We start from the raw sequence: 72,089 nt of genomic DNA on the forward strand, positions 1-72,089 counted from the left end.
TCTGAGGATAAAAACATGAAATAAGTAAAACATGGCACTGCATGATGTAACTTTCCTTGCCTTTCCTTGCATAGTCATGACTCTTAGTTAACTCTCTGATTCCTAATGACACTAAACCTTCTGAAAACTATTTGAACAAGAAGTTTTCAGGTTATCCTAAAGAGGAGGCTTTAAATGTTCTCTTTGACAGAAAGCTTCCTGGAGAATAAAGAAATTATGAGGATTCTGCATTGCATCATGTCCAAATTAATACTACTGCAGAATGGGTCAATAGAATATAAAGAACAGGAAGCAATTCACTTGAGTTGCTCTCTTGGTCTCAATGTAAATAACAGCACTCCTGTGGCAATAAACTGAATGAAGAATAATCCTCACAATTAGAAATACCAGATTTCAAACAACTATGTAGTTAAACATAAACTGAATAGTCATATACACAAATGAGTACATTGTTAAGTGGTGACACAAACCCTGTCTAGACTTCTATCTAGCCCTATCTCATTTCCTCTGAGCATCTAAGAAATGGAACACACAAACTACAGATGATTTCTATATACTATCAAGGATCAAGTAATTTTTCCATTACTGCTCACTAGATTTAAGTATGTAAAGGAGGTATTTATTAATCTGCTTTTCTATGGCTTTCTTTAATATACATCAAATTCACTTCTAAATAACTTATACCATATTACTGATGAACAATAAAAGGGTACTTAGCATTTTATTCTTTTTTTCAATGAGACAGCTTGTAATAAAAGGCCTTTTTTCTTTTGTGTTGTGACTGACACAGGCCCTGTCCTGTGAGGCACTAATTTTCAACTAACTTAGGCTCTGAGGGCATTAAGTCTGAACAATAAATCCTGAATGAGAAGCAAGAACTTAGGAAGACCAGTCAAATCCTGAAAATTCTTATCCAGCTACTAAAATAGGTTTATTTTTCTTGGTGATCTTTCATTTAAACATTAAACATTACTGAGTCCACTTAGCTTATAAAAGTTGACAGATTAACAGCTTGAAACACTATAGCTTCAAGGCACCGGTTTTCCCTGTCATAAGAATATGACATCACTGAGGGGTGAAAGGCCTTTTATTTGCATAAGATAATAGTTACGTTTCTATGCAGCAGCTGTGCTGTCAGTGAAAGATGCCAAGTTTATCTCTGGAGTAACCCTATTGATTTTAAATTAGTTACTTTGGGAATAAATTGGCCCACTCAATAAAATTGAAGGTTTGAGGCATTGAAATAATTGAGCAAGTTTTCCACGATCATAACATGGTTAAAAAAAATTTGCAAAGCAATTGCATGATGTCATCCATTTATGTACCTGATAGACCACAACTGATTTGCCACAAGGTTTTTCAGTCATATAGCTAGAGCAAGTATGTAGAGCTTACAGACATTTTTTGGGAATATGGGAACATTAAGGGTATACAAGAAACATTAATATGGTGTTGTGTCATTATTATCTATTTAGTTTTACAGTAAATCAAAAAATTGTGAGATGTCTCAATCATGTAATTTTCGTTCCTCCTCTTTAGTCAGTAATAATCAGGATGTGTTTCTGGTAATAAGCCTGAAGAATTCACCTCCAGACTATAGACTTTTTGCATGTCTTAGCAGGAATTTAATGCTGTCAGCTTATCAGTGGACTGTTTCAGTTTGGTTATCTTAGGTGAGTTCTCAGTGGACAGGTGTCTGTGGCAGAATACACACTTCATCAGTTAACTGCTGATAGCTATGGTGGACAGGGTAGTGCTTGGGTTAGGGTGACACAGTTCAGTAATATTTGTTTTTATGTTAGGTTTTCCCTGGTAATATATAAGGGAGATACCAGTAAACTGGAAGCTTTTGCATGCTAAGAAAAATTTATTTACAAGCATATATATATTATGCATGTCTGTGTATAAATAAATGAATTATTCTTTATTGATCCATATTTGATAACTGGTCTTGTTGGGGGTTCAGAAAGCTTCTGAAGCCATTTAGATTACTGTAACCATAATTCAAGTGACTACACAGCACAATTAGCAAAGCCTACCCTCACTTTTATTCCCACTCAGTTTGCAGAAGTAATATCAACAGAAATCCCAAAGTGTGTTCAGAACGCATCGTGGTTTGCTTGCAAAGGAAATACCTTCTGCTACTGATGTCATCATTGCAATCATCTCAAATTCAAGTCTGCCTGAGCAGGCTCATTATCATTCTCACCATGTCCTCCCTTAGAGCAGCCTCTCCCTCCTCCTCCTGTATAGCACAAAACAAGAGCCACAGGGGTGCTCAGCTTAGGGGAAGGAGAGCCTCCTAGCACCTCCCCCGAGAAAACTTGCTGCATTACTTCCATCTGGTTTCTTCAAACTACATGCTGCTCTACAGGACCTTGCACACCACCACTAAATGAAAGTGTGGATTCCCCAGTACTGATTTCCTCTTCCTGTTTAGGGTTGAACAAAGACTAGGAAAAAGTTTCACAATGTGGATGTGAAGAGTAAGAGTTTCCTGAGAAGAGTCACACATTTTGGACTGTTTTGGGTTTGGTGTTTTTTGTTTTTTTTTCCCTTCACCAGGGCAGATTTCTCGTTTTTTGGTCTTATGAGGTTAGCTCATAGCTAACCTCGAGCAACAGCTAGAAAAGAAAAACAGGAAAAGGGCAGTTGAGAAAAAAAGTACAGGGAAAAAATCAGGGCACAAATTATCAGAGGCACCAGGTTTAGATCCCAACCACATTTCCTGAAAATTCAGAAGGTCTATGGATCACTGGACTGATTCTGGTATGGGTCTCCGACCATGATATATGAGAATTTGTGGATCTGTCCACTAAACCATTCCCCGTAGATGATTCCCTTCACACAAAGAATTGATTTCCACTGTGGAAGAGAATAGGCAGGACAGGGTTAACCTCACACAGTTTTCCTTCAGGCCCCCAGAGGGGCTGGGGTTTTGTTTTCCTGGCTAAGGGAGGGGAGCTGGCACGTATTGTAACTGGAACTGGAGACCTTTCTGGTGTTACTAGCCTGCTTTGGGTTTGAGGGAAAGCCTGGAGAATGAGGAAGAGGAGGGAGAATGCAGATCTGGAAAGAAGCAAGTGCCTGGGAATTGCACAAGTGTCCTCGTTTCCCCGAAGGCCCCTGACAGCTTAGGGCAGCTTCGAGGGGCCTCCAGCCTCCTGCCCCCTCCCTGCAGCTTGGCCACATCTTACAGCCCCGCTGTGCCAGGCATTGCCTGGACACCAAGTGTCTGTCCCTGCGCACAGTGCGGGTCGGGGACAGAAGGGGTGCAGGGGTCCCCTGGTTTTGGGGTACCCGGTCCTGGTCCCCAGAGCCTGCGGGGGCTCGGACGATCCCCTGCCCTTCCCCTCCCCCTGCGCTGCAGAGCCTCTGGATGCTGCCGTACTCCTGCCATGTGCTGCCGCCGCCGCTACTGCTGCTCGTAGCTCATTCGAGCGTGTCTCCGGCTGCAAACTCCGCCAAACAAGGCTGCATTCCCTCCCGGGAAGGATACCTCGTGAGTACCAGCGGAGCCTGCCCCCTCCCTAGGCACCCGCCGCTGCCTCTTACAAAGGGACTCGCAGGCTCTCCCCACCCCCTTTTTATGCCAGCGCAGAGGGGCTCTGTGAATTCCCTCCAAAGCTATAGGGTGGCTCCCTCCTCCTCCTTCTCTTCTCCCCGCTCCGCTCTCCTGGGCGAGCCAGGCTGCTGCTGCATTGAGCCGGGGTGGTCCCGGCCGCGCCCTGCCTCGCCCCAGCCACGCTGCTGCGGCTCACGCCCCATGGCTGACTTTTGCTGCCCCTCTAGTGCCCGGGGCTGAACGGAGGTGCGCTCATTTTTGGGGGATGGCTGAGGCCAGGGAGCTTGTGCACGTGTGGGAGGTGTCTCTGGGGGCGTGGGGGGCTGGACGACTCCCCGATCCTTGCAAGCCTGCGTTCTTTCCAGCCCGGGTCCCCCTCGGGCGGGCGCAGCAGAGGGGCCGCGCTGCAGCGGGGACCCCGCCACCCTGACATCTGCAGGTGGACGGGGCGAAACAGCTGCGGGAGCCTCCCAGGAGCCAGCAGCACCCTGGACCTGCTGCCTACCTCAGCCTGCTCCGTTCCTGCTCCTCCAGATTCTCTCCTGTCCTCAGTCCATCCGTTATACCCCTCTCTGTGCTGGGGTGCCTGCAAACCCCTCCACTCCACTCCCTTGCCCGCCCCTCCCCACCTTCTTCGATTTATTTGTGTATTTCTTTCCTTGGCAACCACCAGTTTCCCTCTGTCAAACAGCGCAGGCTCCCTATAATTTGAAATTAATTTGTTTGACTGCAGCATCAGACAGGAAGGTTGGGAATTTATTTAATTCTTTTTACTCCCTTTGCAAAAAGGAAGCGATGAAATTTCCAATTGAGACTCCAAGAAAACAGGTGAACTGGGATCCTCAAGGTTGGTGATTCTCTATTACTATAATTACTACTGTAATAAAAATTATTATTATTCCTTGTGTCTATTGACTTGTAGGAGACTATGTGACTCCAAATGGGAGGAGGCGTTGGATGTTTGTCTGCTTCCCATGAGCAATGCTCAGTCTTTCTTGCTCAATCCTATAGCAGTGCATTAGAAAATGCTACTGGGATATGGGGTTGGGTGGCTGCATGGCTAAAACCTCTTCTAGGTGTAAGTTTTGCAGTTTTATATTTGATATCTCTCTTGCCTCCCCCTCACCCTTTTTCTTGAGTATTTTCAAGGCAAACTTGGCTGGCATGGCAGTGATCTCTGGCTAACAGCATTGTTTGTTTTATCAGTGGCTCCTTTGTTGTTTCTAGTGATCATTGTCTCTGCTAAATGGGTGGTACAGGAGTGGACACAGATGTGAGTGCTTGTTCAGGGCTCCTCGATGGCACATGTTTGTTGGCAGGAGCAGAATGCTGCAGCAATATCACCTTTAATGTGGACAGAGCTTTAGTCTGGATGGTATAAAATGACACATTAAATAAGGGAGCCCAAAGGGACCTTTACACTCTTTACGGTGTCCTATTAACAGCTGACCAGCCCAAATGGATAGTTTGATTAACTACATAGGCACATTTGGACTCAATCCTAGGGAATGTGTTTGTGTGATGATGGAATGAGATTTATGCCAGCGCAGTCATTTTCAATAAGATGATCCAAGTAGTATTTAAAAATAAACCACAGTCAAATACTCTCCTTGCCTGATGTGGGGAGGAGGTTCATCTGCATCCTACAGAAGTGACTGAAAAAACTCTATTGGTAATTTGTACACTGGTGTGTCATATTTCTGTGCATTGGTACAGGAGCAGAAAAACTTGAAGCCATTGCTCAGGTTTGCAGCAGAAGTGCTGGCAGCTAGTTGCTGTACAGCAGTGCTTGCAGGAATTATGAAGTGATAACATGGGCTTTGATTATTCCTCTTTATTCCACAGGTTTGGTTTTAGTGGTCAATTTGCCTGTCATCCTCCATACGCTCACATTTACAAAATGAAACATTAGAAACAGCAGTTTCTCATGTTATAGAAGGAATATAGCAGAACAATCTGCTGTACACACAATTCAGGTTTAGTTTAAGCCTTAGTACATCTTTAATTAGGTGAAGGCTGAAATCGACATATCAGCCTCCTCCGCCCTCATCTTCCTAATGAACATATGGATGGTAGTGCTAACAGAGATTTGATTATTTAAATAACAGTATATTCCTTGTGCTAGGGTCTAAATTCTTTGTGGTGAAAACTTGTTCTACCCAGGTGCTTTTCTAAATGTGTATTTACTGTGGCTTAATTTAAATCCATTTTATGAATTGCAAAATGTCTTTTAATACAAAAATCTCTCTGCTTTTTTTCCCTGACAAGGCACATAAGATGTATAGATGGCATTCTGTGTGTAGCTCCTTCGCTTGGCAATCAGCTTTAAAGCATATGGATCCAACAGGTGGTTGGCCACAATTTACTGATAAACCACAGAGTACTGTAGCAGTTAAAAGACCCCAAACTCAGCAGGTTTCCTCTCTGCCTGCTAAAAACTTCACAATCCTACCAGTTATTTCCCCTCAGTTTATTGACTTTGTTAGATAGACAGAAAGGATGCTGATGTATTGCCAAGAAGGAAGCAAAAAAAATATTTTCTAATTCTCCAAGAGACTCAGAAAAGAGATAAAATTTGGTGTAATGGAAAAAAGGCAATCTGGCAAGGAAAAGCTGTCAAAGTCCCGATCCTTTAACCAACAGAGGAACAGTGCAGTGACACAGTACTCACATAGTTCCACTGAATAATTATGTGTGTAGAAGAAAAAGTAGATCAGAGTTCTATTATTTTTGAAACAAAAATATATTTATGTAGATATAAATTAGCTATGTGAAATAACTAAGGACTCTATAATGAATTTGACTTACAATCACATATATAGTCTGTTCTCTGCATGTACAAGAATGATGTTATGTTTTGCATCCTATGTGGTATTTCTGGAATTAAGAGCTGAAGTAGCTTTTCTCAGATACAACAATCAACATGTAGAAAGTTGGTGGTGAAGGGATGCAAAGAGTCCTTAGTATTAGAGCACAGCTCATGTCCAGTTAGTATTTGCACTCTAACACCAGGTTCATTTCAGAGCATATTTTATGACTGTGCACAATTCTTGTTGTCAGCCAGAGAACATGCAGTTTGCATACTTTTGTCTAGTAGGAATTGTGATAACTTGGGCAAACAGTATTTGGAATAGATCAACTGATGCTCCTGGCAAGCAAGCTAGCATCCCAAGGATATAAGTGAGAGCTATTGCATCTCAAAGACTGTTTAGACCTGATTATTTCAGGCAATATTTTCTAGAAAATATACGCATTTCTAAAGATTGGGAATCTTTTTTTGGAGATATGGCTGGCTTGCAATTGATGATATTGCTGGTTTGAACCCAGGTCAGAATGATAGTCATTGAAATGAATTAATGCTCAACTCCATAGGTTGAGCATCAGCAAAGATCAATATACCATAGAAAGACTTTGTGGAGAGAAGGTATTTAAAAGGATATAATTGATATGAAGAATGGTCTGACAGACAGGTGATGGGAGACTGATTTCCTAGCCATTAAACTGGTCCAAGCAGGGCTTGGAGATAAAACTGTGATTTTATCATGTTGTGTATTATCTTCATGTGTCTTGGGCATAAAGTATATCTCTGCATTACATGTAAATGCTGAGTGTATTTTCTAGATAAACCAAATATTTCATAAAGCTTGAAGTGTTAAGTCTAGATTCCTACAGTGAAGTCCCCGTACTACATCAGGCAAACAAACAATATTAACCCCTTAACAAACAGATCAAACTAAATCACAAAAATCACTGGGACTTGGCCTTAACAATCCAATGTGAAATACGCCCTAGAATTAGATATATATTGATTAAAACCCATGCAATTTATATTCAGTGAATGACTAGGGTAGGTAAGAAATTACTAAAAAGCCCCCAAGCAGGTACTTAAGAATGTTTTAGGGAGCATTGGACATGTTGAGTAGGAGTAAAGGATATCACAGTACCTGGCCTTACATTTTAAAAAACAAGCTTGCTATTTGGTGTTACTGATGGAATCAGTATGTATGTACTCAATCAGAAAACATTTGATCTGCCAATCTCTTATTGTTGCTTCTCACATTTGGTGCAAATCTCATCTCTACCTTCCAGAATATAAGACAGGATTTTTAGCAGCATATGAAAACTTTAATTCTCATAGTTGTTTCTCATATCTCTCCTTTTTTGCAAGCCTCCTGCTGTTTGTTACACCCACCTGTTTTCTGTGCTTGAATTAGCTCATAATGTCTTTGCACATATAGTTTTATATAGTACCTAAAACAGAGTGTGTCTCTTATCCTGTCTGAGACATCTGGATGCAATATAAACTTTTTTCCTGAAAATGATCTGCTTAAAGTTGATGTTTCTTTGTAGGGAAAAAAAAAAAATAGATGAGACAGTTTCAAATATGGTTAGAAATTATTCCCAAGTGTGACAGTCTTTTAGGGTGAGGGTGAGAAGTCTTTTTCAAGGGAAGGATGTCTTGTGATGCTCGTAGCAGGGAGCAAATGGAATTCAGTCTTGTTTGTTCCTTTGTGCCTGCAGTTTCTGCTGTCATTGTAGTGATAGGGATTTTCAGAGCCTTTTGGATATCCAGCTCAATGTTCATGTCAACACCAAAGTTTTGGAACTCTGAAGTTTGCATTTAAGTTCGTGCATCCTTTCACAAATGCACTGTTTGCAGTTTGAAACTCCAAAATAATGTATTTATTACCATCCTTACATTTAGCATGGGAGTTAATGGTCTGTGGGAAATTCAAGCTGTGGTTGAGAATCTGGAATTCCTCTTCAAATTTTGCTACTGATTTTGTTAACTGTTTAACCTTCAGGAAGCCACTTACCCTTTCTTGTCTTCCCTTTCTCCTAGACTGGAAAACAGGAATATTAATACTTCCCTAATGCACAAGGGTGTTGTGAAATATAATTAACTTGTTTAGAGCAATCTAAAATCTGCTATTGAAAGAAGAGCTTATGCATTGCAATTAAATGCTAAAACAATTAGGAGGGAGCAAAACAGCCTGTCATCACACACAGATCACATCAATTAAGAAATAAGGTTGTATCTGCACTTTGCAATAGAGGAAACTACTATCATTTATGCTTCTTTACAGACACTGAACAGTCAGTTGGGTTTCCCATTAGAAGTATCTGAACAACTTTGATATCCCCAGCTGCTGCTTTAGAGAAGCTCAAATCTTCCATAGGTCCTTTGTCACTGGCCTTGGGATTTCTCAGACCTGAGGGACCTCAGGCAGCACTGGAAACATGTGTGGGACAATGAGCTGAGTCCCAAATGCCTTCATGCAGGTATCAGGATTAGACCATCCTTTGATGACTATCTGAAAAATCTTCAACATCTGTACTCAGTGCAAATTAAATTGATGCTAATGGTGAATTTTTACAAATTGCTGCAGTATCAGCTTTTTCTGTTCTTTTATTTAAAGAGACCAATGCAGAAGGTAAATTTGATTAGAAAGGCATAGATGACTAGAATAAAGGTGTTTGTTTCTCTCTTTTGTTTTCAAGGAATGTAAAAATGGTAATATGTAAAAAGGAGCAGAATCTAATTGTGAGTTAGACAATATCTTTCTGCACTAGCAAGTTGGTTGTTACTAGCTCAGTAGATGAAAACTGTTCTAGGAAGATGTAATGTATGAAAAAGTAGGTCTGACTCCTGCCAGTGACCCATGGTCAGAGGCTACTGACCCTGTGCTAATTGTGCCACAGAGTCATATTGGCTACTTACACACTCATCTGATAAACTGAGACTGTGCTGTGCCTAGTAAGTATGGATTGTAGAATGCTACAGGGAGTTTATTTAAATGAGCTATCTGAAGGAGGATATAAACTGGACAAACAGGAGGACGCTCCTGGAAGTGCACAGTGTAGGCACAATAGTGTCAAATTCAGTAAGGTGGAAAATTTGAAGAGTTTGGAAAACAAATAGAAGAAAATGAAAATATCTGAACTTTACTGAAGACTGTGTGGAACCCGCAGAGAAGACAGATGAGTACTGTGAGTGCCAGCGTGGTAAAAGATAGAAAGATACAATTGAATTAGGAGGACAGAAAGAAAGACAGAAGACAGCTATTAGTTTTGTCATTGTTTTCTTTAGGGTGCCCTGGTAATGGGAAAAAGAAGGATTCAGAAAAGTAAAATTAGTAGTAAGAAAGTGGCAGAGCAAAAGACTTGACAGTAGCTTTCTTAGAGTAGTGAAGGAAGACGGAACTCTAGTCAAGGTAAGAAATATGGAGGGTAGGGTATCATTAAGATGTCATCTTTAGTGTGAGGAAAAGGGAATGAAAAAATCAAAGGCAATAGGAAGCTGTAACCCTGAGATAGGAAGAGCAATAGAATTGTCACCAGTGGGAGAGGTTAGGACAGGATTATGATTCCAGTGAAGAATACCAATGGTCTTTTTTGCTGTGTATATACAAGAGTAATCTGTTAATGGCTTTTGGACAGAAATGTCCCTTGGGCAACTCTTGAAAAAACTGATGTTACCTGAAGTGATGGAGTTTGCTCTTGGGATGAAGATGTATGATGCCGGTTGCAAATGGGCAGGTTTTGGTTCAGCTTTTGGCATTTATGTGGATTTATGTAGCTAGTGTGTGGACTATATCAGCTTCAGACAGAAGAGTGCATATAGATGATGATGCAGTTTAATTCTTACCTTCTTTATTTAATACAGAGCTAGGACTTTTACCACTCACTTCAGTGTGAGCAAAATTTTTAATTTTTAAAGAACTGTGCTGTTGCTGCAGGCTACTAAGTTAAGAGTAAGAGAGTGCCTGGAATTACTGGGAGAACAGAGGCCCTAGATTATGTGCTCTAATAGGGTAAGCACCTGGAGTGAATAGGAAGGGAAAAATGAGGAGTTCAATATAAGAAAGGGATAAGCACAAACTAGTATTCAAGGTAGATTATTAAAGACTTCAGTGTGATGTAAGTGCCTAACCTTTATTTTATAATAATCTCAGTATAATAGCAAAGGTCAAAGCAGAGAATGTGAATGCTGAACAGTTATCTGTTTTTTATACAGAAGTTTTATGCAAAAGAAATTATATTCAGCAAAAGGCTAAATAATACCTTTTAAAATACCTTTTTCATAGGAATATCTCTGGTCTTTGTTTTCTGTAGGAGTTAAAAACATCCTGAGACCTGACCTTTGTCAAAGAGAAGCTGCTTATATCCCAGTTCCTGAGACATTGGTTATACTTCTGTTGTTTGTCTGTAATGTAATGGGAAACATGTTCTAAGATGAACCTGCTAATTTTCCTAAACCTCCTAATTTTCATAAATTATGTGCCATGTAGTTCTTACTGGTTACTTCAATGAGATAAAATAACAGGTAAGAATAGCATATATCCTACACCCTTGTACTTCAGAGTAGTAGTACCAATCCTTTTTAGTCCATGGATCACTAGTATTCTCCAAACACACTTTCTGGACTGCTTTTCTCACAATCAAATATCACCTCAGAGTATTTAAACAAAAATAAACTTTAAAATTGAACTATATATCTCTTACCATGTTAATGAGTCACAGAATTTAGGGACTGTTTCCTTGGTTTGGGAATGCTGAAACCAAGAATTCAGATTTCATCTTTTTCTTTAATTGCTAATCAATCCATATGCTATTACAAATCTTACTGTTGGCAAAATGTCTCAAGTACATGTGTTAATATGTGTTATCCAGTTGTCCTAAAATATGATGAACATAGGAGAACATTGGTGTAAATTTGAGGTTAGTGTTGAAGTTTCAATGTGGGTATATCATAGTGTTGGAAGTTGAAATGAAAGCTAGCAGGGTGATAGAATCTGTTATTGAAACCTATATGAGTGAATAAAAAGATGGAAGAGAATGCACAAGTCTGGTTTAATTTTATTTTTCTGCTTTTAAAATGGAAAGGGAATGTTCTGCTGGAAGCTGGAGTTGTGACAAGAGGTGTGAGATACAACATATATGAAAGGGCTTGAAACATGCTGCATTTAGGATCTGGAGTCCGGAATAGGAGAAGTAATCTGTTGCAAAATCTGGGTATGGTTCAATATCTTTTTTGAAATCCAGACATACTTAGTTCTAGAATTTTGTGAGAGTTTGCTATTTGAAATTTTAGAAGATATTTGAAAAGAATTAAAGACCTAACAAAAAGAGACAAAATGAGTTGCTTCAGGAAATATGGATTGTGGAGTGCCCCTGTTCCAGCTGCTGCAATAGATTACAAAAGAGTGAGTACAAAAGTGTGACAGGGTTAGATCTGCTGACAGAAGTGCAGAAAATGCAGAATGAACAGAGCATGTCTGTGGTAAGGCTGAAAATGCTGTGAAAAGAAAATAAATGTGTGGACATAAAGATGAGTTTGTTTGCCTTCAACTAGAATTCACTGTTTTCAAGCACATGATGTTTAGGACTTTTAAAAGTAAGCATATATCATAGTTCATATTTTAAAAATCCCTGAAATGTCTTTGTATTCTCTATTGTTGCCTCAGGTATGTATCAAGGTCTTCTTCTGTCACCCAAACTAAATCATATTATAAAAATCTTATGGACATATTACAAAATATTTTTATCACATGAATTAAGTATCTATCTTAGATGATGATCTGTTTATTTGATCAGTCTTTCATTGGAGAAACATGTTTAATGTTTCTTCCTCTATTTTGTCCCCAAATGGATGCATGTAATAGATCTTTAAATTGCTTCAGTTCTTTTTCTGGTAATCTGTGTATTATGCAGGACTGTGTGATACTTTATTTGTTGAAGACAATAGACTGTTTTGCTAGCAGAGGATGACAAAAGACAACACCCTAAAGAATCTTCTTAGAAAGCAATACAAGTTATTCTGGTATCACTGTCCTGCAGGACCATCACAGTGCCTTAAGCACCAGGCTTTGTTAGAGCCATATGTTCATATCTCAGCAGGACTGACTCATCTTTTCTTCCCTAGGAAGAAAAAACAACATGCCACTGACTTTACTGAATGAGGATTTTGGATTTTGGCACTTTAAACTTCTGCCACTGAGTTTTTGAAGATTCAGTGATATGTTGTTGATGAGTGTTTGAATTATTTCTTACTTGATACTGCAATATAATAATATTAGCATAATTTGAAAACAGAAAATACATACTGACAGCTTGTCCAGAGCCTTTAACCTCTCAAATTTCAGCTTTTCATCTTAGAGAAAAAAAGACAGTCACTTGCTACCGTATGTGAAAGACCTCATTGATGAAAGAATTATGAAAGAAATGGTACTGCAGAAGGTCCCAGCTGAAATGCAGGAAGCAGCACGAACATCTCAAAGATGTTCTTCTAAGTTAACCCAGATCTATCACTGATTACTTAAATGTTAACATTGCTAAGTTTGGATTGCACAAGAAAGCGTTGGGCAGAGAGGCCTTGAGTAGCAGCAATCATGACAACTGCAGAAACAAACTCAGAGTCACCTCTTCATGATCCTACAGCCTAATTTGTCTTCATAGAAAATAGAGTCTGTTTATTGTGTTACAGTGATATACTGACACGTAACTTTGTGACCTGAATTTCTCATTGCTACCAGACTTTTTTTTTTTTTGTTGATTCAATTTTATAAAAATAGGCATCTGCTGACATTTAAGGGGCTTCGAGGTAGCTGACACATTTGTATAGACCTGGTATATGTGATAATAGACCTAAGGGAGACTTCTGCTCTTCTGGAGCACACCTTAAGGCCAGTTAGGTTATCCCATAACCTCTCACTTGGTAGTGGTAAGGGCAACTGAATTCTATAATTTGAGTGTGACTTATAGTTGGAGAATAAAACAGCTAAATATAAGTAGGTATCTGAAATTCTAGGGTATTCTAAGTTTCTAAGGATGTGCTATGGTTAAGGGAGCTATAGGCAAATATGGTTATTGGAGCCAGGAGAATTTTCAGTTAACATCTGGTTTAGGGTCAGCAGATTCTCTCCAGGCTGCACTGATTGATTTGACCACATCTGTATTGACAGATGAATGGCATGTATTACAAGTTACAGCCAAGCAAAGAAATGAGACAAGGGTTGTTTCTGCTGACATACACAATGAAAGTGTAGAAGAAAAAATTGTGTATTATAAAGAATTTAGAATAAGAGGATATAAAAATGCTTATGATGAATAAATGGGCTTCAAACAGCAACTTTTTCTTCCTTGTGAAAAGTATTTTTTGCACAGATTAATTTTGTCCTAACTGTCTTATATGTATTCTTCATCCTGTTCCAGAATAGCTTTTAAAGTATTGGGAAGCTTTCATTCACTTTAACTAAGAGTATTAATGTATATAAGAACTTAAGACCATGAAATAGATTGGATCCTCAGGTTATGCAAATAGTATAGCTTCAGTGAGCTAAAAACCAACCCAAGCAATGTGCTTCTTACAAGATTTCTGACCACTGCCACATGGAAAGATCCACTTTTATTGCTGTTGCACAGAAAATTTGAGAAATTATCACTTAATTGAAATGCTAATGAAATTTGCTTGAATTCAAAGTCTTTTTATATAGATCCTAATCAGTAATCAGACTGAGGGACACACCACTAGCCTGATGTCCAGTCAGTGGTCCTGCTAAAGTCTCCTGACATCAATAAATTCCTTCACTCCACTGTAAGGCTGTACCTCTGGCAGACAGCCAGCATCAATCATATTTCTAATGTAGATTAGATAGCTTCCTTCTAGGAATGCCAGCATGAATCTTTGCTTTGTTGTCTCTGCCACTTGATTGTTTTACCACTACGTTTCTTTTAAAAAGAAAGTCCTTCCCTTGGTACACAGGCCTAATTATGCTAAATTCTAAGACTTAGTTTTCCTTGACCATTTGTTCTGGCTATGAGACCATTGGCTGAATTTCTTTTCTGAATCTGTATGATAGAATTTATGGAAGATCCCAGCAAAATCCCTGATCCTAGATCATCCTGTGAGTACTGGATGAACACACTGAAAACCTGTGGTGAGAGATTCAGACTCTTCCTAAATGTTGCTGGAATCCTGGGAAACTTCCTGTTGAGGAAAACTAAACAACTTGTTTCATACAAAGCACATAATGGTGTAATGAATAATTTTGGTTTAGTCTGTAAAAATAAGATTATGGATAAATAGCAGCATTCTATTCAATCTGTCTGCTGTTCTCTGAAGAGTGAAATCTGCAGAGAGTCAGAGAGCAGCTGTTTATTCCTTGGCGCTTGTACCATACTGACAAAATATCAGTTTTTCTATATGTTACCTAATAAGGAAAAACAGTGATATGGTAATTTATTTTGACAGGAACTCTTTTTCATAAAGTCATCTCTACTCCTCAAGATCTTCAGCCAAAAGCACTTGCTTCCTATTCGGCAAAGAAAAGACCTGCATGAACTAGAACTCTCAATTTCAGCAGGAGCAAGAAGTACCAGTCTATTGCTAGGGAAACAGGTTTTAGCATGATCTATTGGTTTTAGTCTTATTTCAGGAAGAGAAAGGTGAGAATTTTTCATGGGTTTCTCTGTACTCAGTTTCTCTATAAATAGCCTCATAAAGCTGATAATAGCTTTGCTGCCAATGAGTGTGTTGGAACAAACACAGTCACCAATCTTGAGGCAGGAGGGTTCCATATTTGGGACTTGCCCCTGTCAATCACTTCTAATCTCCCCTCAGTACTTCGTGCTCCTTACTGTAATGCTCTTGTGCTCAATTTTTCATTCTCCTAAAGTTCATTGGTGAGTCCTGCACACATGAATATGGGCTCAGGTGTCGGGGGCTATGGGAAGGGTAGTGCCAAGAAGAGGAACTACTGAACAGGGAGTTAGGGGTATGCCACCTCCCATGCTGCCAACACAGTTGGAAAGAAGTGAGGGACAAGAGCAGATGGATGGATTTGGAGGAGGGCAGTGTAGAAGAGAGGTCAGGAGAGAGAGAAGGCAAAAGCAAGGGAAACAAAATCCAAACTGCCCTCCAGCAGTGAGTGTACAATCTCACTCCAGCACAGGACAAACGTCTATCAAGTATTCATCTGGACTTGGCAGCTCTGTAAGTAGTGCTACAAATGGTGTCAGCAGCAGTGCATCTTCTTGTGAATGCCAGTGGTAGCTAGGAACTCCCCTGAGGACTGCTGTCCTGAAGCCAAACTAGAAAAAAGCCCTGATGCTTTCAGCTATTCCTGGAGTTCATGTCCTGCCTTAGCACATCCATTCTTTTGACCAGTGAGCTGTCACATATGCATTAGAATAGCACAGTGCCTGGGTGAGGGAAGAGGGAGGGAAAAGTATCCCAGCATCCTATGACCATGAGTTTTGAAGAGATTTTTTTAATGTCACTGGATAAGTCCTGGCAGATAGCTGCTCAAGCCAGCCTTGAGCTTCCTGTTGTTTCCCTGACATTTGCATAGCATCAGTAGCAGGAGCTCTAAGGCTGTGTTTGCAGGAGACTAACTCTTGGGCAGTCCATTTTAAGTTCACGAGCAGGCTCAGACTGCAGTTCTGATAGGAGAGAGGCTGGTTCAGAATCTGGAAGTTCTTGTAAATAATAATCTAGAACAGCTTACGTGTGTTTATAATATGTTTCCTTTATAACCAACAAAAGAAAGAATCTGGTTTATGGCTGTCTATTAATTTTGTAATAGATAGAATGGCATTCTGTAATGTAGTGTGGAAAAGAGCATGTCCCCTAAAAGAAATTAAAAATTTACTTATTCATTGATGAAAAGTCATTGTACCTTCTTGATGCACATATGAAAAAGAGCTTGTTTAATCAATTTTTGAAATTACTTTTGAATTTAACTAATTTGCTAAGTTCTCTAAGTGGCAGTGTTTACACGGGACAAACTATGCACACATGCACATACAGTGTTGTTTCTTAGTGTCACAGGGGCTTATCTATTATTTGTGAAATGTTATGAGATTTGGCAAAGCTGATACAAAAAGGAATGTTGAGGTGTGATTGACTATCTTACATTGAAGGGAATGAAAAGGATTTCAAGAGCATTTTCCTTCTAGGAGTTGAGACTAGATTGTCAAGATTAATGATTTTTTTTTTTTAATATACCTTTAACATTTCATTAGGTTGGGTTTTTTTTTTTTTTGTTTGTTTGTTTGTTTGTTTGGTTTTTTTACAGATTTTGGATGATAAATACAAAAACATTAGTCTGTTTTTCTCTGTTTCCTTTCACTGGTAGCTTTTCTTCTTAGATTCACAGGGACATGAATAACACTGACAGTTTCTGGCAGGTGATTTTATGCCCTGTTCTCAGATACTTCCAATAAAGCACATTTCAATATATTGATGGTTGTTCCCATGCTTAGCTCTCCTTGTAGCTAGACTTTTTCCTAATATATATTCCCCTACTTTTTTGGTACAGATTAATCAGTTATTTCATGTGCTGTTCCAGGAAAGAATTCATCACTCTCTTTACTTACTCAGTGTCTTATTTTCATTTGAAAATTTTCATTTTAATTTTTACATACAATCTGAATGGCATTTTCATTTATATTAAGCAAATACTTTGGAAGCTGCAATGGAAATTGACGTGGGATGCTGAAAAGATTACTGCATTGACTATTAATAAGGACGTACAAAAACAAATTTAGGAACAAGCTTACTTGTGTAGTGAGATTTTTTGGAGTTTATTTGGTTAAGGGCACTTAGATTTTAGCTCTTCAGACTTATTTTCCTAGGCCACCACTGTGAGTTTTCCCTTTCCTTGCTTTGAAAGCTCCTGTGAGATGCTTGAACTGCCATTCTGCTGTGCTTTAAAACATTCACAATTGGAAATGGCACTGTCTTTCAGAAATAGAATAAGCCTGACAATGGTATTCAGGCCCTCCTCTCTCACTACACTTTCTTGACTAAAATGAAGTTTGCTGATACATTCATTTCTCTATCTCTTTAGGGACAGTAGGTTCAGAATTGCTAAATTATAGAATAGCAGAGTTTTACAACAGCCTCACAAAGCAGAGGCACATGGCATAGCTCAGGGGAATGATAATTGCATAGACTTTTTAATCTTTTGCATACTTGTTTAACTGATTACAACTAGATTAATAAGTAATCCAACCAGTCAGGTTTACCCAGCATCCAATTTCAAGCTATTTAACATCTACAAGAAGACTCAGATTTTCTTATACTTTTTTAGGCTTGTCAGAGGCAACACGTTGTATTGGTACTTCATTGGTTACATATGCATGCATTTCCTGCCAGCATGAAATATTTAATCAATTTGACATTTAGCTTTATGTGAAAATGTATGCTGCTGGCATCCATTTTTCTTAGATGTGTGTGGAAGGGAGTGAAATAAAATGCTTATGTTTGAGAAGGGAAAACTAAAATGAAAGGTATAAAAAGTGAAAAAATCAAATCAACTCAACAAGACAAATGAATGTTTTTGTTCCAAATTGATCCAGCTCCAGTAGAGAGTGACAAAAATGCATTATTGTTGGAAGGATGCCTGCTCCCTCTGTAGCTAACTCCTGTTCATCATTGTACTTTAAATCCTGATCTATACATTGATATTCTTAGTGCTTGGACTGATGACTTTTTCATGAAATCCAAATGGAAGTAACTAGTGGGACTCAGAGAAAAAGCTCTGGTGAACAATACAGTCTGAGTTGTGTCCTCATCTTTATTGCACTTGTGCAAACTCTCTGTGGTGGGCTGACCTTGGCTGGCTACCAGATGCCCACCCAGCCACTCTCACTCCTCCTCAACAGGAGAGGGGGAGAAAAGAAGACTGGAAAAGTTTGTGGGTTGAGATAAAACCAGGGAGACCAGTTAGAGATTGCCATCCCAGGTATATGAGACTTGACTTGAAGAAAGTTTATTTGCCTTATAGCTAATTAAAATAGATTTGGGTGGTAAGAAATAAAGATGAAGGTTAAAATAGCTTCCCCTGCTTCCCCTATTTTTTCCTAGAAACTTTATTGCTTCATTCCTGACTCTTCTTCATCCTCTCCACCTCACATGGTGCAGAGGGATAGTGAGTGGGGGTTTTTGGTGGGTCTAGCCCCTTTAGATTGCATCTTTCTCCTTATACTTTTTCCTTGCTCCTGCATGAATCCATACTGTGGGGCTGCAGTCCTTTAGGGTAAGCCTCCTCCAGCATGGTCTCTCCACAGGGAGCAGCACTTCAGGAAACATCAACCTGCCCTGGACTGGGATCCTCCATATACTTCAGTGTGAATATCCACACTGGTGTGATCCTCTCCATGAGCTCCAGGGAAATACCATATCCATCATGCTCTCTTCTGAAACTCACAGGCTGCAGGAAGATATCTCCTATAGCTCCTGGAGTGCCTCTTTCTCATTCACTGACCATGGTGTTTTTAGGACTCTTTCTCACACTTTTTTCCTCATTCTTGAAAGTCTGCACAATATTTTCCTTTTCTAAAGTATGCTTTCATAGAAGTCCTACCAGCTTCACTGACGGGCTCAGCTATGTTCTGTTGTGGGTCTGTTGGAAACAGTAAGAACTCTGTGTCCAGAAAGGGACAGCCCCAGGCCTTCCACAGAGGAGACCACCACTGTAGCCACCCTGCTTCCATCACCTTGCCACCTAAGCCAGCTATTTGTTTCTGTCAGGCACCTGCTGCACAGGTAAATGGGAGCAGTATGTTCTGGTAGTATGGATAGTGGAAACTAGAGAAGATTCCCTCAAGATTTGTTCTTTGGAAAAAAACCAATTTCAGATAGGAGTGCTATTGTCCTTCAGTGGAAGGTAAAATTCATTCTCATTACGTACTGCATAGCTAAGTTCTTTTCTGACACTAAAGAAGCTCTTTGGGAAGAGACAAGAGGCTAAGGTTCTCCTTAGTTCTGATGGTTTACAGTGCCACCAGCACCACCACTATGTAAAGACCTTCATCATTGGAAAGCTCTTCCTAAAGAGATACCTTAACTCAGACCATACTGATTTCTTACTTTCTACCATGTTCCAATTTAGGCTGCTTAAATTTTTTAAAACTTTTGCCTAAACTATAGTTTTCTAATGAAAAAGAATGGAAAATATAAAACAGTGCCTTTTTGTTTTCTCATAGCAACCTTGCTCCAGATTAATTAAGTAGCTGGGGTATTCAAAAAGCTATTAATTTGTATGTTTCAATTATAACTGATGCAGCAGAATTACGTAGATTTTTTTGGAAGCTTCCTGAGAATCATTATTTTGAGTGCTAGATGGGAATATATGACAAATGGTACGGAAATTGCAGAACCCTTTTTGTATGACATACTTCCCAAAGCTGCTGCCAGGGATGGCAAAACAATGGTCAGATACAATTCCCTCTGATACATATTGCTGACATTTCTTTCCCCACCAACAGAGACAGCTCAGTATTTTTTTATCATTATGAACTTTTATTCTATTTCACTAACATTACCCTATAATAGGAAGAAAACAGTGCCTTTATTCCTTATTTATGCAGATTTGTAACCTAACATACTCCTCCCTTCTCACCACCTCACTCAGTGGAAGGGGCAATTGGGAGGAATCAATGCTACTTTTCTTCTAACAGCACATCCAATCTATTTTGTTTAATGTGTATTGCCTTTTCAGCCTTTACCTGTCTCTCATACTCCATGTAATGCCTTGCTGCTGATGGCTGCATTTGCAGCAGACAGTTGAGATGTTGCTGAAGTCAGCAGCACTAATGCTACATTAGAGAATCCTCTTCAGGGAAAAGAGTGTTAGATTTAACCCAGGGGTGGTGTTGCTGCAGTGAAAAGCTCTATGCTCAGAGCCACTCTGTGTTTTCCTGACAAACAATATGTCAATTGCTTTCATGAACAGTAAATGCAATAGTAAGGCTTCTCACTTGAGTGGCAGTTCTCAGCAAAACACTGTAGAAGCAGTAGGGTGAAATTCCCCTTGTGTGGCAAGCTTGCCATAACTTCCACTGCTCAATTTCTGTGCCTTGAGGATAGGCAGAAGGACCAGGGCCAAACTGGTGTAAAACATGTCAGCACTGATAAGAGTTTTCTTGATCCATGACTGTGTGAATCCCATGGTCCCCAGACAGCAATTCCTATTATTCTTATTCCTCAATCCAGAAAAACTGCCACAGGGATACCAGTGTTCAGTCCCAGATGTAATCATAGCCTGTAGGCAGGCTTTTCTCCCATTTCTTGATCACAGCTATAATGGCACCTGTTAATTAGCCCACATCATGCAAAGATGTTGCACAAACACAAAGGCAAACATAACCATTGTCTACTGGGATTTTTGTTCTACAAGTCAGACTTTCTAAATCAACATCAGATTTTTGAATGCCCAGTTATAAAAGCTCAACATTTATTTTGCTGGCTAAATGGATGTTCTCTTCAAAACTGGTTAAAAACTACAACAGAAAGAGGTGAATGGGGGATAAGGGGGAGTGGAATAACAAGCAAATCAGGTAGTAGAAATTATTTGCCATATCGTCAAAATGCAAAATTTTGATGGTTTAATGATTTCTGGGTAACACGCGGACAGAAATGTCAATGTTTCAATATTTTCACCTGCTTCCTGTTAGACAGCCAATTCCCTTCATTGGTAGATCTGCATGCATTTTCTGTTTGTGACACATTCTTGAGAAGTTCATATAGGTGATAGTTTAATACACTGATTGCCTCCACTAATTTCTCTAACATACCTCTTACACTTGCTATCACTTCCAGGCACATCCCTGCTATCCTAACTCTAGCAGCCCTTATCTGAAAGAACCTGGGAAGTCTGTTGGAAAGATTTGACATTGGAAGCAAATGCCAAATGCCCACATCCCCCAGGAACGTCTGTTTAGAGATGAACGAGAGCCTTGGAGTGAAAGATTAATATTTTATCTACTGGTGGGCTGCTCATTTCCCTGCCTTCTATATTGTTCAGTCAGGAAGCCTTTTAATCTTAAGTTCAGTGTGTGGCTATTTCAGAAGAGGTCCTGCGGGAGGAAAAAAAAAACTTGTCCAGTTAAATTGAAATAAATTACTTTTACACAATTATGGTCAGTGAAGTCCCTTCATCCCCCAGTCCTTTATGATCCATTCTCAAGAAGGTGGATCCACCCACTCTTAGTGGTCAGTTCAGGGAAGTTGTAGTGGATTTTGTTAACACCTCATGGACATTTCTGAGCTTTGGTGCATGAGAGCTCTGTCCTGCAACTTGACAAAAAAAGTGTATTTCTATATTAGTTCAGGAAGAAATGCTGGCTTATTAAGTAGTGCTACAGGAAGGATGTAGAATGCTATGTAGGATGTTATAAAAGCTGTAGGGACGACTATTTGCTCCTGAATTTTCTCAGTGAAACTGGACTACCTGATGAGATTATAATTCTAACTAAATTTCTAGTTTAATATAAACACAAGAAAGGCTTCATGGGAAATTTTGGATGTTTTATTATGAACATGTCTGAAGAATGCATAATTTCCTTTCTTTAAAGAAACTTCCTGTTGTATTATAAGGATTTTGGGAAAAAATAGTATGTACCTTTAGACATGCATCAACAAGCCTTTTTACTAGAGCTGAAAGTATTTTGTTTCCTTCCTTTGATGGCACCACTAAAATGGGAGATGAAATGTCTGGTTTAATTTTTGATCATCTCATGTTTCAAGCTTAAAGCCTGTTGCTGAGTTTATGATGTATAAGTGCATATGGACTCTATGCAATTCTGTGTTAAATCTGTGAAAGCAGCATTTTTATTAGATGTGTCTATTATTCTCTCATTAAAATGCACATACATTGCTGTGTGCCTGTGTGACACAGGAATGTGGAAGAAAATGAAGTACTAAATAAGACACTCTTAAACCTGTCTTACATTTTTTCACAATAGAAATTGTGACACCAATTGTAACACAGAGAAGGGCATATTTACTAAAAAAAAAAAAAAAAAAAAAAAAAAAAAAATTGGTTTAAACTATTCAAGAAACTCTCCTCCAAAACCAGGTTTCTTTGTATCTCCTGTGTTCTTAGCATATTGAGTAAGATAGTTACCAGGATAGAGGTCATTGTGGCAAAGCAATATTTTGATGTTTTCATAGTGAAAAGTCAGTTGAACAGAGGCTGTCACTGAAGACTGAGGTACAAAAGTTGTTGAGTACTGAAGCTTTCTCTTCATCTGTTGTTACCAGTTTACCAATGATGTTTATCAGGGGGTTTGTTTGATTTTCCTTTTCTGGCTAACTTACCAATAGAAGCCCTTCTTGTTATTATTGGTGTCCTTTGTGAGGTTCAGTTTCAGCTTTGCCTTAGCCTTCCTTACCCCATCCCTTCATCTCTATACTCTTCCCAGGTTACATGTCCTTGTCTTCACCGTCTGTGCATTCTTCTCTTCGCCTTTAGTTCAGCCAGGAGCTCCCTACTCTGTGTCAGCTATGCCAATCTCTTGCCTTCCTTGTACAATTTCTTGCTCCTGGGGATTGCCAGGCTGCCTTCCTAGAGGAATTATTCCTTTCAGATATTTCCCTGGTGTTTCCCTGTGTCTTCTGTTAGGACTCCCTGGCTCATGTCCCTAAGACTGCAGGTATGGTCCAGGGTGGCTAGCACAGTTCAAAGTCACTGCAAAGAGCCTGTCCCTCCGGTCTGTCTGTTTTCTTATCTTCTCACATTTGCCAGGGACAAGCTTCATATCGCACCTCTACCCCCTCACATGGAGTGCAAAGCCTCACCAGCGAGCCCCACTAGCTCCTGAGCAAAGACTCTTCCACCACTGAGAAAGCTGAATCCCGTCTGCTGCCGGCGTGCCTGGGGCTGCGCAGAACCACTGCATTGTCGAAACCCCCAGAATTTCGATGATGACACCCGCCATGAAGCCGCGGACTCAGTTCGTCCATTTCTTCCCACGTTGCTGCCTTCAACTGTAACGGGAGGAGACAGTAACCCCCGTGTGCCGCCCCGTTCCTACGCTCGGCGGCCCGGCAGCCCTGCCCGGCCCGGGCCGGCCGCCGTCCCTCGGCCCGAGCCGGCAGCGGGAGGCCGAGCCGGCCGGGGCGCCGCTCACGCCCCCGGGGCCATGGCGGCGCCGCGGCCCCCGCGGCTGCACGGCCCGCCCGCCGCCAGGCCTGCCCCGCGCCCCGGGCCCGCCGCGCTCCGCGGGCAGGAATCCCCCGCGGCTTTAAACAGTTAAGCTTTGCTCGTCTTGATGATGACTGAGAGTTTTGCTTCCTCACTTGCCATCAGTATTAGCAGAAATCTGAGGGATTTAAGCTCCTCACACATCAGTGTGAGCCCTGGCAGCGATATTCAACAATGCAAGAGCAGATAATGAGGTGACCTGAGATGTGAACAACTGTTCAGATCCTAATATTGCAATTTCACTTGCAACATTAATAGCTTCAGTTGTTTAATTTTGAAGGTTATCCAAAAAATCAGAAATTTACTGTTCTTTGCTCTCTTGCATCCTTTTATTGGGATAAGGACTGTTTTGAAACACCAGAATGTTCCTTTGGGGGTTCATGTACCTATGAGATTAGCTGTCAACTAATATAATGCATGCATGTGAATGGATATCTATCATTGCTTTCACTGAGGCTGATTAAGTCTTCTCTGATATGATTTAACAAACATATGGATGAGGCTCTGTTTGGGGAAAAGCCTGTTCTGGCAGCAGCTTGTTTTGAAAAAACATGAACAATTGAAATAGGGAATGTTCTGCATTTATTGTAAACATGTCCTCTTTTGCTCTATGTTTGTCCTAAACTATGGTTGAAACCATCTCTACAAATGCAAGAATTTATGTAGTCCTTTATTTTTTTAAACTATATACCTCTCCACATTGTTGAATTGAGAATGTAGTTCATCCTTTGATTTTAGTAAAACTACTTGTTAAACTTCTGGAATTTTATGTAGCTCTTATTTTCAGAAATGGACTCTCCCAGGGAACTTGTAGAAAAGTAAGCACTGCTTTAAGGCAAATGGCAGCACTTTTGTGAGAGTACAGGTTCACAGAGAAAGTGTTCCAATTAGAAACCAGGATTTATGACTTCTTACCACTTGCTTAAGTCACTAAGGCCACTGTCATGTGAGATAGCTCCTAGGTGGAGTATCTACAGTGTTCTTCCAATACCTAACTCCTGCTTAAAATCTCTGCGGTATTGATTGCAGCTGTGCCTTGTGCATTGGCTTTATAAGAAGACCATTTCTGTTACACATCAGTAACAGCTTAATTAGCTGCTTTAGTGTAGTCTTCCTGTGAATTTATTTCTATAATATAAAATACTTTAGGATCAACAGTTCTACGTTCACTTAGGATAGCTATTACTAATGGAAGAAAATTAAAAACTAAGACATTTACTCTCTTTTTAGTGATAACCAAGCTGAGCACAGTAATCCACTAAGCTGTTTAAGTGACAAAATATTTATAAGAATGTTTTATGTTCTTTATTGTGAACTTCCCATCTTGTTCTTAAATTAGTACAACACATTTTCCTTAGAAGACAGAATAAGACAGGCCATGATTTTGCCGTAAGGCTGCTACTAACACTTCACCAGAAACATTATTTGAATAAGAAAAAACATTTTTACTAGCACACAGGAAAAGAAAACTCACTAATGCTGTTTTAATGATGCCAGCTCTTGACTTCCATCTTCTTGACTTATTTTTGTCATATCACAGGCAGGCACTGCTTTCCACTGAGAGGCTCACCCACTCTACACGGGACTATGCCAGGTGTGGTAAGGTGGATACCTGTTTCAAAAAATCATAGCATTCTGAATGAATGAATTCTGCTTTCTTCATACCATGTGAGCCTTGGATCCTGATGCTGAGTAATCTGAAGAGTGAAAAATCAGCCCACAGGCTCGCAGATTTTGTGTTGGTTTACAATATACACAGTAGTTATGGGCTCTAATTCAAATTGTGTGAATTTTATGGAATCTATGAAAGCTATGTTACGCTGAGTTACATCAGCTTAGCCACTTCTGTGCATACTCAAATTTAGTTCAGTAAGGAGATGTTATGACTCAGGTTTAAGATAATTGCCTATAGAGAAAGGGAAGTTCTAACTATTTCATACAACCTCAATATTTTATGTTTCTTCTGCATACTTTTCTGGTGTTTCCTGCTGAAATTCACTGCATTTATTACAATAATAATTTAAGGAGAATTAGGGAATAAATATACTAACATCTCACAAAAAGTGTGACTTTTTTCTAAGACTGTCACTCTTCTTCCTATTATCACATGAAGTTCTTAACAGTCACATGAAATATATCTGGAGGTAAGGGAAAATATCTTTTTAAGTTTGATATCACCCCATCCTGGTTAATAAGTGTTGGGAATCATAAGGATCTTTTGATGTCAAACTGAATGGCTGTGCCACAGGCTGTTGCGAAACAAACAAAAAAAGGAATCAACCACAATACCAGATTTATGTCAATGAAACCTCTAAATCATACATGAAATGAAATACTAACTGTAAGTGTAAAACAACTATAGATTTCTGTAGTTTATTGATTATCAAGTAAGCTGGCATCTCTGTCCTCCATGCAATGTTTCAGAGTTGTATTGCTTGTAGGAAAATATGACTGTAGTAAATGCCTGAGTTCTGAAACTATTCAGCATCATAAAATGGCTTCTGCTAGGAAAGAGTTGTGGCCCACTTCAGAATCAAGGTATAACGATGTTGTATGTTTAAGTTTTAGAGAATGGGGTTACAATGCCACTCTGATGGGATGTTGTAAATCTTTCTGCTTTAATTTCTAAGTGAAGCAGCCCAGACACATTGTGAATAAGTTCAGAGAATGAACCTAAAGTAGCTGTGTTTTAAAGAAATATCTGATTTAGGTCTTATATGCAAAAAATTAATCTGGTTTCGTAAGATTATACAGGAATTTGGTTTAAAATGAATCCAGCATCTTCAAATCCTAAATGTGGTACCATTATATCAGTGGATGCTAAGGAACCTGGCCTCATCTTGCCATTAGTAACACTAGCAACAGAGAGTGGGGAAGTATGATGATGGAACAACTGAAGTATTTGGAGGTGACCCAACTTTGATTTACATGCCTTGGTAGCTTCACAGAGTGGTCGGGCTATAAAGTCCAGCTGGATGTCAGGATTGTTAGCTCTGATGTGTTGTAAAGGTCATCTGGGCTATACAGTGTCTTGGTCCCAAGGTGAGAGGTCCACAGTAGTGCTTGACGTGTAACTTTGACCTCAGACATCTCATATACTCTGGCTGACACGTGATTTATGCTTGTGAAGCTTTTAGGCTTTAAGGACATTTTCACAAGTGATAATTTTGTGAATCCAGGTAAATAGTATGGGCCAGTTTATGTTAGTGAGCCAAACAGCACTGTGGTTTGCAAAACATTTTCTGTTTCTGTTAATACCAGATCAGGTAGTGACCAGTGTTCATTAGCAGTTCAATTTCTTAGCACTATTAATACTATCAGCATTATGATTTAACGATGTAAATCACTGCCAGGGTCCTTAACCCAACACCACCATGTGTATTTTATATGCTAGCTAGTCAGAATTTTCATGTTAATTTTGCATAAGTGGTTTTCTGCATATTTTTGAACTTTTTGCACATGTAACTAGCCTGTCCAGTTCTAGAGGTAATGGGTAAAGTTCTAGAAGTAATGGGCAAAGCAAACCCTTTAGGTGTCCATTGAGTATGGATGGACAAAGAAGACTTGGAACTTTCCAGATGAGAAGAACCATATCTATGTGAAGAACATGATTCATGTAGAAGTCTTGAAAATGTTATTTAAGAATAACATTTTATGATGTTTATATTTAAGATGTAAATATATTATATTTAAGATGTAAATCAAGGTGATACCCTAAGAGATTTGATTTTGATTAAGGTTTTTTTGCTTTGTGTTTCAGTGGCTGTTCCCTCACCAGCGCCAGCTTGTGAGCCTGAGCCCAAAACTAACAGGAACTACCCATCTCCACAAGTCTCCGCTTCCTCCCGACCCACTGTTATTGCTGCCATGGAAACCCCTTCTCAAGGCCGGCAGAAAGTCATGGATTGGAGAGCAGTGGTGGCCATCTTTATTGTGGTGGTAGTTTACCTGGTGGCGGGAGGACTCGTCTTCCGTGCCCTGGAGCAGCCCTTTGAAAGCAGGCAGAAGAACACAATCGCCTCACAGAAGGCTGACTTCCTCCGGGAGCACGTTTGTGTCACCGAGCTAGAACTGGAGACACTGATTCAGGTAGGCTGTGTGAAGAAGATGGTACTTCTTGGAAGTTAGGAGAAACAGAATCAGTGGTTTATTGACTAGCTGAGTTGATGGGCAACAAAATTGTTCACAGAGGCAGTGTGAAGAGCAGGCTATTTCCCAGCTATTTTAAGGTCTGAGAAGCAGAAACTATTTCCAAAATATTGTAAACATAGAACCATAGAATAAGCTTGTGTTGGAAGGGACCTATCAGGATCATTAAGTTCAACTCCTGACCCCATGTAGCACATCCTGAGTCACACTATGTGCCTGAGAGCATTATCCAAATGCTTCTTGGACTCTGTCAGGCTTGGGGCTGTGACCACTTCTCTGGGGATCCTGTTCCAGTGCCCAACCACCCTGTGGGTGAAAAGCTTTCTCCTAGATCTCTCTTGACTCAGATTCAGGTAATTTCCTTGTGTCCTGTCACTGGACATGAGAATTAAGAGCTTGGTACTTGTGCTCCCTAGAATAATAAAAAGATGTGTGCAAAGAAAAGCACACTTCTTTTATTAGAAACTAATATCTGGAAAAAGTTTTTGAGAGAGGTGCAAGACTTATGCCCTCATCTCTAGAAATTTTCAAGTGGTCTTAAGTTCTTAATTCTTTCTTCAAATTAAACACAGCAGCCAGGAGGGCATTATGTTAGTAAGAATTCATATTTTGGATAGTCACTTTGGACTAGTGTTCTGAACCAGTTCTGAGAAGGTAAGTATGAAAGGGAACATCCTGTAGAGATGTTTTATTTTGCTGCTGCTTACTTGGTTCATTAGTGTCATAAGCCAGCTTTTCTTTCCAGGCTGTTTCCATGTAAAAAGAAAAGAATTTTCATGTGCTAGAAGAAAACTCTAGTTAGAGGAGGCAAAAAATAGTACTTTGAATTAACTATAGAGAAGACTTGCAGGTTGCTGAAGAAAAGACTATTTGAACTGTGAAGAAAAGAAGTGGTATCTGATTATTGAAGCTTCTACCTGTGCCTCTGGAGGTTATCTTGTCTCAACTTCCCTTCTGCCCTATCTTTATTTTACCCTATTTCTCCTAAAAGGATAGGAAAAAAGGATTCAGATGTCTTGGGTCCTGTCCTAGTTGGTGCAGGCAGCCTGGTATGTAACATCAGTCCAGAGCTGCTCCAGCTTTGTAGGAGACACACTGAGCCTGAGGTGCTTCACAAGTCTGCTGCTGTGCTGTAGGTATGCTGCTTCCAGAACTTAGTGGGACACAAACCTTTTGGACTTAGTTCTCTGTGCATATCCCTTGTTAAATACTGTAGGTCTACCCTCAGATACAGCGCCTGCATGACTATCAAATCACTGTAAGTGTACGTAAATCACTCTTAGGCTGATTGGTTCTTAAAGTTCTTTGTGGGATAGGTAGAAATATTTAAGGAATGGGCTTTGAAAGTTGTTACTTTTGATTAAACCAGAAAAATATTGGTAGCCTTGGTCCTTAGGAAATGCTGTTGTGGAAAAGTGAATAAATGTGAATTTCTAATGAGGGCCCCTAATCACTGTATAAGGGGTACTGAGAATAAGTAGGGAGGGAGTATATAGAAAAGTTACTAAAGAATTAGTTATTAAAAGCTGTTTGCAAATGAAAAGCATCCTAATAATCCTAACTGTGAAATATCAGAGCATGAAAGGCAATTGAAGCAACTCTTTGTATTCTTGATAGGAATCTGCTTGGAAAAAATAATTGTAGAGGGAGATAATAAGTATTGGATTAGAATGATCTGTGAAGAGGAATTAGTAGAGCTAGGCAAAAAAAGGACAAGAATTTTATTTTCCTATCAAATTCCTATCCTTGAAAATGCACAGGTTAGGTACATCTTTGACTGTCTCATCACTTAAGAGGGGTATTATACTGCTCCTTGAAAAAGATTTGTCTTCTTCATACTTGGGATCTTACGGAGAAATTACAGAAACATTAACAAATGAACCAGATAAAAACCTTTCTTCATGAAGAAACCAGAAACAGTATGTTTTGCTCCTCTCTCCTCATCAGCTGCACTGGCTTCCAGCTATCTTGTTGCTTATATAAGTGGAATTGATAAAGTGTACTTCAGGCTGAAATGTAGTTTTGTTTCAATCTCTTTGGGAACACAGGATTCAATTGTCCCAGTATCACCACGAATGCTGGGCTTCTGCCTTTAGTTCCACGTAGACCATGTCTTTTTTCTTACAGGGGAACTGTACTGTGGTGGTACCAAAGGGGCTGAGAGTATAATATTCATCTATGCAATGATAGGGAGCAAAACAGAAAGTTGTGATCAAAAATACATGTTTCTAAAAACAAATAATATCAAGTACTTTTATTTACTTCAGTAGTTTTGTCATTCTCTTCACCCTTACCTGCCTGTTTGCTTTAGCATACATCCATTACCTGAACATCCAGAAAGACAATTTCAGCCCTTTGGGGTATTTCAGATTATTGCCTTCCCTGAAATGGGTGGCATTTCGAAAGAAAAAATTACCATAGGTTGGTAGTTATTCAGTAAAGAAGATTGCACTTTCAATTTATAAACTATACTGAAAAAATACTGTGTACTTGTAAACTGTGCTTGTAGCTCCTCTGGAGAAGGAAAAAAGGATCAGCAAAGGAACAAATGGGAAACAGTTTTGGGTACTTTTGTGACCTGTTACTGTCAACAGTACTTTAACTATAAAAATAGCTGAAACTACTAGTTTAAAATATCTTAAATATGTGAGGCTTGTTAACATTGTGTTTAACACTCTGGAAATTAGCTTTTTTTTTCCTACTCTGAGATAACCTGAGGATGAGCCTTCTCAGGTCATTGCTGCCTATCTGAAGTTTCAGATGGGAAACTTGCAAAATGTCATGGTCTGTGTGAACGGGGACAGTCTTGCCAGTAATAGTATCGTTTAAATTTTCTGTCAGTTTCCATCTAGCAGGATAGCTTTGTGTAGGTGGACTTGTGGTGGTAGTAGTAAGGCATCTTTTTCTCATGCATGAGCTGAAATTGGTTGTTTAAGTGCTGTTAGCTGCAGGCTGCTGGCTGCTTTTGTTTTGCTGCTCTCTTTTTGTCCTCCATCACTGTACACAAAATGCTATGTAATAAAAGACAGCATTGGAATAGTTGGATATTTATAAATGAATGATGTCAGTGAAGCTTTAAAGAAAAAAATGATTTTTTTTCTGGATGAGAAAGGAGCCTGAGAATCTCAAAGCTATCTAAAGCAACAGGATACTCCTTCACTTCAGGGGTTAGTGCTTGGCCCTAAAAGACTTGCTAAACTGTGTAATCTCAAGTGTGATTTAAGTGTAATTAGCTTGCTGACATTTACAGACTTAAGGGGAGGGCAGACAGCATTCCTTGGCAGAAGTAACCAGGGTAGCTGACAGTGTGTCATGGCCTATTTAAACGGGCAACCTGTCTGTTATGCTGATTTATGCTGTTCTGCATAAACCAACAAATGATCTCTGCTTTCACATCACCTGCAGTATGCCAGCAACTGGTACAGAAGCCCTTCCAAAGGGTTTGGTCTGAAACACATCCGTTCTCTATATCCCTATTTCTTGAGGTATAGACATGTGCTGAGGAGCCCTGGCTTTCTGCCCACATGAAATGAAACCAGTCCAGCGTGTAGCTTGCTCATGCTGTAGTTTCTCTATCAGCTTAGCCTGGCAGGTAGTAGCTCTACTTTTAAAAAAGGCTGTCCTGTACTGATCTCTTTAGATGTAGCTGTCTCTGCTCTTGCCCATACGCCTCTCCTCCCACTCCTTTCCCTTTTGTGAGGCAATGTGATAAATAACTAAAAGCTGGTAAGCAGATTAGCTGAAACTTGCCCAGGCTAAAAAAGCAGTAGAGGAACATTTATGTCCATGAAGTCAGTTGGAAATATAGGCAAAAAATGAGTGAGAAAAATGGAAGTGGAAGAAAGAATGAGGTAAATAAGCCACCAGTGGAAAGAGAGGAAAGTGTATCATGAAGGCTAGGGAGAGAAGCGGTGTTAAATGGATTTGTTTAAAAGTCAGTGCTAAACCCATAAGAGAATGTGAGGTTTTAGAGAAGATCAAGAGAGAGCTCATAGACATGATCAGTAAGAAGTGAGGCAATGGTAAAATGGAATGGCTAACCTTGTTTTGCACATAGACTGTGTAGGAAAATATGAAATAGAAAACCACCATGACAATTCATAGATCATAAATCACAGGGAAAAGAGAATGCAAACAATTAAAGAAAGAAAGAATTAAAGAAATGCAATAAGAAAAGTCAAACCTGAGTTGATAGGTGGGAATTCCATGTTGAACAAAGACAAAGACAAAGAGGATGCAAAAGATAGCACTTTGCTTCATTTGTTGAGCCCAGCAATAAGATCACTGAAACTACCAAGGCTAAAGATTGGTGGCAATATTTAGGAGGAGGAGCAAATAACAGAAAGAGAAGGACTGACAGTAGTGTCAGCAGCTGATGACAGCAACATGAAGTGAGGCTGGAGCAGAATGGGAGAAAAGCAAAGAGCTAGAAATATTAGGAGGCAGAAAAAGAGAAGCTTGGTTCCTCTGCAGTGGTTTTATGGAAATTAGACTCAGTTGGGAACATTTGGAAGAAGAAAGGCAGTCATTTCTGCTGCTGCTCAAGAGTGAGGTCTGAATTTCTCTATGATGAAGAACAGCTTGTATGAGATCTAAAAGCAAATTGAAAATACATGCCTGAGGGCATCTCAAAAGTCAACTTAAGAGCAATTCAAATGAGGATACCGGATGCTGATGAGAGATTTATTTCTGTGCTTTGTAGGCTGATGTATTCAGCTCTGTCTTCCTTTGGACGGTGAGGCTACAATGAAAAGTGAATGTGTATGTCCCCATGATACAATGTGGTGCATTTTTAGAAATTCCTAACAAACATTCAGGAGGCTGATATGTTTGTCTGGTTTGATTTAGTATTATGTGGGACACAGGACAGTGACCAGGAAGTGGTATAGCTACCTCAGCTTCTATCCAGAATATACTTCATTCAAGCACTGTCTGGGAGTCTCTGTATCATGCTGTATTTGTGGAGATGAGATCATATGTAGTGTGGCAACTGGGAAGTTTGAGCTGATCACAAAATTTATTTATGATGTTTCCCTAGATATCTTATTTGCTAATTTCAAACAGGGTGTATATATATATACCATATTTTTTTCTTTTGTTAGCATAAAATATAAATTACTTAATCAATTACTGATTGTCTTGGAATTTAAAGCCTTGGCTGATTAGCTTCAGTTGATTTCACAAATATTATTTGTATTTACTACCTTTCTAAGCTGCTTCTTTCATGAGCTGTTACCAATAAGGAATTTTTCCTTTGGTAGTAGTTGCTACAAGAATGATATGGGTGAATTTGTGGTGTTGGTCCTTTACTTCTCAATTTCTTTGTATCTTTTGTCATTTGTTTATGCAGTGTATCTTTCTTCCACCAGTTTATTCAGTTTAGTTGTATATTCAACTTATGTGTAAAGAAGAGGCTACTATACTATGAGCACATATTAAAAACTTAAATTGAAGCTGTTTCCATGGTCCTAGAAATTTCCCTTTGGAGCCTATACCAACTAGCATAGGATACAGTAAGGCATGCATAATGCTGATACTTTGTATTTTTTTTTGCAGCATGCTGTTGATGCTGATAGCGCAGGAGTCAGTCCCGTTGGAAATTCCTCTAACAGCAGCAGTCACTGGGACCTTGGAGGTGCCTTTTTCTTTGCTGGAACAGTCATCACTACTATAGGCATGTTTATTGTTTATTTTTTAAAAAGACACAGTCACACTGAGGCATAGATAATGAAATAAATTTGAGGAAGGTAGGCAACAAAGAAATAAAGTAGCTGAAGTGTATTTCTCTGTTAGAAGAAGACATGACTCCAGCATGTGTTAAGGGCACTGAGTCTTTGGGTAAGTGTCAGAAGCTGTCTACATAACTAGGGTAGAATAGCAATGCTGAGTTGAAAACAGGTAACACTCCTGCAGGCTTTATAAACCTGTTCTTGATGTAGATTGAAGCAATCTACAAGCAACTGCTTGAGAAGAAGAAATTCTTCTCATACCCTCCTCCTTTCCATAACTGGAAATGTATTCTTATAATTATTACACCCTTTTTAAAATTCTTATTTGCTTTCATACTAACAGTTGGAAGGAATTACACAAATGATACATTGTGTAAAAAAAAACCTATTTTTTTTTTTCCTTTCTAGAATTCATGACCTTGATTATTACACATTTCTCTGAATTAAATGAAGAGTATACTGAACTGCTCAATAGTTTTTCTTGAACCACTAATTTTAATAAGATAATTATTCAAGCCCTTATCATCTCTCTCCCCATGCATTGTGTCCAATATATTTAGTATTTGATCTCTGAATGTTAGCCTTAGATATGCTAAGGGTTTTAATCTCTCCTCTATAAGCCAGTTCCTCTCTTGAAGAATGTTCAATAAGCTTGGATTTCAGAAGGCGGTCTGAAGGAAAAAGAAAATAAACCAACAGCATTGTTGATACAATTAATCTGCAGACAATTATACAGTAGTTTTATAATTTTAAGCTTGATATTGTGCTGTCATAATAATCAGATCAAGAGATCTAATTATTTGGAAATCACTGGCAAATTGTTGATTTTTATTTTCATTTTCTATGAGTATTATTCTGCTTTAAATATTGTACAAAGTGCTTCTCCACATTACAGCTGTGCTGCATGCACTTGATAATCACATAACCCTTCAATAAAGTGTGAGAATCTGACTAAATTCTGTAGGCTTTTTATGCAGGCAATACAATAACAACAACAAAAAAATCTTGTGGCAGTTAAAGACTTGCTGTGGTGATCATCTCTAATAGTAGAGTCTGTGCCTTTGGCTCTGCCTTTTCTTTGCTGCATAGAGTGTACAATCTGTGTTCCTCTATATTAAGCTACATTACTATGTACTTTTGATGGTAGCATAAAACCAAAGGGTGGCAAGAAAGAAAACATTTCTGATTCATACATAAGAAACTCCCCCCTAATATTTGTTTACTCAGTAGACACAAGTGACAAGCTTTTAAATTACTCATTAAATAAATGCCACTATGTAAGCATAGTTCATGCAGGCATATTCATTGACATCTGCTATTTAAATAACTTATTGAAAAGACAGTGTATTTTTGCCCATATTTGTTGTAAATTCTCCATGAATGAGATTCTTATAGGCTGCATAAAGTCTGTGTATTGTGTCAGGGCATGAAAATGGTTTTAGTTTATCCACCAGAGGCCTGCTAGGGCTCCTCTCATGTAGAAACTCAGGAGATGACCTGGTCAACCTCAGTTCAGTGGCCCATAGAGCCTGGACTTTCTTGGAATTTTAGGAGACATCTGGGATGATGGATGCAACTGTGAAAAGGACAGTAGGTTATGGGACATGCATTATTGTGTGTCAGCATAGTTCTTTCAGCATCCCATGACAGAGAGATATGCCCAGTGCCAGTGATGCCAACCCAACAGGAATAGAACCTGACACTTTCATACATTTCCTTTTCTCTGGATGCTTTATTGATGCCTTTAGTTTTAGCTTTTATTTTTTCCACATTCTGTATTGCATTAGTATGTAACTCTGAACTTCATATAGAGTGTTAGCAAGTTCTCACAGTTCAGTTAGACGAAACAATCCTTTTTCAGCCCAAGAACCAAGGATACCATTGCATCTTCAGGTCCAAAAGGTATAAACAATGGCAAATTGAGGAGGGCATTCTGGGAGGAAGGGACTTCATAACCTGGAGCTATAACTGGACAATTAACCCCAATACGGAAATGGACCCAAACTTATAAAAGTGTGAAAACTCGTGACCTGGTGTAGCCTTGGCTGGGCTCTGGTATTGCCCAAGGTGTATCCTTTGAAAGCCTTTTAATAAATACCTATTTTATTCCTTTAACACTATCTAGCCTCTGTTCGAGGTAACCTCACAAGGCATCATTATTGCATCAGTGATTTTTGATTATGTGATAATTTTTAATATTTAAGTAATTCTGTATAGTTAAAATCAAAATCTCTATGACATTTCAATTAAAATAGCTGCTCTTAAATAAAAAGGTGCAAATATTGCTGTCACAATTCTTGGGTTTTTTCTCTTTAACATTTTAACAGAAATGCCATGTCTACTGGAGTCATAATGCTTTACTGAAAAAAGAGTTCAAGGGTAGATTTGCATGGTGAGGATACAGTTTGGAGGCTGCAGTGTAACTAGTCAGTATGATTAAGGGGTTGGGAAAAGTGTGATCTAACCACTGAAAATGAGCCTTGTCCACTGAAAATGAACCTTGTCAGATGAATCATACTCCTATCAGGAAACCATTGGCACAGGCCAAGAGGAGCAACAGCATTCAGGTGCCAGGTCAGCAGGGAGGGATTTTTGTGCCATGGCATCAGCTAGATGAATTAAGCAAACAGCAATTTGAGATAAACAGAATCTACAGAAAATATGGGTAACTGAGGCTTCAAGAAAAGTAGAATAACAGAGGGTGGTTTACCCAGGAAATGACATCATGTCATTGAAAGTCTATAAATAGGAATTATAGGTGGAACCAAGGTATGTATGCCTGCAGGAAGAACAATTTTAAAAAACCAATTAATTTGTTTTCTAAAAAGCTGTGTATAAGTCCTGAGAGACTGACAATTGCTTTTCTCCTCAGGGTATGGGAAGATGGCCCCAAGCACTGTTGGTGGCAAGGTTTTTTGCATCTTGTATGCCCTATTTGGGATTCCACTGTTTGGCTTCCTGCTCGCTGGGATTGGAGATCAACTTGGAACCATCTTTGGGAAGGGTATTGCAAGGGTGGAAACAGTTTTCAGAGTAAGTTCACTGACAGTTTTTTGCTTGTGTTGTATAGCCTTCTTTTGATTTTGTTGCTATTACCTGTGGCATTTTTTACATGCTGGACACCATGAGACATTTACATGTTGAGATGATAGTTAATGTCAGTAAGGATCTCTGTAGCCAGTGGAGAGAAACAGACTTCTCTAGCTGATGAGGCAGGGGTTTTAGGTCAGACTCTGAATTTCCTTACTGGGGGTATTTCTGGGGAATATGTCTCCTAAGTTAGTTTCCTTACAAGGAATTGTAAAACCGTCTTCAAAACACCTCAAGTTGCTTTAGATATGTACATCTATTCACTGAAAATGGAGAGAAGGTAATGGTTCCCTGAAGGAGCAGGGAAGTGGAGTAGGTCCTGACTGTGTTACTGATACAGCCTGAAAGAAAAGCAGGAGAGCAGGGTTGCTCTTGTGAATGTGAACTGGGAAGAGAGATAGGTGATACACCTTCACTGTAGGGTGACAGATGTGTTGCTGTAGATCTGCAGCTCTTCTACAAAAACTGCTGTAATGCCACTGGCTGAAATTGTTACCATTTTCTGCCCTGCCTACTAGGAAGATATCCTACCCTAAAGTTCCTCATGTGTAATTTCCCTTTATGTTGCCAGTACCCTCTGTTTTTGAGTCTGAATTGCTGTAAGCAGTTCTTTTGCAAACAGTGCCACAGACCTGGCAATGCTGTTTTGCTAACTTGCTAATGGTTCACTTCAGGAATTCTCTCTTTGAGGCAGAACTTCTAGAGGTGACCTGTGTGATACTTCCTTTGGAAGTGGCATAACTGAAGGTAAGTCTTTCCAGGGATGGAGTGTGAGAAGCTGCCCAAGCTGGTTAGTTTAATAGATATCTACTTCTAAAACATTCCCACAGATGAGAACAAATTAGCTGTAACTGTTTTTGGAAGGAAGTAATTAAGTATTAGACTGAAGAATGAGCACTTTCCATTTTGATTAAATGACTTTTAGGTGTCCCAGACCAGACATAAATACTATATCAGAATAAATGTAGGAAAGTGACTAGTGATTATGGGTGAGTAAAGATGTACATGCCTGTCTGGAGAGCACTTCAAAGGCTTATATTTTCATTTAATGAAAAGAATCTTATTGAAAAGTGTCTCAGTTCAGTTTGGTGAAAACACGACTAAGAACCCTAATTTATTTTTTGTCTACCTTTTTATTACACCTGCTTCACTTCAGTGGAATCTCTGAATATTCCAGCCTGCTTCTGCCCAAGAAAAATTACAATCTTGAAGTCATGATATGGATTGAGTGTCAGAAAAGCTTTGATTAATTGTCAGCTAGCTGAGTGTTGTATTTCTGTGTGACATGGACAAGACCATTAAACTGTTAGTAGGATAGTTTATGATTAAAATAATCAGAGAATCACAGAATATCTGGGGCTGGAAGGGATGTCTTGAGATAATCTAGTCCAGCCTCCCTGCTAAAGCAATACTTGAAGTATTTTAAGATTCACAGATTAATGCTGATACTAATGTTTCATGCAGAATATAGCCATTTGGGACAATAATGTGAGCTCTTTTGGTATTCAAAGTATTCTTTCATTTTCTTGAGTCAATGTGGTTGCTTATTGCTTATAGCCATCCAAAGTATTTGTTTTCCTCCTTGGTATTTTGTGAGCTTCCAAAGGAATTTAAAGATTGTGGTCCTCTTTTTTAGCCATGATGTGTGTTTATTCCTTTTATTTTGATTGTCAGAAATCCATTACATTCTATTACATCTCTTATTTTGTGATTTGGTGAACAGGGTAATATATAATTTCATTTGTTACTCTTACTAATGAGTTCCAGCTATTTGAAATATTTCTGATAGAATTTAGAATTTGCAGGCATCTTAGTGAATAGTCTTAATACCAGTGGTTTCACTTTAGGTGATTATTTAACATTTGGCATATTCAGAATATAAGAATAAATATAATTTTAGTAACTGTGTAATTTATTATCACATATTTACATTGTTAGGCTTCATAAATGTTTGTACCTAATCAGACGAAGCCTCGAGTAACAGTTCTTGATTTAATGCTGAGCACTGAGCAAATTTTAATTCAATGTGTAACTCTTGTTTCTTATTCTGTAACTGTCTCCATAATGAACTGAAATTCAGCATGTTTGTGGGTGTGAAACCACCTGTTACCACCTTTAAAGAGAGGACATAAAAATTCAGAGAGTACTTACTAAGAAACTAAAAGGAACAAACATAGACACTGAAAAACATAATAAAATGTTGGGTGGTGTGCCTCACAAATCTTCTGGAAGTAGCTGTGAAGTCACTGGGTGCATCAGTGCTCTAGAGAGAGTACAAACTAGCTACCTGTATTATTTGTCCTCACAGGCAATTGGGACAGTCCAGTTTCTTGTGGAAAGAATGGGAAGAAACTCAGCACGTGTATAATACATCAAATTTCCATGTTCATATACCTCAGCACTCTGCTTCTGTATGTATCCAGTTGCCTCTGTTTATGCCCTTCACTCTTAGGAATGTTGCAGGGCTGGTGTGAGGGCAGTGAGAGTTCTGGGAATCCTTGCAGCTTTGTCATTGCCTGTACAAGTCAAAGGGACTCAAAGGCAACTTGATATTGCCCTGTGGTTAGGATCATTTCTGAAGCTAGGCAAGATGCATTATGCACACATCAGCACGTGGGAAGGAGAGGAAGAATTTTCTGTTGTCACCGCAGTCCTTTCACCCAAAGCATTTCCCTAACAGGTCTCTTGCTCCATCCAACAGTATAACTGTGAGCATGGAGCCCATGCCACACTAGGGACAGCTTGCCTCTGGCATTCCTCAGCATATCAGGAAAGATGAAAGGAGGATTCCTCCCAGAGGACTTGTGCTAATGCACTTCTGCTGCCTCTGACATAACCTAAGCAGAGCCACACCAGCCCTACCTTAATTAACACCACAAATTAGACCCTAGGAATCCCACATTTAGCTACTGCAGTAATCAGCCCATGCATTCTGTGGGAATTTTAAGAACAATTTGAAATACATAAAGTGAGAAAGGGATCTGTTCTTATCAAGTACACACTACCCCAACAGTATTGACAGAATGCTTCAGCAGAAGAGCTGGGCACATGCCACCACTCATCTTCTAATCCAAAATGTTACCAGTATTTCAGTGTGTAACTAGCCAGGAAAACAGCTACTCATTTATGAATAGGTAGGGCTGGAGGTATTTAATTGCAAAACAATGCTTTGTAAGAAATAGAGATTTTCATGTGCCATTTTAGGAAGCGGAGGCACTGGCAAGATGATGCTATCCCAAACACCATGCCCTGAATAGTTTATGCCATCTGTCCTATTGGAATGATTATATTTGGTACAAGTAAATAAGCATCAACCAGGTCAGAGAAGTAAACTAAAACTTCCCCCACAAAAGCCCTGTCTTCTCAGCTCCTTCTTATTCCTGTATATTCCATGTTCCATAATCTAGGGCAGAATCTGGGTCCCAGTCTGTTTTTACATGCATGCAAGTATGATTCCCCAGAAAATGAATATGTACAAGGCCAGACACAACAGAAGTGAAACTGCATTTTAAGGTGACATAATGCCATAAAAGTAGTATTTTTATCTTTCACAAGTTGTTCTTAAGTTCCCTCATGTATGTATGTTTCTATAATAAACAGTAGAAAAACCCATTCTTTTGGCATGCTCTGTACACACAGTGTCTGCAAGCATCCAAAGATAGAAAGCACTCCATAGGCAGAGTACACTGTTACAGAACACAGCAGCTGCCATTATCATGAGTTAAATATAGGCTAATTCAGACAGTCTTTTTTCAAACCTTGAACAAGTGTTTAGATTCTCACCAGAAGTAGATGTGTTTACCATAACCCGAATGATCTTCCCTTATCTTGCAGTTTAGTACAGATGCAGGAATTCAGCCTGGGCACAATGAGTTTCTGAGAGCACTCCAGGATTTTCTGGCTTCTGAGGCGAGGCCACTGTGAGCAGTTCCTGGGCTTGGTTGCTGCTTTTGCTCCTCTGGTTTCCAGGAAGACACAGAGGACAGGTCTGGCAGCGCAGCTGGTAGACTGTGCATTGCAATACCAGGATGTGAGCAAGCAGCCAGAGACATGAGTGGTGGCAAGGCTGCACCACTGAAAATACACTGCTTTGTGCAGGAAGGCAATGCCTCTGTAGGCACCTTGTGCTTCACTGAACCAGGGGCCTGTCAGAACAGACACATCTGCTATTTGGCTTTCAGGTTTTCAGCTCAGAGAACATGATTTGCTCTAGTTTTCAGAGACATGCTATGAAAGTGATCTACAATTAATATTTTTCTGAAAGATAACAGTACACATCACCTAACCTTGGAATTGTCCTAGGAAAAGTAGTTCTTAATTGGCAGATAGGGATGGGGCTGGCTTACTGCTGTAAGGGTAGTCCCATTGAGGTGGTGGAAAGATTTATTTGGCTTCTCTGATCTCTTACTACAAAAATGACAGGAATTGTTTGTACAAATTCCTTCCCTGAAAGTGAATGGAAAACAAACTGGGAAAGAAACTCACTATAAGAATGTAACTGTGTACAGGAGGAGCACTTAAAAATGCAGTCTTTTTTCTTAGTCTCCCCTCTGTTCATGGATTTGCTCTGTTCAAGACAATCTTTTTTATTTTGTTTAATCACATTGCATTACTAGGCAGCATCAGTGTGTTATTACATCAACTACTAAAAACCCACTGAGCATATTAATATTTTTAAATATAGTGTTATTCACTGCAATTTTCTGTAAAGAAAAAGGTAAAACTAAAAAAAATTATATTCACATAAGTTTCACAGAGTAACTGTCTGATGTAGTGATCTATCTGCCATCTGCTGGCATCCTGTCTCTGAACAGAGCTGTCAGGACAGGGTGTGAAATTCAACCTACTGTTGCACATTCACAGTGTTATTCCAAAATTATACAAGGCTTATGAGCTGAAAGTCCAGGGTTCAGACCTCAGCCTAACAATTTGCTGAGTCATTCCCACAAAAAAAAAAAAAAAAAAAAAAAAAAGGCAAAGAAATATAAAAAAAATCAGTAATTAGAAAAGTGATTTACAAACCCAGAACAAATGCATGTAAACAATCTCAACTCATGATCTGTTATTTTTCCTGTTACCTCTTAAAGGTCCTTCTAAGAGTCACATTTCCCTGAGCAGGGTTAAAATAGGGGTGCTTGTAGGCTTGATGGTGAGGGTTGTGACTTCATTACAGGTGGTGACTCCTCATCAGAGCCAAATTTCTCTCTGAATTCTGTTTTAGGTTAAACCTCTGTCTTGAATATGCTGGGTTTATTCTTTGGATTGCTTACCCTCTCCATTATAGCTGAGCTGCAGAAAAGTATATTTTTCTGTACAGACCTAAGATAGTAAGCTAGTACTAAAAAATAACTTAGAAAATCTATGGATCCCAGGTTTTGACATTTTAGGCCCTCTAATTGGGTATTTAATTTAGTTAGTGAAGCTTACAGCTAGTCCACTTGAAGTAAAGCAGCTTAAGTGTAGCAGACGTTTTGCTAATTTTGTTCTTTTCCTCTGGTCTTTGATGGTGAGTATGTTATACAAGGAATGGCAAGATCAGATCCATTCAGGTACTGGGAAGCTATGTGGAACAATCTTTATTAACACATTTTTGCACTCTCTGGGTGGGGCAATATAAGTGTAACTCAGATGTGAGTTGAAGGAGGGGAGGGAAGAGAAACACATTACAAATTCAGCCTCTGAAATTGCTGAAGTCTATGCCATCAACCTCGGTTGTTCTTTGTTCCAGTGTTTGAGAAAAGCATATGTATACATGTATTCCTCTTATTCAATTTGGTTTTTGCTGCTTTTTTTTTTTTTTTTTTTTTTTTTTTTTTTTTTTTTCCTCTTGGGCTGGATACAGCTCAGCATAACAGAGCTTTAGGATCATAATTTTTAATTTTGTAATAAGCAGCATGCAGAAATTAGTGGGTCCATCTCAGAAATCCCTCTATGTGCTTTCTAGTGAGAGGAAGATTGGAAAAAGGTATACCAAGCCTAGGAAATGTCTGAGCCATTGTTTCTATGTTTTCATGACATGGTGCTCACATTATGACTGCAGCAAGATCCATGCACAGAGATTTACAAGAATGACCTTAGAGAAAGCTGCTGCTCTGTGAGAAGCTTGTTGCATATTCCATCTGGGTCTAGACAAACACCCCACAGAAATGTGGTTTTATGGAGAAAAAATTATGTTAAAAATAAAATAAATCCTTCTTTACTCTGACCTGTGTCTGGTATGAGTTCAGGATTGTGCCTCCCAAGCCTAGTTATAAATGTGACTGCTTACAGCTTTTAATATCTGTCTCTCCTCTGCTACTGACTACAGTTAAAAAGCAGAAGATGGGTTCTGAACCTTCTTGTGCAGCCATAGCAGCCTTCTTTATAAAACATGAGAACTAAAATAACACTGAGGCACTGAAGTTAGAGCGTAGAGGAAGCCCATATCTAGTAGAATGGTTCAAACCCTTTTTCATAACCCATGAAGGTGTCTGAAATGTCATCTATATTTTAATATATATTATAATTATGCTGCTTGTTTTCAATGAGTGTTCTTCACTGATGTGGTGAGTAGGTCCTGGCTGGCGGCAAGCACCCACACAGCCATTTGCTCACTCACCTATAATAATGGAGACAACATGGGAAGAACAATAGAATGCTCCCTAAATAACCTCATGGGTCAAAATAAAGACAGCAAAGTCACTTGCCATGTACTCTCACAGGCAAAACAAACTTGACTGGTGGACTTTAAATTAATTTATTGACAATTAGCATAAAAAAATCATTAGTGAGTTGAGTGTTTGGAAACAAAATCCCCACAAACATTCAAAATGCCTTTCTTCCCCATTTTCAAGTTCAGCTTCACTCCACCCATGCTGTTACTGTGGGTCACCTTCAGTCCCCCTGATGCAGCAGCAAATGGCACAGGGGCTGGGTCAGAACACAGTGGTTTCTCTGTTGTTCTTAACTCTTTTCCTCTGTTCCTTTGCTGGTCCTCCATAGGCTGCAGACACTGCAGTACTTGTGTTTCCATGGAGAAGCTCCCACTCACCTGACCTTGTTATTCCCTTGTTCTCTCCTCTATTCCCTTGTCTTCTGCCTGTCCAGAGTTCCTGCCCATTCTTAAACACACTTTCCCAGAGGTGCCACCATGTTATCTCAGTGGCGAAGCAGTGCCCTGAGGTTGGAGCTGACAGGAACCAGCAGTGTCAGAGAACAGAGAAGAACAAAATATTGTTATATTTTTCTTAGGTGTTATGTCCAAGTCAGTGATATTTAAAATACATTTAGTTTCAGTCTCATTTTGAATGTGAAGGACCTCAAACAAGTTACAATGAAATCCACAGTGACTGTTACAGGCAGCTAAGAGGTTGATGTGACCAAATCATGATGACCAAGCCAGCACTGTGCCAGTCTTTCCACACAGCCTATTGAGAAGGGCATCACACCTTACTGTGTGTGCAGGCTCTGGACCAGGACTAGCTTGCATTTGGCTGAGCTGAAAGACAAGCAGTGTGAACTATGACTGCCTGCACCATACACATTATCTTTGCAAACATATTTTGACTAAGGACATATCAAATGTTTGTGAGCTGATATATGTGATATTCTGATTTATGGATTTGGTACAAAGACTGTCATTCCTAGTGTTAAAATATTTTGGTCTACAGAAAGTGATTTAGAAGACAAGCTGTTTAATTAATGCATGGGCAGAGACAATCTGTTCTGAGAATAGTTGGCAGCATGGGGAAGGGCACAAATTTAAGAGTAAGTGAAGGGAGCAAAAGAAATACTAAAGAAATGTGTTTTGTTTGAAATACGTTTTCTCTGCTCCAAAATACAGAGCCTTTTGGAGAGATGAGGACAGCATTTTCCATACAGGTCTATTACATTATCTCTACAAATATGCCATTGGTCATCTAGCAAAAAAAAAGGTAGCCAACTTGCCTGGAGTCTTGGGGAGATTTGTCAGGAATTCAGGAAAGGGAAAGTTTGGAAGATGGAAAACCATCTGAGCTCACTGTTAAGCAGCAAGTCTTCCAGTGCTATTTTTGGCTTAGTAGTACTGTATACTGGGGGAATTTTCTATGAAATGAGAGGTGACACGACAGAATCTTGGAACAAGCTTATGTGAAATATGTTGTTCATGGAAATATACATGTTCCATATATTAGCATTTCGTCTAGTCAGATAAATGACTGTAGCTTCTTTTGATCCCCTACTTAATGACTCCTGCTCCTTTTTCATAGGAATATATATCAACTGTGTGGTCTCAGTTTGCAAACTTAAAATCACTGTTTGGTGCTTTTAGTGACAACCATCAGAAAAATTGTACCTCAGTTAATTCACCTGAAGAAAGCAGAAAGCATAAAATAATCCACTACATTGGCTTTTATCTATTTGGCCAGAGAGAGAAAAAAGAAAGTCAATACCTCAAGGTTTATTTTAACTCCTGAAATTATTAGGTAAGACCAACACTACTAAACCCCTTGTGTATGAGGAAAAAGCAAAGCTGCAGTTATTGATGGAAAAGATGGATCACTGATAAAGGTGTTTTCATTGCTCTGTCTGTCCTTACTCCACTTGGCACTAGAGCAGATTGACAGTAGGTTGTTTGAATTCATGTAAGCAAGGTGACATCAATAATGTTGCCAGTTTAGCACCTAGCCACCTCAAGAATGAAATCAGCACTGTCAGCTGAAAATGGGAATGACCCTGATGGGTGCCCAGAAAACTCAGTTCTTAGATTACTTTTTCGATGTTTTCCAGATTAGTTCTAGGTGGATTTAAATTGGTCACATTAGCTGGCACTAATTATTTATATTTGAAGAATGTCTTAAAAATTATCTGCTTCATCCCTGTGGAAAGAACTTGTTGGTAAACAAACCTGCCCCCCCCCAAAAAAAAAAAAAAGAGTGGAAATCGTCTCTTTAACAGCCTAAACAGTGGTTTAAATCCTGTAGATTAAACAGATATAGGATTAGCTAAATTTTCTGGAGGAAGAGGTTTGTTATTAGTTTTTTTTGACACCTATAAAAAATTCTGTATTCATGCCACAAAATGGGTTCAGATGATTTTAGCCTGGCAGAAGTTGCTCAGTTATTTGACAGTTTGTCTCCAAGAATACTGTTTAAAAGAGAAAATTGTATTAACTTATTCAGACTTTTCAACCTTTAGTGTTATATAATGTGATTATTTATTTATTTATTATAATAATGACTTGGTGACTTGGTGTAACACTGCAGTGGATTACGTTTTTGTAGTATGTCATTATCACAATGTACATATTCCATTAGTAAGTACAATTATGTCTTAGCATTTTTTTCATCTGTAGCAGTTAGACTCTACTGTGAATTTCCTCTGAATGCATACCTAACTGTAAAAAGACCCTCCTTTTAATGTCAGTCCTGCATTTCATGTGTTATTGTTCATTAAGTAATTCTTTTTCTGAGTCCTGTTCTTGTGCTCTTTTCAGCATCTCTAAAAATGCTGTGCCTGATTCAGTATTGCTTTCTGCCTTCGTTTGTACCCTCAGCTGCTCTGCTTTTGTGTGAGTGACAAAGGTGCACAATAACCATGAGTCAGGCCTTTTACAGATCCTTTCATTAACATTGTTACCATTTTTACTTAAAAAAACCAAAAGCCTTTGGCTGAGTTTATCGCTCATAGACAAGGGGATGGCCTGAACATTTGTTACTGATTTGAAGGGCATTCTTTTCATTCCTGTCTCTCTCATGAGACAATTCACACTAAAATGCATTTTAATTTTTTATGTGTGGAGGCTGGAGGAAGAATTACTGTACATAACTTTGATGCCGTGCAACTCCAAATGACTTTTTGTTCAAGGATGCCCAAGAGGGACTTGTCTCCTAATTTCCACGAGGCAAGGTTTCTGGCATTCCATTTTTATGTATGAGGAAACTGAAACATTTAGTAGAAGTAAAGAAGTTGCCTTGGTCAAACTAGAAATTAAACATCAATTTGGTTAAATCCTTATTCTCATTGAAAAAAGGCAGGGGTACCAATGTAGGACACTATGTAACATCCATGTGATCTGCTCTTTTCCTTTCACTAGTCATTGAATAAGTCTGAAATCTTGCCATTGTGAAATCTGTGTCCATACCTCTTAAAGAAGATAGATTGTCCTTTGGTATTTTAGCAAAATACTCAACTCAGAATGGCTCTTTGGAAAAAGAGGCAATAAGAAATGAATTCAGATTTTATATTTTTTGTGTTGCTTTTCCTCTTGGTATTTGGCAGTTTCTTCCATGTCTTATATTTGGCATTATATTATTAATCCTTTTTAACTATTTCTGTTCATCCAGACACAGAAAATAAACACACACACAAATAAAATATTAAGTGTGGGGATCATCTTAAACAGTTTCAGAACTAAAAGTATCTATGAAATATGACATATTTATGCTACCTGGTTCTGAATGCATCCCAGATCAGAGATCCTTAACGAGGGTCTGGCACTGCATCTCTAAAAAAAATGCTTCCATTTTAGGGGAAGCACAGTATTGCTCACAAGCTGGTTATATATTAACCAGTTCAGGCAATATCCCTTCTATATATTACAAAGATAACTTCTGAGATCTTATTTCCTGTCTAAGGCAATTCCTTAATCTGAAATGAGATCTCATTCCTGGGTTGAGATGCTTGATTTGGAAAACTAATTTGGAAATATGACTTACATTGACCTCCACATTTCTTTTCCAGGATAAATAGAGAATTTACGCAGCCACTGAAATTAATCCACAGTCAGGTTTCTAATAATTTACAGGTTTCTCATGAAACTTTATTGGGTGCTGAGTTTATTCACAGCAGGGGAAATCTGAAATAAATCTGCCAGAATCAATTGTGTTAATCCAGGCTTTCATCAATATTAATAGAAACAAAATCTAAGTATATATTAAATAATGAGAGTTTATATGATTTGGGAGTGTAAAATATTACAATTACACTGACTATATTTGAATTCAGTTTACAGAAGCCAGTAACACATAGTCTTTGTTTAAGAACTTTCCAGTGTGGATTTACATAGGTAATTTTATCCCAGGCTGTTTGGTATTTGACATAAATCCTTTTTTTCTGGAGTAAACCAATAATACAGCTTTCTATTTTTGAAAAGAAGATTTAATCTTCATATTTGTGAATGAAAGCTGGAAATCCTGAATCTAGAAAACCCAAAGCATGAATTATTTCTACATAAAATTGCACCTTTTCAGTGAGGGAAAAGGGGTTTATTTTCATTTTAATCTTGGTCCTGTTTGTTGAATCCTCGGTGCTGTTGAGGCAATGTGGGTGTACACATATTTGTATGGAGGTGTGAATGTGCACTTTTTCTTACACATTGAACCTGATATGGAGCATACTGATGCCTTTCTGAAGCTCAGGAATGTTTTTCCAGGTTGTGTCTGTGGTAGATTAGTCACTTCCTAGTGCATAGAAAATGGGAATCAGGATAAAGTGGGGCCACACATGGGGGTTTAATGTCACCTGGACAGGATTCTCACTAACAGGGAGAGAGAGTTGTATTCCACCCAACAAGCTCACAAAAGGCAGAAAGAGACTTACCCGGTGACACCAGCATAATCAGTGTGTCATTCACAACGAATATATTTCCAGAAATCCACTCAAACTTTTTTTCCTGTTATTTTATTTTTCTAGAATAAACAAGTGAGTCAAACAAAGATCCGGGTGATTTCCACCATCGTCTTCATCCTGGCAGGCTGCATTGTCTTTGTCACCATTCCTGCATTTATCTTCAAATACATCGAGGGATGGACAGCCTTGGAATCCATTTACTTTGTAGTTGTCACTCTGACCACTGTTGGCTTTGGTGACTTTGTAGCAGGTGAGCAGCTTTGAGCCAAGATGCTGTGGACAAGGGCCTTGGCTCTTAGAATGTGTTTTCTGCTACGGAGAGGAGGCTCTTCACAATGTGTTATGTTCCAATGAAATGATGCCAGGTGTTTCTGTTGGGATTACTGTGTAGTATGACACCAGACTGATTTAAGGTCCAGGTGCCTTGCCATTTGTCGATTGTGAGCCTTTAGCAGTGTAGATAACAGGAGCCTGGAAAGTCCTGATTATCCTTTATCATGCAATGAATTATGCAAAAGTAAAATTACTTTCCCATTGAATTAAATATTTGTATTAGTCCATTAGGCCTCAGTCTGAGGCTGACTGCAGAAGCAAGTAGGCCAAATGATGAATGGAGGATGCTTTTACAAAGGACAACTGAGCCATAGGTCTGTAGAATTCTCTGGTCAGATGCAGCTGTGGGCTGCTACTATAGGAGTTGCAGCATTTCAAAACCTGCATTCTGTTTCCTAACCTTGGCAGAAATTTTGACATTGCAGTTGCCCTGTTAAGCAAAACTCTTGTAGGAGAGAAGGACTAATGGGGTATGTATCTCAGCGCTTGGGATAGACTCTCCTAGATTAATACAGTACGAGAAGGAACTATAAATATCTACCCATATACAATTTCCAAAGAGGGAATTGAGATAGTTGGCTGGAGAGATGAGACTATTTTTTTTCACACAGCTGCTCTGCTAACAAAAAAGGTGGTCAAAATAAGTGAATTTTTCCCCATCAGTGCATGACCTCTACTTCTCATTCCTGTTAGTGGTCCTAATTAAGGGTATTAAGTTGCCTATGTTAAAAACAGCCATATTGTGCTTCTTAGTCCCTGTAAACAGAGTGAGTTAAAAACATCAAATAAAACTACCAAATTTTCTTTGCTGAAGAACAGTAAACAAGTCTTTTTTGTAGAGAATACTCTAATCTTCCTTTTTTATTACATACTGGCATAGAAGACATGAGCTATTGAGAAAAAAATTCACTGAACAAAGAAAGACCCATGTATAAAAAAGAAGGTTTTAGGAGCATTCAGTTACAGAAGTGATTGTGTGAGCTTTGTCTATTTTTACCACTTAGACATGTAAAGGAATTCACTGATATTCTTTGAGGTATCACAGTGTGAAATAAAAAAAATTTACAATATTTTTCTTAATAATACAACATTTCAGTATTGTTTAATAATGTGATAATAAAAAAGCTCTGAATATTAAATTGTTCTATATGCTCATGGTTAGGAGAATATAATCCACAGCTGGGTGGCTACTAACAAGCAGGGTTTTTTTAAAAATTATATAGAAGACCCTGAATAAGAAATCTTCAGAGGAATTTTCATGATAAGAGTTTAAGGCAGGTGATCACCAGGAGATTTGGGGTTTATTGCTGGTTTTGAGAGAGATTTTCTGCCCCTTTTATTTTCTGCCACTTTAATCTCTCAGTATCTCTGTTTCTTCAACAGCAAATCAAAAATACTACATCTTAATGGTTAAAACAGCATCAGTGGAGCTATAATGGCTTATTCCACCTAGAACAAATCCCAGCTCTTGGGAAAGTGGGAGGTTTTTGTACTACAGTTGGAAATAAAATGGTGCATGGAGCCCAAAAATACACAGAATCTGATAGGCTGAAAAAAGTGGTCTCATACTTTCTCAGTCACCTGTTTACTGTGCAAGATAGATTCAGACAATCCATTTCCTAGTGAGCTTCCTCAGGGACATGTATGATCAGAAGAGGCTTCTTGTACCATAGCAACAGCAGTCCCTACCTCCCATTTTTTCAGACTCTTAAAGACTGGAAAAAAGGAGTGTGATTCATGCAGTCTATGGGGAGAGATTAACATCAAAACCAATCTTTGGGTCCCTGCCAAGTTTCAAATGTCTGACCTACCACGGGGGTGTTCAAACACTGTAACTACACTTGTATTGAATCTTGATAAAATTAAAGAGTCGTAGAAATGTCTCAGATAGTGAAAAGCTATCTGAGGGAAAATGCTGAACTGTGTTGTCTGGTGATTTTAATGGGGAAAACCACTAAAATCACTCTGTATTTGTACAGAGGTACAGGTGTCTAGCTCTTTCTAACCAAGGCTGGAGTCCAGGAAATGTGCAGACCACTGCCTGAGTCTCCTGGTAGGCTTGCTCTTAGGGCAGGGATTTGCAGAGGTACCACCAAGGTGATGTTCACTTCACTGAGGGATATGGAAGTGCCCATGGGGCTCTGCAGACTTTCCTGCTCAATCTCTTCCACTCAGGGCTGTGCCTGCCTCTCATTGGCTCATTGTTGCAGTGTACATAGCACTGTGATAGGACTGAGAGTCTTGAAACTGTGGTTGCTTTATTTTGTAAAAATTTCTATATTTTACTTTGTAGTAGGCAGAAACCTGGCCGCTACCACACTTATTCAGGGGTCTTCATAGTCCATTAAGTTGGCCAAATGTCTCACTTCATCTTTTGCAAGCTCATCCATAGACTTAGATGGAGAACAATATAGTATATTTGTGGCTAGAGAATGCATCCCTCTGAATGATACCCAAGATTATACAGCCTTATTTTCAGGGCTAATGAATGGTTGACTTCCTGTCAGATACCCTGATGTGGAAGTCAAAGCTACATTTCTTTTTCCTGCACACAGATTTCTCAGTCCTGGAGCTAAATCCAAAAAAGTCTTGAAACTCTATAACTTAAAGGGGTTGATATGTACATTTTCTTAACTAGGAGGCTGCAGGCAGTTCAGAATAAGGAAGACTGTCTGTATTAAACTTTTTTCTTGGACAGGTGTTTGTGCTGTTGCAAATACTATCAAAGTAGAATTTCAGAGCTGCTTCAGCATATGAGCAGTACAAAGGAAAATACTGGGCACTCTGGCAGGTCACATAGCAGTAGAACAATAGGTAATTTTAAAGACTTAAAACAGACTGGGTTCCTCCCATCTGACAGGCTTTTTGTCTTATTATCAGAACTACAGTGCTGTTGACAAGAGTTAGGCAAGAGTTACTTTTAGGTATTTTTCAGAATTGCAGATATTTTGTAATGATTTTGGTGCCTCATGATTTGTAAGCACAATTATATGCTTATTTCAGGAGGAAATACTGACATCAAATACATGGAGTGGTATAAACCGTTAGTGTGGTTCTGGATCCTTGTTGGCCTTGCCTACTTTGCTGCAGTTCTGAGTATGATTGGAGACTGGTTAAGAGTCCTGTCCAAGAAGACACAAGAAGAGGTATGATCAGTAATTTATCAGTGGTTTGTCATTTTACGAGAGAGATTTAAGTGCCTGATTCCTGCTTGTCTAAATAAGGATGCTGCTCTGCATGACCATTGCTCAATATGCCCTGTGGTTTACTTCACTGTCTGCCTTTGGTATACAGTTAGCTCTGATCTTTAGCTCCTTCACAAATGAGGAGAAAAAGCAACAGAAGCAATCAAGGTTGTTACACCTCTATCATTACTCAAAAATACACAGAACACATCAGTAGGATTGTAATTATGGAATGAGATGTCAGCATCTACTCTAAATCTAGCTATGAAATTGTACTAAAAATGTCAGTGTCTTCTCTTTAAAAATTAGGAGATTTTCCTGTCTTTTCCTATGCCAGACAATATGGTTCTTAATAGAAGTTTAGTTTCAGATCCCTTACTGTATACTCTGCTTTTAAAAGTTGAAGAAACTGAGTAGTCAGCATTAAGGACAGCATGACTAAATTCACTGAGAATATGCCCTCCCTGATTCAAAAAGGATACTGCTCTATTTCTTATTTTTCTATTTTGCTCCTTCTGTTTTCCATACTTATTTGAGTGGGGATATTTTCCACACTCAAGTAAGTGTGGAAAATAGAAAGGTAATTGCCATGCCTCTAGAGCTGAAGCCTGTGGTGGAGGATGTTAGTAATATAATTTCAAATTTTAAGGCAACCCTGCTTTACTAGCAAAGTTCACCTGGCAGGATTAACCAAATGGCAGGCAAAATTTGGCAGGGGGTAGTGCTGTTTCTAATTTTTGAAGGCATCTGCATCACCCAAGGCCTGGTGCATCTCCATTAATAAAGGGTACTGCAGAGAGTGTGGCTGTTTTGTTGAACATCAGGAACCTACAGTGAGGAATCTGGTCTCCACAGAGATGCAAGATGCCTTCTGCCACAGTGCTAAATGGACACTTGTACATCTGGCCTGCAGAAAAAAAGATGACTCCTTGTGGGTTATTGGATGCAAAAACTTGAGTTTAGGCTGCAGCAGTGCAAGCAAACCATTGACCATGTTGGGCTCCTGCAGACACTATACTCCTGAATCTGTTTAGCTGAACTTTGAGAAAGGCCTGTTTTAACTGAAGTATTGCTTGGTCATTTGTCTTGATTTTTGTCATTTTGGAAGGCATTTTTATTGAATACAGCCATCACTTAGTATTTTATTCTTAGCATTATTCCAGCCTCCAGTGCAAAGGAGTAAAACAGAGAAAGACAGTCGGACATTCAAGGATATGCTTATAGTGCCCATACAGAATATGTGTTGAAAATTCCTCCAGATGGCTTGACAGTGTGGTATTTGGACAAATGTGCAATGGAAACCTCCAATAAAGACAGTTACATTTATCCTGAAAATGAACCCTAGACTGGAGGAGTCAGAGAGCCACTTGAAATTAGCTAATGGGTAATTACTGAGTTGTCCAGAGGTATAGGTGTCTAACTTTCTAACCAAGGCTGGAGTCCAGGAAATGTGCAGACCTCTGCCTGGGTCTCCTGGTAGGCTTCATCAGATTAACTGCCTGTGACTCTGTGGCTCTGAACAGAACCTTCAGTGGGACTAAACATCTGCATCCATGAACAATACAGGAAAACTCATTCCTGTACTGCTGCACTGGTTGTTGTGCTGTTCTGAAGTGTAGTGGTTTAACTATATGTGATTACCTGTGCCCATTCTTGACCATCTACTGCTGACGTTATGAGTCAGGAATTTTGTTCTTAATCAAGGATGGATTAGCATGAACTTGTCCTACCATGTAACACAGCTATAAAATGTGTGGGGTGGCAAAGTGGCACAGGCAGATGAGTTCTATGTCACAAAAGCCATCAGCTGGTATGTTTAGAGTTTTCCTAGTATAAGCCCTTTACTACTGAAGTTTGGATCCAGATGAACGCAGTGGAGATGGGACCACTCCCTTGTTTCATGCCACAGAAGAAAGTGTCTGTGTTACTGTTCTACAGGAAAGATTTTTCTTTTTTCTTTTTTTTTTTTTTATTAATTTCTCTTTCTTCATGTTGTGAAGGTTGGAGAAATAAAAGCCCACGCAGCAGAGTGGAAAGCAAATGTGACGGCTGAGTTCAGAGAGACACGGAGGCGGCTCAGCGTGGAGATCCATGACAAGCTTCAAAGGGCAGCCACCATCCGGAGCATGGAGCGCAGGCACCTGGGCCTGGAGCAGCGAGCCCACTCCTTGGACATGCTCTCTCCGGAGAAGCGCTCCGTCTTTGCTACCTTGGAAACAGGACGCTTCAAAGCCTCCTCTCAGGACAGCATCAACAACAGGCCTAACAACCTGCGCCTTAAAGGGTCAGATAAGCTCAACAAGCACGGGCAGGGGGCCTCTGAGGACAACATCATTAACAAATTTGGATCGTCCGCTAAGATGACCAAAAGGAAAAATAAAGACCTCAAAAAGACCATGCCTGAGGATATGCATAAAATTTATGAGAACTTCAGAAACTATTCCTTGGATGAAGAAAAAAAGGAAGAGGAGACAGAGAAGATGTGTAATTCCAAGAACACTTCTAGCACTGCAGTTCTCACCAACTGTATCCAGCAGCACTCAGACCTGGAAAATGGAGTGTTTCCCAATGAAGCCAAAGAAAGGAAGCATAAAAACAAAGTGTTACTTTAAGACAGAAGTTAATGTAAAAGATGGACTTGAATTAGTAATGTTGGTTGTTTTATATACATATATATTGAGACACGTGCCTTATACAGACTCCTTATTCAGTCTGAATTATATAGCATCCAAGAATATTTCACTGTGCCATAAAGACTCAAGCTTGCTCTGCCAAAACAAATCAGGAATGCAGCACTGCAGAATGGCAACAGAAAGCTACGCAAATGGAAACTTCAGCCTGTATAAGATTACCAGGGCAAGACACAAAGGAAGGGATTGGACCATGGCAGTATCACCAGAGGGCTCCTACCATGACGTGGTATTAGACAAAGGGCAGCTATGCAAGCAGGGCCTATGAAAGGGATGAAACACAGTGTATCTTTGTAATGGAGTATGCATCCATAAAGCCTTCCCCTGGTGATTAAAAAGAGGAGAAATGATTGGAGTGAACTAGAAACTTTCAGTAATGCTTAGTTTACATTTTGGCACGTGATCCAAGCTAGATTTTCTTTTTTCCCTATACTGGAGTCAGATGCATTACCTTTCTAAATGCCAAAAGAATGTCCATGGACACAGCTAGCAGCTGGGTGCTGGTTGGAAAATCAACATTGACAAAAGTAAGGGTTGGATTGCTCTTTTCATTAAAAAAAAAAGAAAAAGAAAAAAACAAAACAAAAACATTCTGTGGGTATTTATCTTAAGCAATTAAAAAAAAACAACAAAAAAAAGAAAATAAACAGATGGATTTTTTTCCTCATGTAGGAAAATTCAGTGTAAAGTCACAGCAAGAAGGTGCATATGAAGAAAATACAACATCTCATGTTGTTTAAAAGAAGAGAAACATCAATTTTATGATATTTGGCTGAAAGTATAAAACAGTGGGCCAACTTTTATTTTTAAAGAATTTCTCATTCACACTTTCCACCACTAAAGAAGCCCCTTTTATTTTAACACTGTAAGACTATACGGACAGAAGGGAAGCTGTAGCTTTTGCATGTCAGCAAACTGCTGTTCTCTAGCTGAATCTGAATTTTTATAAATAGACATAAAAGCATATATGTGATTCAAATGAGGGCCAGGGCTACCATAGAATCTCAGGGCTCTCTGCTCCCTTTTACTGGGTTTAGCTTAGACATAAGTTGCTGTCATAGTCTCAGAAAAAAAAAAAAAAAAAAAAAGAAAAAACAAAAAAGAAATTTAGGAAAAAAATATTGTGGTAATCTTTTAAGTGCTTATAGCTTTAAGTGCCATTAATGCTGTCATATTTTGTAACTTTTTAAAAAATATTTTAAATTATTTTGTTCATTTCCTTTCAAGTACAATCTTTGTTGGAAATTTCCTGTCCCTTTTATTGATAAAAACTAAACATGAGCTCTCTGCATTTCTAGACTAAAGTGAAATGTAACTAAACTGTGGGCATTTTTAAAAATCCTTTGTGCTGTCAGGGCATATGGATATGAAAAATAGAATTGTGTTTTCAAAGAAAATGCTGCAAAATAATTAATGGGAATTGCAAAACATACTAAATTTTTTATAGTGTTGACCTGTGGGCTACTGGGTGGGCCATTGCATATAGAAGATTTTGCATGCTGGAAATGAGATACACATGATTGTACCAGCAATGCTAAATATTATTGCAACTCAAACTGTAGGCTTATAGGCAAGATAAGCATGGATATTGATTGCAGAGACTCTTGCAAGCTGGTCAAACATGCAGACATCCAAAGGTCATGCAGACACAGACTTTTGGAATTGCATGCTGTTGTCTATGTACACAAAAGTGCATGTATGTGATACTTTCTGAGAATTTATGCACACTACGACAACTCAAAATCAAACTGGCCACCAGAATTCAAGATTGCCATGGCTATGAATGGAAGCATGGCACTGTGTATGCAAATTTTCAGTATGTATATTTGAGTATACATATATATATATATATATATATATATATATATAAAATTACTCTGCTGAATTTGCGGGAGTGAACCAAATTCCACTAGTGCAGAGGAAGAAAGAAGTTTTTAGCTTGATCTGTCAGTCCACTTCTCTTGAAATGTCCTATCATATTTCTAATTTCATTATCTGTCTGAAAATCAAGGAAAAAAAGCAACATTTGAAAAATTTCAGGTAATTTGGAATTGCTCTAACTTAATAAGATCCAAGAGAAAATGAATTCTGCTTACTTCACCAGTGAATCTTCTAAGGTGCAGGGTTGCACTCTGGCTTCACCTTACCAGAGACAGGGCAGTAAGCCCAGACCCTGGAGAAGGTTCCACTTAACTCAGGAGCTGCCGTGGCTTCTGGAAAGTTCTGTGCCAGACAGTCCTCTGCCTGGCTTCACAAGCACGCTTGTTTGTCACCATCCTGGGATCCCAGGCTCCTCAAGCCCCAGGCAAACACCAGCAAGGTGCAGATCTCCTCAAGCTCTGGAGCTCTTTAGCCTACCTGTTACTGCTGGTTTTGGGCAGGCCTTGAATTCCAGATATGAGCAAATGTTCTGAAGTCTCATGCATGAGCATCACTAATTCTGTAGTGTCAGGATGGATGAAGCATGTCTGGATGTACTAAGGCTGTTCAAATCTGGTGTTTTTTTGGTAGGAGGTTAGGAGTGAAAGCTACAGTTTAGATTTGCGTTTGAATTCCAGCAAAGGTTCAGAAGTGCTGAGATGTACAATTTGGGTCTGAGAATTGCAGTAATTCCTTGTTACATCATCCTGTGCTTTGCATCTGTGAAGGATCTGGCACCCAAAATCATCTCATCTGACTCTGAAAGCATGCAATACATTCAATTTTGCAAATACTTCTCTTTGGTAACCAGATGTCAAGATCAACATAATGCATACAGTGTTATCTGTTCTTCAGATGAGTTCTTCTCACAAGAAACGCTTGCCTGCAATAAAAAGGTTCTGCATAGTCACACAGACATCTGCAAGGATATAGGAGATGCATTTTCTATATATGAAATATAAACTTTAGCCATTGCCAGGACATTTCTTCTGACTAGGGTCAGGGAAAGTAATGTCTGTCTTGTAGGAATTGTCTGTGTGAGCAGGAAGTTGGACAACAGGCAAATCACAGAAAACAAGTCAACATGGAAAAGTGAGGAGGCAAAATTTGTTGGGCAAACTCAGAACTGTTTGATCTGATGCAACAGGACAATGACATCTTGGCATACTTTTAATTGTAACTTTCTGAGTTATCAGTCTGTCCCCTGTCCAGATTCTAGGTGATGGCATGTGTGTGTCATTCTAGTTTCTGTTTGGCCATGCCATGCAGGAGCCCCTGGCTGTCATTTTGTCAGCTGTTTCTTCAGCATCCCATGCTTTGGGATATAATAGTTCAGGGACAAAAGATGATGCTCAATAAACTCTCAGTGAGATACTGAGCAGAGCATTTGATGACCTTTTATATGAAAGCAAAATGCTCTCTTTCATTCCTCTTCATTTCTTGTGTCTGCAAAACTTGCTGAGAAAGTTGCCAGGCTATGACAGGAGCAAATATTTTCTGCTAGATGATTGCCTATTAAATACCTCAATATACATAATTTTTATTATAATATGGGAAGTGCAAATGGTGTATTTCATAGGGAGCCAGACAGAAACGTCTTGACACCTAAACTGACATTTTAATGAGCTAAATTGCTTTTCCCTTTTTAAATGGCATCCCTTGGTTTTAATTGTCTGCAACAGCCTGAGAGAGAATCTCAATTCAAACATCAAGTGTTTTTATGGCTAAAATTCTCATCTTCTGGCATTTAGAAACACCTATAAAAAACTTGTCAAGTTATTTCTAGTGAGGCTATTTCATTATAGAAAGGTTTTAGCAAAAGTAGTCTAAACCATATCTAAAACATCCTTCTCTACATTAGGCCCTTTCCCAGCAGCCTGAAAATAAGAAATTGAACAAATGGGTGGGTTATGGAATTTAACTCTCTGATCCTGCCCTGAGCATAACATGACTTGACATGGGAATTGGGCCCAGAAAAAATAAAGAAATATGGATTTTATGTAGATGCAGCCCTCTCACACAGAGGATGACTCAGCTGCTGAATCCCTACAGCTTTCAGCTCTGCAGTCCCACTTTCCATTGTCTTGTGCAGGAGAATTCTGCTATGCCACTTTGGGGATCCTTCTGAACCATTAACCATCATAAGCATCACTGAGCTTGTGCAGATACTGGTTTTCAGAAGATTTGTAATTTTATTACCACTTAATAGGGAACATTATTTCTAATAAATCCTAAAAGTAATAGTAAATAAAATACAATAATCCCTCTTCTCTCCCCCTGTGCTCTATATTCATAGAACCTTATTTGGATTGTGGCCATGAAATTATAAATCACCTGATCTTCTGCTGCCTGGCTTTAGGATGTCACTAGCACCAGTCTGCTTCCTCCAAAGCCATTAAAGGACTATGCCAGAGATGTTATGCAAAAATCTCTAACCCATAATAAATGAAATTATGTCTGAGTTCAGGTTATTAAAACCTTGTCCTTAAAAGCCCTTCATTGAAGTATTTGTATTTATGCTGTACATGGGCTGTTTGTTTGCCAGCTTTGGTTTTCTCAGGGGTTTATTTGTGTTGTCAAGGTTGCATGATGTCTGCTACTCTCACTTTTCCCATCGTCCACTAGAAATAAATTACAGGTAAAGACCAAGCATCATGTTATGTTGTGTACTAACCTAGAGCAGGAAGTCTCCTACTAAACAGATATGAATTTGAAAGGTGACTGAGAACTTTTTCAGACCTCCCTGTACATTTACTGGTTCTGAGCTACATTTTGTCTAATCTAGGCCAAAATCTGCTCCTGCAAGTCTCTGCAGTGAAGTGAAGCTGCCTTGCTATTTTTAAGATTTTTATGGCAAATGCTTGCTGTTATAACTCATCTCTACAGTGCAATTTATACTTACGAGAATGGCATTGTATCAATACTTAACACAAATAAGCTCAGCTTCAGAAACAGTTCCCTAGGCATTTAATTATCAATGAAACACCAGGCAAATCAACATAAATCTGCAGAACTCAAATAAAGGCTTGTAGATTAATGTATGAAACTGGTTGGGTGAAATGTATCACCAAAAAATGTACATCTGAAAATTCATTTGGGTTGCTGAAATTTTCCCAAGGTCCCCATCTCCTTTACTATCAGTAACAGTTACTCTTCTTAATACCATTGCTAAACTGGATTGTATTTTTAACTCCATCCACTGCAACTGCAGTTCATAACATTGTTAGTCTCTGTTGACTTGTGCTGTTGAAATCATGGAGGAAGCTGTTGCAAAAGCTAATTTGGAGCTGTCCTGATGCATAATCTGTGAGCTAGATCATGCTGGGATGGGAAGGTCACCCTAAAGGCAAGCCTTATTATCCACCACACTGGTGAGTTCTTAGGAACCAGATGAAGAATGGCCCCATGCTAACACCCCTCATGTGGCACACATAACTAGCTCTTGTGCACAGAATTTCTGGTGATGTCTCCTTGCTCCATGCAGGTAGATGCAAACTTCTTTGTCCCTCCTCACTGGTTACAGGTCCTATCTGAGCTAAGTCTTATCACCAGGAAATGACAGGGCTGGCTGCTGCTTTTGGGGGAAAGGGGACATTTCTATAGCATTTAGCCTTTTGAGGCAAAGAGGATCTGCTTTCCCTCGCTGATCTTCACAGCAAAGCAAAGGCAGGTGATACTTGACATGTGAGGATACTTTCATCTCCCAAATACATTCTATCCCCAAATTCCTTTTTATTGTGAGAGCTGGATGCTCTCAAGAGGAAAGTTTATAGTGCCTGTTGTGACATGTAAGCTGAACATACCAGCTTTCAGCCTACCACTTAGCAGTTTCTCAGATCCTGGATTCATATAGTAGCTTTAATTAGAAAAAAAAGCAGAGTTTGTGTCTAGATCATATCTTCCCAACAATTTAAATTTATTCAGAGCAGTGTATCAATGTAGTTTTAGAGTGATTTTTTCCCAAGTTTTAATAGAATTTGATCTAGATCTTGGACAGTACTGAGGAACTACTATTAGTCTTTTTCAGCTTTGTGTTTAAAAAAGAAGTTTCTTAAAACTTGGGGAAACATTTTTTAATGTTCTAAAATTTTTTCCTGATCAACCTCAAATTATACTATAAACAATCAGTAAAACCACTTGCAAGGGTATTCTATCTGCTTTCTTGTCTCTGTCCCTCTTTCACTCTTTCTGTAAGATTCAATGGTGCTTTAGAAAGGCATTCTCAGAAAAATGAAAATTTCAGAAGTGTCATTACCAGAGTTCAGAGCAGAATGTGCTTGTACCAACTTGATAAGTTTTGCTGCTATTGTCTTTATTTTATGATGTAATGTTTTGAAAGATTAAAAAAATTGCAACAAAGACCATCCAGATGAAAACATTTACCTTGTTGGTTTTTTTTCCTTCTCTCTCTGTTGTCTTTTAATCCAGCAATGGGAGAGGAACTGTAATTAACCTCCTCTTTTGTGTATCTCTAGAAAACAGTGCATGCTGGTAATATCATTTTTCCTGGGCCTTTGAGCATTTTTTTACCCCTCCTACCTTTTCTCAGTTGATGATCCAGATTCCCATATTTCCTGGGTGTCTAATTTGGGAAGCTATGGTACTTGGCTAGTTTCAAAAGAGAGACACAGATTTCCAGCCATACTTCTATTCATACTTTGACATTTCTGCATTTAATGACCAGTCAATAGGGAAGAACGAATCAGAACTTTGAGGCGGCTCTGTCTCTCTTTCCTAGTTTCTTTACATAGAAATTATTTGCCAGAATGACTGGAAGAATTGACAGATGGAGAGATGAGGTGAAACTTCTTGACCTTGGGAACCACAGACAAGGTTGGGGTTGTCTTTTACTGTGAATTCTTTTGTGGTTTTGTGGCTTTTTTGATCTTTCTGTGTTGACTACTTTCTATGTTGGGCCTCAGATTCCCTCACGTCTTGATTTACTTTAGCATGGGAGATTGCAACACAGGTCAGTCCACTCAGAGGGTGCAAACTCTTGAGCTATGGTCCCTTTTGTTAGCAAATTGGGGTGATAAAAAATCATGGTTCATAGTTCTGCATAGTGTGTATAGAGATTCCTCATGGCTGAGCCTTTGCTTGACTTTGAGAAAAAAAACAAACAAACAAACCTTCTCTGGATTGAGCAAAACAATTTCTCTTGTATTTGTGCTTCTTTTTATATACTCTTTGTTCCACTCAGCCCATACTGATTCTTGCTGCTTGTTGTGTATTAACTGGGCAAGTCAATACATCTTTTTCCAAAGCCCACCTCCATCTCCAAAATTCTCTCTCTTCCCTTATGAGTCTCTTAATTGGACCTGCTTTAGATACCCTGTATAATTCTTATTTTTCATGAAAAAATGGTTATTTGTATTTTCAAGTTTATGCATATTCTGCATATTCACTTGATTTCCAGGCCCAGACTTTATCAAGCTACAGCTGTTTGCTCTGACTTTGTGACTCATTGCCTGGGATATAGAGATGGCACTTAAGTTTCTGGAGTCCTCCAGCAAATTGACCTATTTAGCAAACTGACCCACGTCACTGTTCCAAGAGTTGGTTGAGAAAGACAAAGAAAAGAAGAAGAAACTCCAACGACCCAGCAAAAACCAAAGGGTGGATGTGTGACAAATTGTGAAATACCTTTTTTATTTCTCCAAAATCTGTATGCAGGATGCTGAGGTTTGCACTAAGGTTCTTGCTGAAAAACTATTTTCTCAGTACAGTCTGCTGTTTTGCATAATATAAACTATTTTTGAAACAAATTGTTATATGGTAGAAAACCAATTAAAGTTGATTTAAAAACATTAAATTATTATATAATAATAAAGTCACGTAGTAAATGTGAATAGTTCAGGAAGGAGTATCTCACAGAGATTTCACAGCACATTTTTTGGCCTGGCAGTTGTTACTGCTTTCTAGCAAAGCTTTAGATCATTTCCATGGGGCATCCTGGAGACTTTCCCCACTGCAGGAGACTGCCTCTGGGTCAACCCTTTCATTCTGACACAAGGTGCTGATGTTTTTCTTGGTGGAGAACTCTTTTGATGGTGCCATTTCTTAAGCAGAGCAATGTAAATGTCATTACTGAACCTAACAGGATGGATGGACACCGTTGGTTTGACTTGCAGCAATTAGCTAAATGGACCTGTACCACTATTTCCCTCTAAGTACAATTATCTGACTGGGAAGAATGACGCTGTAAATTAAGATTGTATTACATTCCGAAGCATGTGGTGACTGTGAATCTTGGTTATGCATATGAAGAACTTGCTTCCCCCTTGCATGAATATCTGGGCAGAAAAAGTGACACAGACATTTCCACAATAGACAGATGTTGGGCCTGCATATCTCTTCTTCCTACAAGGGTTTGTAGGAAAAAAACACCCAGTGCATTCCAGGGCACAAGCTGGGAACACTATGATTGAAAAAAAAAAACAAAACAGCACATAAACTGAGGCTGTTTTGCAAAGAATCGTTACTTACAGACAGGAAACTCATGAGGTCATTTTTATGATGTCAAATTAAAGACCTGAGAGTGACTTTTAAGATGTAGCAGCAGGAAAAACAAGAGCCCTGGCAATGATTGTCACATCTGTTGAAGTGTGGAGAGGCTGGAGCAGGGCTAATCAATATCTCCTCCACAGTGAATAGAGCAGCAGCTGTTTGAGGGATTAAGCACAAATGAATGATGACTGTGTGTTTTGTAACAAGGGAAATAATAGGCACTCTCTGAGTAACAACAAGATTTCAGGAGTACCTTAGGTGCCAAAAGATACAAGTTGTGCTGTTGGATTTACGCCAAAATGTTTAATCCTCCAAACATGGGTGTCTGTAAAACAGCAGCCTACTCAAGTGTTTAGCCCAGACTCTATCCTAGGGCAGGTCCATCTTGTGAGGAATTCATGCTGTGCTGTGAAGCCAGTTATATTCTTTCATTTCCATTTCTTAGTCTGATACAGCTCAATTTGACAAATTAAACCAAGAAATTAAAAAAAAAAAAATTGAACTAAATACAAAATAGCAGCAAATATCCCCTTAAAGGCTGCAATTGTCACTTTCCCCCCCTTGGATTCCTTCTGCACAGATGCCTGCTGAAAATTATTTATAACAGCATTTATAATGTTGTTTAGAACAGCAAGTTTTGCTGTTTGAAGAAAGGTATATGACTGCATTTATTATGAGAAGGAAAAAAGGAGGAATCTCTGAAATCTGGACTTAAACTGCCCAGGAATAAAACAATTTTAAGGAAAATAAAATTTTTACTACACATCCTGCAATTATGATTTCCTTGTTAGCACAAAGTTATTTTATATTTCACAGCTTAACAAGAGCTTTAAATGAATAATTTCATTCCTGTTTTTGATTGCTTAAGTTTCCTGCCTTGTTAAGCCTTCACTAATCTCTGAAAACAGGTGGCTTCCTCTCTATAGAATGGCCCTCCCTCCCTCAGGCTGAGTACTAAATTAGCCCTGCCCACTTGCAATCCTGTATGAAGCAATCTGAGCTCGTTAGCTTTTATTTGGCAGTTCCCAAATAAGGTAATTTAATGGAACAGCAGAGCAGTTCAGGCTGTGCTTGGCAATTTCTCTTGCCCATCCTTAGTCACATGTCCCTCCCTGGGTTTTGATTCCTGCTCTCTGCTCCTCACTAACACCCGTGGCAAGGGACTTGCCTGCAGTAATTTTAATCTGAGTTCTCTGTAAGGGGGTTGCTGATGTATGTTTTGTTTCATGTGTAAGGCCAAGATGTGAAGGCCAAGAAAATGGAGGTAATTTCTATAAATATGATAGTGACCATCATATCTGTGGTCCTCAGGCTCTTTGTCTTAAGCAATGACCATCTCTGGTGTGTGGATCTCTGTATATTGGTCTAGGCACACTCATCTGCTATTAACATGTACAGTATGGTTCCATTAAGCATACAAATGATGGGGAAATGAGTGCACTGGGGTTGTTCTCAGGTGCTGAAAGAATTCCAAAGGAATAAAATATTATATGTCATACCATGTAGCTCAATAAGAGAAAATAGTTAAGTCTTTTCCTCTCAGTGTCTGGTGGTATTGCTTAGTTATTCAATCAGTTTGTTGGTCAGTCTGTACAAAGAATTAAAAGAGGACCTACAGGTGCTTATGGGACCCAGAAAAGGAACTTTGTTTTACGGTGCTGTGTGGTTTGGAAAGGAAAATTGTCTTAAAGGGAGACAGTGAAGACTCTTTGGAGGTGTCCATTAATGTAATCATATCCATAATTTTTCATGTCCATTAATGTAATCATCAGTAACTTGCATTGCAGTCAATGTGTATCTGGAGTGCAGAAATCAGAAAACATTGGCTGAAATGTCATCCTGTCAAGTCACAAATCCAGATGTGATCGTGTCACCGGCTGTGGGGACACTACAGAACCAACTTTAAATGAGGAGTACTGCAGAGCAGGCAGAGGTGGCTTTCTTCTGGGTCTGGGCCCTTTGGCATCTCTGGTCCATTTAGAGACTCACTTTGTTTCTGACTATTTTAACAACCATAGCAGCAAAGTCTTACCTTTTCTTTTAATTGTAACAAAACTTCTGTTGCATCATGATGGGTCCTAGGAGTAGTTTTCCAGAGAAGCAAACTCTAAGATTTGTTTTTTAAAATTTAATTTAAGAAAGTAGAATAGGAATGGATTGGATCCAGGGATGCTATGTTTGGATCAGACTTGAAATAGGGATTTGATCAAATATTAGAGGCAAAATTGCACAAGGCTAGCAAACACTATGACAAACCTGGGCTAAAGACAGACAGAAAAAGAGATGAAATATTGCTAAAACTGGAGCTCAGAACTACTGATCTTTCATTTCAAAGATAACCTCTGCAAGAAAAAACAAAAAAGCACCATTTGGGGATCAAACCAAATTGAAGTAATATCTTCTCAGTGAAATACAAAACCAGTAAATAAACTCCAGTCAAATTCAATTGGAATTAATTATCTTTTCAATCTGAAAGTGAATGTCACATTTCCATTTAAAATGAAATTTTCCCTGAAAGTTAGAGTAGTCATATATATGACTTCAAAAGGGGAAAAAAATGGCTTATGAAAGAAAAAAAAAGCTTTGTCATTTCCACCCCCGCCCCCCCCCCCCCTTTTTTTTTTTTCCTTTCAGATGAATAACCAACATATAATTCAAGTGAATTTGGTTTGTCAATCCAAATGAGAAGTCAGATGGTTTAGCCAGCAGGAGGCATATATGGCTCAACTAGGAGCAGGCTGGTTATTTCCTGTTCTACACTAAATTTCTGGGCAGCTCTGAAGCCTGCTCTCACCAGTGGGCATTGAACACAATCACTAAATCACTAAAAAAAACAAGCTCATGTTTTGGAAACATAGATTTTTCCCATTAGGAGTTTAATGTAAGGAACCAATTTTCAATTGAGCAGCCAATGCTAAGGTAGGGCATGTACAAGCTCTTGATAATTTAAATTATTTTGGTAGCATAGTAAGTGCTATCTGTATATTAATTTAAATTCTAGACAGAGGATGTTTCCTTCCTTGAGGCTCTTGTTTCAGCTTCATATTTAATGTACTGTGTTGTATTTTTAAAGTCACAGAATTTACATGAAGCATTAGGAAGATAGGAGAATGTGAAGTGCAGAAAAAATTGTAGTGTTGTTTGTGATGTGATGATTAATATATACTTACATTTTTTCCCCCAGAGGAACTCTTCCTTGCCAGATCTCATTTTCTATGAAATAACAATTAATTGTTGTTAAAATAATTAGAAAATATCCTTATTCCTACTTCATAGCATAGGAAATGAATTAGATCATTCAGGTTGCACAGAAACCTGTGTCCAAGCAAGGATTTTAGCTCTAATTTGTTACTATGTGCTCTAGTAGCTGACCAGCCATGCTTTCTTGACTCTACCATGGCTCAGGTACAGCTTTTCCCATAAATAAACTGCTGGATTAAGCTTTGAGAGTATTCCATGTACTTATTTTTTTAATTAATTGCTAAACTGTAGTCAGGCTTTCGCAGAACTGCTAGATGCCAGAATTGAGATTGTATATCCACCTTAATTCCTCTTTTGTCTGCTTTAGATCAAAGATGTAAATCAAAGAATGTCTGACAATCTCTGATTTACATCACCTCATACTTGTCATGGGGTTTCTGTCTCATTCCATGGGTTCTGCTCAGTTATGGAATACTTCATCTGTTCCTTCATGTTCACATCAACCCTGGCTTTATTTACTGAAAGCTCTTCCACCCACACTCTGTGGATTGATCTTTTCTCATGTGCTTTGCAGTAGTGCTAATCATGAGTGCATCAGGAATGATTCACAAGCACTGCCTACCATTGAGGGGTGCTGCAGGGAGGGAAGGCAGTGCTATTCCTCCACTCAGAGGGCAGAATGAAGGACAAAAAGTGCCTTTCCATCAACATCATGGTTCAGTCTGAGGAGTTTGGAACCTGAGATTTTAGTAAAGTACTATGCAGCACCTCGGCATATAACAGCTCCAGGGGTAAGTGTCCAGAAAATGAGGATGAAACAGATTCTGATCACCTTTAAAAATCTTGGTTATATAGCTTGTTCAGCATTTCCAAGGAGAGAAAGAAGAAAGAATGCAGTTTTCTATTTAATTTCATAAACCAAGAGACCTCTTCTAATTTCTAAAATATCAGAGTTTTTGAAGACATACCACATCCTGGAAGTATACATGTGTTTTCATTAAAGTCTAAGCAAAATGCTTGAGGAATGACACTTGAGACTTATTCTTTTCTTCATTCAACACAGATACTAGTATTAGGCAAAGTATCAATAATGTTTGTTATTACTGCATCAACCTTTTAGATGCCAAAGAGGTTACTGGATTTGTACTGAAGTTCTTTCCAAGTTATGAAAAGATCATCAGATAAAAAACCTTGCATATCTTAACCCATGTTGGAACAATGGCAAAAGAGTGCATCAACAGTGACAAAAGAGACATCAGTGCATGAAGATACTAATCCATCTGTAAAAAGGAAATACAGCATAGAGAGTTAAAGAAAAACAGTAGCATAATGCAAATATTTCCCTGGTAAGAGAGTAAACTTTTGATGATGTATTATGAATAGCCAGCCTTTCTGTGCCCTGGGTGTATTGCATGCTGCTGCTTTGTTTTCAAGCTGTGGAAAAGAGTGAAAAGTACATAGATAAGACCATGGATGTTTCAGAAAATATTTCATGTGTGCAGTTCAATTTAAAACCTTGTATAAATCTTAAATTTCCATAAGTTAGTACATGAAATACAAAAATCTCCACAAACCTATACTATTTTATAGTTAATCAAAAGCTCAATAAAAGAAAAATTGCAATTTTCCAGTTGAAGTAAGTCATGGAGTTCCAGGTTTCTAAAAGGGCATTCCATCATTTAATGGGACACAAGAGAGTAGTTAGTGAGGGAGATGCTGAAATAGGACCCTTCTCCAGAGAGTCCTACTACACTAGCATCCAATCTCCTTTTTTCCAACACTGTTTTTTCTTGCCAAGTGCAAGATTTTTTGCTGTACCACTTTTTTCCCTTTCCCAAGTCTTGTGAGCATCAGATGTCACCAATGCAGATGTTACCAGTGCTTTCAACTGTGCCATCTGGTGAAGAAGATACTTAGAAGATGAGGAGGTTTCTTGATTTTGATATGGCCTGTTGTCCTGGCAAGGGGAAAAGAACAGGAGCTTCAGGGAGAAGAGAGAATAACAGGAGAGATGAGGAATGCCATCCCGAGTCAGTCTGGCCTGTCAGGAGCTAGGAACGGGCTCTTCATTGCACCCCAGTGCCTCTTCTGCTGCTCATGGAACAGTCTTGCAGGAAGTGGGGCTCTCATGTTTGTCTCCCATGATGTCCTTCTGTCCTTCTGTTCTGTGTAGGACATTTTCCTTTAAGCTTAAAATTGTCCTGGAAGCCACTCATATGTACTAGAACTATCCATATCCATCTTGACCCATCCCAGAGAAGTCCTTTATGCGCAGATAGCCTTATGGAGACAGCTTTGCTCTGAGCAGGAATCTCCTATTCTTTTTCTCCTTTCTCCTTAGTTATAAGCTCAGACTTAATCCCATACCTTTTCTTCTTTTTCATTCTACAAAGAAAGAAAAAAAATTGTGTCAAAGTTCCCCAGAAAGTATATTTTTTTTTCCCCCCAAATCGATCCCCATCACAGATTTTAGTAGGAACTGAATTTGGTTTGCACTTTTGGAATCTGAATTAAAAACTTAAAATAGTGCAGCACATTTTGCTTTGAACCTGGGAATCTGTTGCTTGACCTCACTTGTTTATACTTCACTGTATTTCCTTCAAGTTGTACATAATTATCTCTAAACAGAGTGGCAATCTGTGCTTTTCCTTTAGTGCATCTATTTTTCTATAGCCTGTGGTTAGTTATTCTTTTGTTATATGATTATTTGATTTTTCACTTGTTTGTTTTAAATGGCCTTAATAATGCCCCAGTTCATCCTCTGGCAACTTTATATAAAATGCTACTTTATTTAATTGCTCTGGCAGACTGAGGTCTTGAAGTCTTTGATCTGGAATGTCACAGAGTCATTGCCTGATTTCCATATCTTCTTGAAGGTCTGCTTTTTAGAGGTCTATCAGCCTTAATAGGGTTGTTTCCAGCTGAACTTCCTGTCATGGCTGAGCCACTCCATTATCTCAGTCAGGCCCGAGTAAAAGGCAGGAAAGCCTTAGTGCAATTCCTTCTCCCTTGGTTGCGTTAATTGTTCTGGGCTAACAGGGGTAAGAAACAGAAAGTATTTACTCTAGCAAATGGTCAGAGTAGAACCACACTATCAGCCTAATATTTACCAGCTGTTTTAGAGATTGAGTCACTTTTGCATCAACTTAGTCCTTTCTAGGGCAAAAATGTCATTCCCTAAAATAAAGAGGGCAGAACATGTAACTTTTCAAGGTCTGTTATAAGTATTATAATTGAAATTATTTGGAATGAAAAAATAATTGCCTTTTTGCCCAGCTCCAAAAGAACTACATTTTGAAAACCTTTATTTCAGAATTCAGTAGCCTGTTAATCATGGTACACAAAGTTTTTCAAAGAGTCCCAGTTGTTGTTCCATATATTTCTATACAGTAAATGTTTAGTTCCATTTCAAATTGAGGAAGTGGCTTTGACATAATATTACCAAAGGACATTTCAATCCTTTATAAAGAATGTGAAGGTACCAGGGGAGTAAATTTGGAATTTTACTTCTTATATAAATAATTTAAATTTAATGTAAACATTTGTGAACCTCTGTGAGCAAAGAGGAATGGAGACACTGTTCACCCTTCAATCCCATGAGGAAATATTTACAGCCATAAATTGCAAAGACATTGAAGCAGCATTTTCAAAGACCTCTTTATGCACTGCATTTTCATGTTGAGCTGATGACTGAGCATGGCAGAGCCAGTGTGACACTTGTCAGGGATGGGGACTGGTCTTGAGTACAATGGGGACTTCATTACAATATGGCAATCTATCTCAGAGGACCCTTGCTAATGATGATAGATAAATAGGGCTGTGCATGTCCAGTATCATAAATACATGTTATCATGCCATGCCACTTCAATGAGTTTATCTGTTTATATATGCATCAAAGGGAGCAAAAAATGTTTAATTTTCTTCAGTGAGCTGTAAGCAGAAAGAGAATAGATGAGAGCTGAAAGGTTTGGAGCACACTGAATCATATCTCATTCAGAAAATCTTCTGAATTATTGATTATGTTTTCCTTTCATTTTTTCATTTTTTGAGTCACCACATTTGTGTTAGCCAGCCAAAGACTTCTGAGGTTATTGCACTAATTTACAAGTGGCTTCTAACCATTATGCTAATTCAAAGTGGGGTGTGCCCTTTTTGTCTGAGATGGTCAGCAGCCAGTGTGGAGTGATTAATGTGGATTCCTGCCTGTGCATAATGGCTTGACAGCAATGCCTCTTTCAGCTGTCTCCTAAGCAGGTACAAAGGCAACAAAACCTTTGCTTAATGAATCAAATTCACATATGTCATTTAGAGGTATTCACATCTGCTTATCTCAAACAGACCCAAGAGGTTTCCTGTCCCACTCCCCCTCTTAGGTCTTCATACATTTTTACTGAATATTAACTTCAAAAAAGGCCTTGTGCTGTTTCATTCAGAGGGTTGTACTGTCACTGTGCCTGGCAAGTGCTGATTTTCTATCATGGGAACCAAAGCATCCAGAAAGTGAGGTCTGAAGGCAGTAACAAGCCAGGATTGGGGCTGAACTCTCCAGCTGAATGTGGACCTGGCACAGGACCTGGGACCTGCTGTCCTTTGTGGCAATGCCATTGTGCATTCCAGATGCTCTATGGTAAAGTAGTTTTAGGCAAACAGGGAGATGACAGAAGATGTTCTGCCCTCCATTACTTAGTGTAATATGTGGTTCCTGGTACCCTTTTCAGTCCTTGGTGCTGATGAGCTGTGGCTCTGAAATGTGAGATTGCCCAATACTGATGAAATAAACGCTGGGCTTCCCTTTAAGCTCAGGGGATCCACAGGAGAAAGAGAGAGAAGGAATTATCTCCATGCAAGTGTCACTGGCTCTGTGAGGTCTTAGTGTTCACCTAGACAGCTGAGTGATTCCTGATGAGCCTGCAGATGATTCAAAGGACTCTGGAACACATATGGCTTGGTCTTCTACTTACTTGTTCTAATGCATTTCAATCTAATGCATTACAATCTTCACAGTGCAGTAAATATAGAACAAGCAGATGGTAGGAAAACAGAATAAACTCCCGAGGTGAGATGATAATTTTTGCATGAATATGCCTTTCCATGTGCTGGGGTGGTTCTGGGCTTCATTGCTAACCCTTGGTGAGAGCAGACCTGAGTGGCTACTGGGTGTTCCTCCTCTGACCCACCTTGGGGTGGCAGCTCCTCCCCACCACAGACTGTCCCACCTGCCCTTCCCACGCTGTGTCCTCATGGCTCCCACAATGACAGAGAAGATAACAGATGCTCTTAACAGTCACTTCAAAAATGCCTCTTCTTTCGGTGTGGGGAAAACCCCAGCCATTGTCCGAACTCAACAGAAGCACAACAGTGAAGTAATTGTTCCTTGAACCATATCTTTGAGAGCATTTATTTACCTCCTTTTAGCTTTCAAACTATTTTGTTATCAAAATCTCTAGTCAACAGGTCAGGCTGTGTTGCTTTTTATACACAAGTTTTTGATACCATTTCATGTTGTTTATGATCAACATCTTTTTAAAAAAGCCCCTGGGAATTTCCTATTATCTCCCTTTATTTTTTATTTCCTCAGAAAAAAAAAACAGAGAAAAAATTGCTTCTCTTATACTCTGAATACTTTCTAGAGTCCAGCACCAGTTATTTAAGATTTTCTAAGTTATTCAGCCCACCAGCTGGTGGACAAAAGCCTTTTGCCTCAGGCTCCCAAACCATCTCTGCATACATAGTATGTTCTGCTCCTTGCTTCTAATTACATCACAGCTAATTGCAGTGCCTGGTGCTGCATAAAGTGCAGCTGGGGAGAGCTGCCTGATCCTGAGAAAGGTCACTGAGCACCCAGTTGGTGTCTGAACAGAGATGCTGCTGGGGTTTGAAGGACAGGGAGCATTGCCAGGATGTGTTTGTGGGCATTGTCCTGGGTAAAACCTGTTTAATTCAGGGAGAGCCTCCATATCACAAGGCAATGTTGCCAATACTTCTATTCCAGGAGAGGAAAGAAGTGAGAGTCTTTCTCAGGCATTTGGTGGAGTCCTTCAGAGACTTGTAATTGATGAGTGTCTATCAATTATTTGCCCCAGCCTCAAAGGGCCCAGTGCAGTTTAATCTGTCCCATCAAAGAAGACAGCTAATAC

General features: G+C 39.0%; 1 protein-coding gene across 2 annotated transcripts; it reads left to right on the forward strand.

The window, feature by feature from the left end:
- The first annotated feature begins 3,451 nt into the window (after window positions 1–3,451).
- KCNK10 (potassium two pore domain channel subfamily K member 10) lies at window positions 3,452–55,399 on the forward strand. Of its 2 annotated transcripts, none has more exons than XM_077783999.1 (8): window positions 3,452–3,502; window positions 4,355–4,412; window positions 27,320–27,648; window positions 33,265–33,382; window positions 36,310–36,470; window positions 48,180–48,366; window positions 51,453–51,595; window positions 53,635–55,399. In XM_077783999.1, exons 2-8 carry the CDS (start codon window positions 4,361–4,363, stop codon window positions 54,244–54,246), a joined length of 1,602 nt encoding a protein of 533 aa, XP_077640125.1. In that variant the 5' UTR covers window positions 3,452–3,502; window positions 4,355–4,360; the 3' UTR covers window positions 54,247–55,399. The 2 variants fall into 2 exon arrangements, with proteins under 2 accessions (XP_077640125.1, XP_077640124.1); XM_077783998.1 differs by lacking the exon at window positions 3,452–3,502 and adding an exon at window positions 25,100–25,153 and having other exon boundaries at window positions 4,299–4,412.
- Window positions 55,400–72,089: the final 16,690 nt, after the last annotated feature.

Source organism: Lonchura striata, chromosome 6, assembly GCF_046129695.1.
Source record: "Lonchura striata isolate bLonStr1 chromosome 6, bLonStr1.mat, whole genome shotgun sequence".
NCBI lineage: Eukaryota > Metazoa > Chordata > Aves > Passeriformes > Estrildidae > Lonchura > Lonchura striata.

What these genes read in the sequence shown, in the direction of transcription:
- KCNK10 (XM_077783998.1), top strand. Translation starts at nt 4,361, where the DNA reads ATGAAATTTCCAATTGAGACTCCAAGAAAACAGGTGAACTGGGATCCT. An exon ending in GGTGAACTGGGATCCTCAAG is followed by an intron (nt 4,413 to 25,099) that starts GTTGGTGATTCT and finishes GTCATATCACAG; the next exon opens with GCAGGCACTGCTTTCCACTG. An exon ending in GGGTGGAAACAGTTTTCAGA is followed by an intron (nt 36,471 to 48,179) that starts GTAAGTTCACTG and finishes TTATTTTTCTAG; the next exon opens with AATAAACAAGTGAGTCAAAC.